Source organism: Bos indicus, chromosome 29 (genome assembly GCF_029378745.1).
Source record: "Bos indicus isolate NIAB-ARS_2022 breed Sahiwal x Tharparkar chromosome 29, NIAB-ARS_B.indTharparkar_mat_pri_1.0, whole genome shotgun sequence".
NCBI lineage: Eukaryota > Metazoa > Chordata > Mammalia > Artiodactyla > Bovidae > Bos > Bos indicus.
Genome location: NC_091788.1, coordinates 38343965 through 38416053, shown reverse-complemented (window position 1 = coordinate 38416053; position 72089 = coordinate 38343965). Strand labels below are relative to the sequence as shown.

At 42.3% G+C, this 72089-nt stretch overlaps 1 protein-coding gene, 1 non-coding gene and 1 pseudogene across 2 annotated transcripts; all 3 read left to right on the top strand.

Moving 5' to 3' along the window:
* The first annotated feature begins 18924 nt into the window (after positions 1-18924).
* On the top strand, positions 18925-28643 carry LOC109554091 (pregnancy-associated glycoprotein 1-like; annotated as a pseudogene).
* On the top strand, positions 22354-22426 carry TRNAC-ACA (transfer RNA cysteine (anticodon ACA)). The gene has a single exon. It is a non-coding gene; the product is annotated as a tRNA-Cys (tRNA).
* Positions 28644-56966: 28323 nt separating the features above from the next.
* On the top strand, positions 56967-66096 carry LOC109554090 (pregnancy-associated glycoprotein 1-like). The gene is given in 10 exon segments (XM_070783082.1): positions 56967-57019; positions 58100-58250; positions 59192-59309; positions 59408-59526; positions 60720-60910; positions 61837-61953; positions 63627-63670; positions 63673-63767; positions 63855-63953; positions 65947-66096. Coding segments are annotated over 10 exon segments (1137 nt in total).
* The last annotated feature ends 5993 nt before the right edge of the window (positions 66097-72089 follow it).

Below are 72089 nucleotides of genomic sequence, written 5' to 3'. Positions count from 1 at the left end.
AATAGCAAAGCAAAGAGATTTTAGAGCCTCATTATAACTGGTTTACGCGGAAAATCAATATAACCCGTGACACCAGGTTTGCTCTGACCATGGAGGCCACAGGCACTCTCTCGAATCACTGAAGGTGCCCCACCTTGGGCACCTTCTCAAGTGGGTCTTAGAAGCCCAGGCAAGTAAGTGGTCTCAGAGGACCTCCACGCTCCAATTATTTTGGCCTGAAGGAAGATCAGAAGAGAAAAGGAGGAAAAGGAAACAATAAAGAACAACACGGGGAGACCAACCTTTGAGCAAGGCCCATAGCTTTATTTTCAAAGAGAGCTTATTTAACTTAAGTTGTGCATAGAGGATAATAGGAGGTGTGAAATCATGCAAAGTCAGCAGTCTTTGATCCTTTTCGAGACCAAGCTTTCTTTTCTGCAAACTTATTATATATAAATGGTTTAGGTGATTTACATCATCTTCTGGTGAGAAGACCTGTTAACATTTTATGACTCTGATAAAGGTTTGTCAACCATAAGACTTATTTTCTTTTTTTTTTTTTTTCTGTAAGAGATTGAAACACACTGAATATATTTTCTAAACTGTCAAGACACTTCTCAGAAAAAAAAAAATGACTTCAATATATGAAAGAATATTCAACCTCACTCATAATAAGAAAAGTATAAATTAAAACTAAAATGAGATACAATCTCTCACTTATCAGATTGGCAAAAAGTCAGAGGTTTGACCACATAGTCTTTGGTGATGCTGTGAACAGGAACTCTCGTGCTTTGATCATGGGAATGTAAAATAGTACCACCCCAGTGAAGGAAAGAAAGTGAAAGAAAGTGAAGTCGCTCAGTTGTGTCTGACTCTTTGCGACCCCATGGACTATAGCCTATCAGGGTCCTCTGTCCATGGGATTCTCCAGGCAAGAATACTGGAGTGGGTTGCCATTTCCTTCTCCAGGGGATCTTCCTAACTCAGGGATCAAACCCGGGTCTCCTGCATTGCAGGCAGGCACTTTATCATCTGAGCCACCAGGGAAGCCTGGTGGAGGGGAAGTTGTCAAATCTTGCAAAACTACATACGGCATTTTCCCCTTTACCCAGTAATCCCACTTCAAGGAATGTATCCCAAGGATACACTGGCAAAAATACAATAAGGAACATGAGTAGACTATTCACTGCAGTTCTATATATAATGGCAGAAAGTTACCTAAAAAATTCATCAGTAAATGACTGAGAGTATTATGTAGCTGTAAGAAGAATGAGGAATATATACTCTATATTCTATTTTGGAATTGACACCTTGGTATATTGTTAAGGTGGGAAAAAAATAAGTGGAGAAAAGTAAGTATTACTATAATATGCTACCATTTATCTAAAAAGGAAGAGAGGGATAAGTACTGTCGTCTAAAAAAGATGTACAACTTGAGAGTTGTGAGTTAAGTTTTACTTGGGGCAAAATGAGGACTGCAGCCTGGAGGCAGCATTTCAGATAGCTCTGAGAGACTGCTCCCCTTATTTTCTCTAAGAGTAATTATTTTAAAGTTTGGCGCCATCTTCCGAAGGTGTTAGATAAGGTTGCATTCCTATAGGGCAGAGGTACAGTGGGTTTACAACAAGGAAATAATTTATTACCTTGAGGGTCTAAAGTTGTTAGCACCAAGGCCACTACTTATTTTTTCTATGTACCAACTATATTAATTAGTACACTTCCAAGGATACAATACAGGGGATGTGGAAACTTGGCAGCAAGCATTGGCTTAACAATGAAATCTTCTACTAGTTCTAACAATTTCTAACTCTCCAAGAGGCTCTATACTATTTGAATATCTTAAGCTTCCCGTGCCTTTCGTGGTTGGGAGACTGTAAACAATCGTAGCTGTAGGAGTCCAGGTAAACCTGTCAGGCAAGTTAGAGAGCCATCTGAGGGGTTTGGATTGAAACACTCCTATTATGCCCAGGAGGCTAATTAGCTAGAGCTCTAAGTTGATTTCCTTCGGAGAAAAAGTGGTCAGGGATAGCCCCCCGTTAATGCCAGAGGAGGTGGTGAAAGTCGTAAAATAGTAGAACAGACAGATTCTGGTATTGGGGTAGACACTCAGGCAGATCCAGGGGGACCCCCTCGAGCCCTGACTCGCCTTTGCATATCAGGCCTCTCCGCATGACCTTTGTCATGGGTGGGAACTCCTGTGCTGGCTCCTGGCAGTTGAGTTTTAAGCCAGTTTTTGCATCTGCTATCTCATCAAGAGGCTCTTTAGTTCTTTTTTGCTTTCTGCCATTAGGGCAGTGCCATCTTCATCTCTGTGGATGTTCATGTTTCTCACAGCAATATTTATTCCAGCTTGGGATTTATGCAGTCCAACATATCAAATGATGTAGCCTATATAGAAGTTAAATAACCAGAGTGAGAATGTACACCTTGTCATGCTTCTTTCCCAGTTTTAAATCTTTCAGTTGTTCCGTGTCTGATTCTAACTGCCACTTTTTGACCTACATACAGACTTTTCAGGAGACAGGTAAGGTGATCTGGTACTCCCATTTCCTTAAGAATTTTCCACAGTTTGTTGTGGTCCTTTATGTGAAAGGCTTTAGCATAGTCAGTGAAGCAGATGGAAATGTTTTCTGGGATTCCCTTGCTTTCTCTATGATCCAATGGATGTTGGCAATTTGATCTCTCATTCCTCAAACCAGTTTGTACATCTGGAAATTCTCAGTGTATGTAGTGTTGAAGCTTAGCTTGAAGGATTTTGAGCATTACCTTGCTAGCAAGTGACATGAGCACAATTGCATGATAGGTTGAACATTCTTTGGAATTGCCTTTCTTTTGGATTGGAATGAAAATTGACCTTTTCCAGCACTGTGGCCACTGCTGAGTTTTCCAAATTTGCTGACATATTGAATGCAGCACTTTTATAGCCTCATTCTTTAGGATTTTTAAATAGCTCAGCTGGAATTCCATCACCTCTCCTATCATTGTTTGTAGTGATGCTTCCTAAGGCCCACTTGACTTCATACTCCAGTATATCTGGCTTAACATGAGTGACGCAAACATCATCCCTATCCTGGTCTTTATGACCATTTTTTGTACAGTTCTTCTGTGCATTCTTGCCACTTCTTCTTAATCTCATCTGCTTCTGTTAAGTCTCTGACTTTTCTGACCTTTATTGTGCCCCATCCTTGCATGAAGTGTTCCTCTGGTAGCTCCAATTTTCCTAAAGCAATCTATACTCTTTACAGTTCTGTTACTTTCCTCTAATTCTTGCAGTGATCACTTAAGACTTTCTTATATCCCCTTGCTACTCTCTGGAAGTCTGCATTCCATTCAGTATATCTTTCCCTTTCTCCTTTGTTTCTCTTATTTTCTCAGGTGTTTTTAAGGCCTCCTCAGGCAACCCCTTTTCCTTCTCACATTTGTTTTTCTTGGGTTTGGTTTTGGTGACCACCTCCCATACAATGTTACAAACCTCCATCCATAGATCTTCAGGCTTCCAGACCTAATCCCTTGAATCTATTTTTCATCTCCACTATAAAATCATAAGGGATTTTATTTAGGTCATAGCTGAATGTTCTACTGGTTTTCCTTACTTCAATTAAACCTGAATACTGCTTGCTTCTGCCTAAGCATTGTTGGCAGATCACCACCCACCACTCCCAGTCAGTGTGGAGCAAAAACACACAATTTGAAGACTGTTACCCTGGGTTTATGCTTGGCTTTTCATATGCTTAGCTGTGTGACCTTGATCAAGTCCCTTAACCTCCGTTTTCTCATCTGGTCAGTGGGCATGATGATAATAATTCCACTTCTAGATGCATATGTGCCTGCTAAGAACAAGTGGCCCTGAGAGAGCTTACTTGGTTCCTGAGTCTGAAAGAGTAAGAATTATTCTGCCACCTAGGGAGATGGAAATCTTCTGTTTAGAGATTATGGTTGCCATCTCCAAGGCTAAATACTGATTCAAGCCAAATGACATCTATCTCTGAACCTGACCCAGAACTCTGACTGAGCCAATGATTCTGTTTTCTCGGCCCCCAAAAGAGCTAATGATTACTGTCTCAGATTACTCCCTTCCAAGCCTTACCAGTCAGCCTTCCCTTGTCAACTACTTCTAGCCTGAAATCACACTGCAAGGAGAGCTGTAAGACTGTTGGTCTCTTTTCGGTTTCCCACATCTCCAGCGTAGAAAGAAGTAGCTGTTATGGCTACTTGTCATAGCAACAGCTATGGCAACCTGTACAGTCCAATCTCAGCCTGTTAAATGAAACTGTCCACATTTGGACCCTCATGTTTAAATTACCTACAGTTGCCTTAGAAACCTTCCTATGCTTGCTGTTTAACGACCAAATATGTGTGGACTTAATCTAGTTTTCTTTCCCAAGCATGATTTCAACCATTCAATGAAGTAAGCAGACATTTAGTCATCTGATTATCCACAGGAATTGACAAAAGCAAACCACCCATCCATTTCTTGCTGGCCCCAAAACAACATTGAAGTGATCTGCTGAAACAATGTGATACATTGGCATGTACAATCCAGAAGGGACATGTTTTCTGGATCCGTTTTCCACCTAGTGCCAGATGTCTACCACAAGCCTCACACTCCAGCAGCCGGTCACCTGGTTTTTGCAGACTCAGCCCACTCCAGATCTCTTCGACATCCTTCAGTAAAATCTAGAGAACAAACTCAGTCAAAGCTCTCTCTCCTGAAGAAAACAGTTTTTTGTTTTTTTAGAAAACAATTTTTGGTAACACATTCAAAATCTTGTGCTCCTTGCCTTGGATTCAAGGACCTGCACCAGAGGATGGGAAGCCTCTCCTTCCAACTAAGTCTTTCTCCACTCCAACCAGGACCAGAGCCTTCACTGGACCCTGTCTGCTCATTGGTATCGTTCAGTTGCTAAGCCATGTCTGACTCTTTGTGATTACATGTTTGGCAACAAAACAGGCCTCCCTGTCTTTCACTATTTCATGTAGTTTCCTCAAACTCATGTTCTTTGTGTAGGTGATGCCATCTCATATTCTCATCTGTCTCCCTCTGCCCACAACCTTTCCCAGTATCAGGGTCTCTTCCAAATAGCTGGTCTTGACATCATTGGCCTAAGTGTTGGAGCTTCATCTTCATCATTAGTCCTTCCATTGAATACTGTTCTACCACTTCCAAAACAAAAGTCATTTTTCCAATCACCTAACAATATTGAACACTGATAAAGTTTAATAGAAGTCGGATCTGGTCCTCTGAAAAAATCCCAGCACTGCCTCCCTGCCTTTCTCTTACCATTCTTTCCACCTAGCATAGAATTGCTTCCCTACAGCTTCTGCAGCTTGAAATGGCTTGCTGACCCAAAATTGTCAGCTATCCAGGAATTGTTCCTTCCTCCTTTCTTAAAGACTTCTGCCTGCTCCTTGATTGTCCTCTGTACATCAGTTCAGTTCAGTCTCTCAGTCATGTCCACTCTTTGCTATATCATGGGGTGCAGCATGCCAGGCTTCCTTGTCCATCACCAACTCCAAGAGCTTGCTCAAACTCATGTTCATCAAGTTGATGATGCCACCCAACAATTTCGTCTTCTATCTTCCCCTTTGCCTCCTGCTTTTAATCTTTCCCAGTATCGGGGTCTTTTATAATGAGTCAGTTCTACCCATCAATTGGCCAAAATAATAGAGGTTCACTTCAGCATTGGTCCTTCAAATTAATATTCAGGACTGATTTCCTTTAAGATGGACTGGGTGGATCTCCTTGTAGTCCAAGGGACTCTCAAGAGTCTTGTCCAGCACACAGTTCAAAAGCATCAATTATTTGGTGCTCAGCTTTCTTTATGGTCCAACTCTCACATCCACTCAAGACTTCTGGAAAAACCATAGCTTTGATTCTACAGATCTTTGCTGGTAAAGTAGTAATGTCTATGCTTTTTAGTATTCTGTCAAAGTTTCTCATAGCTTTTCTTCCAAGGACCAAGTGTTTGTTTTGTTGTTGTTGTTGTTGTTGTTGTTGTTTTGTTTTGTTTTGTTTTCCACAGCTGCAGTCACTATCTGCAGTTATTTTGGAGCCCAGGGAAATAAACTCTGTCACTGCTTTCATTGTTTCTCCATGTATTTGCCATGAAATAATGGAACTGGATGCAGTGATCTTCATTTTTTGATCTGTACGTACCTAATCAAGACCATTCCCAATATAATGAAATGCAAAAAGGCAAAATGGTTGTCTGAGGATGCCTTAGAAATAACTTAGGAAAGAAGACAAGCAAAAGGCAAAAGGGAAAAGAAACACATGCCAATCTGAATGCAGATTTCCAAAAATAACAAAAGAGATTTAAAAACAAAGCCTTCCTAAGTGATCAGTGCAAAGATATAGAGGAAAACAATAGAATGGGAAAGACCAGAGGCCTGCTCAAGAAAATTAGAGGTAGGGAAGGATCCTTTCATGCAAAGATGGACCAAATAAAAGACAGTAAAGTCATGGACCTAAGAGAAGCAGAATATATTAAGAAGAGGTTGAAAGAATATGTAGAAGAACTATACAAAAAGGATATTAATGACCCAGATAACCACGATGGTGTAATCACTTACCTAAAGCTAGACATCCTGAAATGTGAAGTCAAGAGGGCCTTACGAATCATCACTATGCATAAAGCTAGTGGTTGTGATGGAATTGCAGTTGAGCTATTTCAAATCCTAAAAGATGATGCTGTTAAAGTACTGCAATTAATATGCTAGCAAATTTGGAAAACTCAGCAGTGGCCACAGGATTGGAAAGGTTGTTTTCATTGCAATCCCAAAGAAAAGCGATTTCAAAGAATGTTTAAATACCACACACTTGCACTCATCTCACATGCTACCAAAGTAATTTCTTCAAGCAAGTCTTCAACAGTACATGAACCATGAAATTCCATGTGTGCAAGTTGGATTGAGAAAAAGCAGAGGAACCAGATATCATACTGCCATCATTCATTGGATCATAGAAAAAAGCAAGAGAATTCCAGAAATATACCTACCTCTGCTTTATTGACCATGCAAAAGCCTTTGACTGTGTGGATCACAACAAACTGTGGAAAACTTACAGAGACTGGAATACCAGACCATCTTATCTGCCTTCTGAGAAATCTGTATGCAGGTCAAGAAGCAACAGTTAGAACTGAACATGTAACAGCAGACTGGTTCCAAATCAGGAAAGGAGTATGTAAAGGCTGTATATTGCCACCCTGCTTATTTAAATTATATGCTGAGTACCTCATGTGAAATGCCCAACTAGATGAAGCACAAGCTGGAATCACGGTTGCTGGGAGAAATATCAATAACCTCAGATATGCAGAAAAGACCACTCTCATGGCAGAATGTGAAAAGAAACTAAAGAGCCTCTTGATGAAAGTGAAAGGGGAGAGTGAAACATCTGGCTTAAACTCCACATTCAGAAAATGAAGATCATGGCATTTGGTCCCATCACTTCACGGCAAATAGATGGGGAAACAATGGAAACAGTGAGAATTTATTTTTAGGGGCTCCAAAATCACTGCAGATGATGACTGCAGCCATGAAATTAAAAGATGCTTGCTTGTTTGAAGAAAAGTTATGACAAGCCTAGCAGCATTTTTAAAAGCAAAGACATTACTTTGCTGAAAAAGTTCAGTATAATCAAAGCTATTTTTCCAATTGTCATGTATGGATGTGACAGTTGGAGCATAAAGAATGGTGAGTAATGAAGAATTGAAGGTTTTGAACTGTGGTGTTGGACAAGACTCTTGAGAGTCCCTTGGACTACAAGGAGATCCAACAAGTCCATGCTAAAGGAAATCAATCTTGAATAGTCGTGGGAAGGATCGATGCTGGAGCTGAAACTCCAATACTTAGGCCAACTGATGTGAAGAACTTACTCATTAGAAGAGACCCTATTACTGGGAACGATTGAAGGCAGGAGGAGAGGAGGATGACAGAGGATGAGATGGTTGTTGGATGGCATCACCGACTCAATGACATGAGTTTGAGCAAGATCCAAGAGTTGGTGAAGGACAGAGAAGCCTGGCGTGCTGCAGTCCATGGGGTTGCAAAGAGTCAAATGTGACTGAGAGACTGAACTGAACTGAACATACTCCATAGCAAATGCTATTTGTAACTGTCATGTTTCTCCAGCAAGACGGGGCTCCCCAAAGTCCCATATCCCTAGTCAGTCTGCACCCATGCACAGACGTCACTGCCTAACATTCACAAGGCATTCAGTGAGTTCTGATTTCAGGGGGACCTCCATTTTGGTAGACATAGAGGAGCAAAGGACACATTTATTCTCCTGTCTCAAACAAATCAAAGAGCAGTTTTTTACATCAAATGTCAAGCAGCAGAGAATGGATTTCTGAGGCAGGGAGCAAGCAAGGTGAGTTCTACAATTGCCCCAACTCTATAAATAGTTTCCAACACATACATGGAAGGGCTATCTAGGCAGAGACAAACGGTCTCCCCAAGAAGAGAGATTTGAGACTCTAGATAGTTAGAGTTCACAGGAGAGAGCTACACACAGAGAACTGTGCGAGTGTACAGGTGATAACCTTCCAGTTTTCAGCAGAGAGTCAATAGTACTGGTCAGGATTATAGGGAACAATCCTTGAGTCTCAAATTGCAGCAAGTCTAATGGTGTCCCCACCCACCAGCATGGAAATTACTCATAATCCCCATGACATCAGTATGGCCCTGAAGACAATACTGCCTTACTAGTGGGGAATAGTAAACCTGGTCTAAAGGTTGGTCTTGTATCAGCTAAAAAACCTGAACAGCAAGCCTTCAAAAAATGCAATTGTTTCCAAGAAATTAAGTGTCTGCAAACAGTGCCATGAATAATTTATAAAAATTAAGAATATCCAGCATCCAAAGGGTAAAAATTGCCATATCCAGTATCTATCCAAAATGAGGGGAAAATCAATTAGTAAAAACTCAGCTAAAATATACATTACATAATTAGCAAGGAAGGACATTAAAATGCTTCCTAGAATAATAATCTTTATAGTCATCAAGCTGAATAATATTGAGTATGTTAAATAGAGACATGGAAAATAGAATGAAAAGACTGTGGGAAAAAATTTAATTGTGCATCACAGAGATTTGAAACAACTTTAAGAATACTAACATATATGTAAATGGCATCCCATAGGAAGTGAAAGAAGAATAGAGAAAAGAACTACATAATTACTGGCTGAAAATTTTCCAGATATGATGAAAGCTTTAAACCCATTAACACAGAAGTTCAATTAATTCAAGGACAAGAAATGGGACAACTATTCAAAGGTGCATGATAAGTCATTGTTTAAAACAATCAACCAAAGAAATGTAACCAGAAGGAAAAACAGACACAATAGAACAAATATGGGAAAGACAGCAGATTAGGCATATGAAACAATGTTAGCCAGAGGACACTGGCACCACATCTTAAAATGCAGAGAGAAATATAATTGACTCAGAATTCTATACCCAAGAAAAATACATATCAAAAACAAGATAAAATACTTTCTCAAATGTACAACAACTATGAGACTGCATCACCACAAACAGACCAATGTAACAAGAAATTATTTTAACCAGGGCTGAAACATGAGATCTCCATGATTCTAGCCATCTCAGTCCTTCAAAAGACCTTGATAAGGACAAACAAATATTAAAGTAGAAATAGTCATTGTGTTTCTACCCACTTCTAGAAAGTATTGCTAACTCCTCAGTTCTGGATCTTGCAATGCTGATGGACTAGATGGAGAAGTGATGTGAACAGAAATAAGCAAGGTGAGACAGGTAGGTCAGAATTTGAGGTAACAAAGACAGGGTATTTAGAAGCTGAAGAATTGAGAGAGATTTGGGACCTGAGTTGGAAAAGCAGTTTTCAAAACAAATTGGTCCTCTGGTGTGTATAATCCTCACTTCAGTCCTTAAAAGATCTCTACTGACCAGTCTGCCTCTTTTTTCTGGAGCACAGTTTAGGTCCATCTAGGTGTTTCTCATTGCTGTTCCTTTCTCCTGGCTTCCACACTGTACCCAGCCATTCAGCCTAATCCATTTAGAAAAGGTTTGTTCTTTCAGACAGGCAATGCAGGCTACCTACAAAATGATCTATTCTCTGATTCTCTTTCAAAACTGAAAATAGTTTGTTATATATCCATGAGCCCAGTAACTACAGGACTGCATTTCCTACCCACCTGTGCTCTTAGTCATGACTGGTGACTGAGATGCAAACAGATCTGTAAGAGGGATTTCTTTAAAGACTGCTTTCAAGGAGCTGATTTAGCTGAGAGATTGGACTCTTCCCTTCCCTACTTTCTTCCTAACTGTTGTCTGGATTTTAGTTGTGATGGCTGGAACTCCTGCAGTTGTATTTTGGACAATCATGTAACCCAGGAGATGGATACCACCCAAGCTCTGGCTGGCCCACCTGCAGCTTTGTTTCAGTGGGAGAGAAAAATCAAGTTTATCTTGCTAAAGTTATAGTAGTTTTAGTAGTTCGCAATGTGCATCCAAACTTAATCTTGATACTACTATGTGTTTAATATGATATAGCCTTATTATTTTGTTAGCTTTAGTTTAGTGAATATATTTATGTTTTACATTTCTCTATTTTTTTATTTTATAAATTGATTCATCAACCATTATACCTAAATTGTATAAATGCAAAATTATGATTATAAGCATGCTTTCCTTTAGATTTTGAATTTTTATACTTTCTTATCCTCTTTCCTTTCTTGTTTTCTGCATATTGGTACAGCCTAGATCATGTCCTCTCTGTTAAACTCATCCATATCCATATCTGCAGGCCAAAACAGACCAAGAGCTCTGTGGGGAGAACCAAAGAAAAATGAATACAGGGATATGAATGAAGGGTGGTGGCCTTTGTTACTCATGGTGAATGTTCTGAAGTAGGATCACATTCCCCTGCCCTTCTGTGTGCCCACAACCCCCAAGTTTTCCATGAACATGGAAGATACCTTGGCCAGTGGAATTTGAGTAGAGGTGATATGTCACTTCCAAATTGAAGTATTATTTTCTGTTCCACTAGCTGGAATGCAGATGTAATGACAGGAGCTGGAGCAGCCATGTTAGACCAGAGGTAAGAAGCACAGGTGGAAAATATGAAAAGAAAGAAGTGGACCCTCATCTCTGTGGAGAGACCTGAAGTAATATTATATGAAAGAGAGTTGAAATTGTATTGTATTTAAGATAATGTTATTTAGGGTTTGATTACAGTCATTGAATCTGTAACCAAACACTCAGAATAGAATAACTGACCTTTGTGTTAGCCTTGTCTTGACATTAGGGTCTGAATGAGACAGTATCTACTGATGTATACTTAGAAATGAGTCAAGTGACAGCCCTGCCCTCTGGAAGCTCTAGTGCGGGATTCAGAAACTGAACCAGGAACAAAGCCACATGGCAGGACAGCTTCAAGATCCTGTAGGAACCCTTGGGAGGGGAACTTCAATCAGTTCTGATCTCAGGAGGTTGCTTGAAGCAGGACAATCCTCTCTCAGTCTCCTCATAAATAGGCCATGGTGCCAAGTTTCATGTAAAAGTGATTTATTTCAAATTCCTTCCAGAGTGTTTTCCCTTTGAGCCAGTGTTTAAGACCTGGTTTGGGAAGATCACAAATGCCCCAGGGCAACTAACCCAGTGGGCCAAAACTACCGAGCCTGAGTGCCCTAGAGACTGATCTACATCAGGAGAAGTGCAGGATTGAAAAGCCAGTGTACTGCAATTACAGAGTAGCCCCTGCTCGCTGCAAATAGAGAAGTCCTGAGCAGCAGTGAACACCTAGTGCAGCCAAAATTAAAAAAGAAAAAAAATTCTCACAAAGAAACCAGTGAGGTCTCAGGGGAAGCAGGACATTAAAAAGGATGAAACCAATCTGGGTCTGATATCATGCAAGTCATGGAGAGGGAAGCAAGAGCCTGTTTTCACAGGGAACTTGGGATGTAAGTTGTGCCTCAAACGTGCCCCAACCCAAGGATAGGGAGCTGGGATTTCACTCTCACACTAGCATCTGCCTCTCATCCTTCAACTAACATCCGGCTGGTGTCTCCAAGCCATTGTATTACATCCTGCAAAGACAAATCAAAGGTGACACTAGAAGCAAAAGACATGAAAATTCAGGAAAATATAACCTCAGAAAATGTTTAGATATCTGCACCCATTCTGGCATATCCAGCATCATATCTGAAATCCTGCCAGTCTAAAGAACTCAATGGGTCTCTACATGTAAGCATTTTTAAAAAATCAGCTTTTAATCTATATAGTAGTATAGTTGATTTATAGCATCGATTAATATTTGTTGTATAAGAAATTAATTCCCTTATACATAGACATGTATCCATTCTTTCCTAAATTCTTTTCCCATACAGGATATTACAGACTATTGAACAGAATTCCTGTGCTGTACAGTAGGTCTTTGTTGATTATCTATTAAATAGAATAGTATACAGATATTAATCTCAAACTGGCAATTTATCCCTCTCCCACCTTTCCACATTGGTAACTATAATTATTGTTTTGATGGAGGGAAGTGTCTAGGCACTTTTTGGATCAGGGTCTGTGCTTGTGAGAGTGGAGTGGCCAGGGAAAGCAAGCCTGAGAGAGACTCATTTGAGATGATGCTAAATGTTGAGAAGGACCTGGATATGCAAAAAGCTGAGAGAAAAACATTCTAGATGTGGGAAGTACTCCCTGCTAAGGACCAATGTAACCAAGTTTAAAGAATGGCTACCATTCCACTGCCAATCTTCCTTCCATGCTTGGAACTTGGCCTACATGTCAACCACCATGACCTCATCCCATACTTCACTTGTGAGTCAGCAGCAATGAGCCATGTCAGCCTTCCCAAGAAGGGAGAACCTGGGGTTATCACAAGGCTGAATATGCTCTGGACTCAGGGTCTTGTCCACAAACTGGTTATCACCAGGAGCATCAGGTGCCAGGAGCACCACCAATGCCTCTGACTATCTCCATGTACTTGTTCTCAGAAGTAGAAATGCCAAGGAACTGATAGAGCAAAGAAACAAATAATGACTCTTGTTTCATCTTGCCCCGTGTGATTCCCCTGGCCTTTTGACCACACTGCTTTCTGCCCAAAATCTCTTTCCTCTTTTGCTTCCTCAAAGGTGGCTTGTGAATAATATCAGCACCTGACTGTGAAGCCTGGTGGCTGGAACTCAACTCACAATCAGCTGGGACCCAGAGATGCCCAGCCTTGGCCTGAGTTTCTGTCCTTTTTCTCCAACCAGATTCATAAAGCAAAGTCTCTGAAAAACATAAGGGTGATTGTAATTCTCTCAAGGCCTTTGAATCTCCAAGGTCTATTTGGAGCATCAAAGAGAACATATTTCCCTGCATCCAGGCTAGTCTCAGACCTTAGCCTCTCTCAGCCAGGGATTCCCTGAGGAAACATAAGATACTTATCTAAGTTGCCAGAAGGCTGAGAAGAGAATGCTTCTCACTGTGAATGGAGGTTCATATTATCCAGTCACCCAAAGGTCTGTGTTGTCTGAATGAGGATTGGGAGCTCTGGGGATTCTGAGTTGTGAGTGAGTCAGTCACCACCTGTACGACGGCCTCCGAGGGTCACTACAGCTGGGGATCCCCCACTGTGCCTGGAACCCAGAAGAAACAGCCTGCAGTATTGCCTTCCTGCTGCTACAAGAAGGTAGGTCTGCTGATAAAATCAGAACCAGACTTGAGGGACAACGGGAAAGGAATTTCCACTCTTGTGCCTGCAGCTATCTGAGAGCTGCCCAGCAGTGGATGAAATGGAGTTTTCTCTCATCTTTCCTTTCCTGAAAGTCTTCTGGTCTGAGAACCAGTGTTTCTGGGTCACAAGTCTTCACTAATGTACCTGCAGCTTTAGAGTTAGTCATACAACCCAGGGTTCAGTTTCCCATCTCTTGGATGAGGGAGACTGGACTCGCTCCAGAACACTTGTTCCAGACTGAAGCTCAGTGCCAGTCAGTGGACAAGAGGCTCAGGGGTGCATGTTGCTGAGGAAGCTGAGGCTGCCTCTGGTGGGCAGGGGGCTGTAACTGTCTGGTGATGTTCATGGGTCCTGGGCTCAGGACTGGGAGTGGTAGACCACTTGGCACAAAGCTGCTGTGATACCGAGGACCTTAGAGGCCTTGCCCACTGGAACTTACCATCATTTGGGTTCTGTGGGACGAGATCAGGTACTTAAAAGTCAGAAGTTACCCATGGGAAGTTTGTAGATTCCTCAGCAGAAACCCAATTTAGGCTGATGAATCATCTCTGCTAAAAAACTCAAGGAACTAGATATGCCAGGACTCTTAGACAAATTTTGTAGTATTTTAAATACTATTTAAAGTAAGTCATCTTTTGGATGACCCACCATTTGCTCTCTGGCTTGGGATGATACCCACAGTTAGAGTGGAATCAAAGGGCTCTGGGGGAGGCTGTCCCTCTCCCTGTGACTCAGTAGGAGTGAGTACAGCTCTCTTCCCTCCACATATGGAGCAAGAATTCCACCAGGAAGGATGTGACCTCCAAGTTTAACCGGAAGACTCAGGTAGATCTGACCCTCAGGTAGGCACTATTCTTTTCCCAGTGCTTCTTCTTTCCCTCCTGCATCCTGTGCAAGCTGACCACCTCCTGGTTCCTGGGTTCTGAATTCCTCCTCCCTTCTCTTGCAAATATCCATGCAGTCCCACTTGTGGCTTCCTCTCTACCCAGGCCCAATCCCTCACATGCAGATGGCACTAAAGAAGGGGAAACAAGGAAGGGTCTGCCCAGTTCATTCTTTCTAAAAATATCCACATTCCTTCTGCTTCCAGACCCTGTTCTGAATCACAAACATCTCCAGCTAGTTGACTCAGCTTAGCAGGGTAATGGAGATGCAGATGGGGGGGGGGGGGGTGGGTGGTGGTAAGGTTGTCAGGTGTGGGGGATGGTTTTCAGATGACAAGAGATGAGTTGGAGTAAGGAGCATGGGGTCCTCCAACCACTCATTCATTGGGGACCTGCCTGAATCTGCTATCTTGGGCTCCTCAGGGTATCTCTAAGACAGAAATTTCAAAATGGACATTCTATAAACTTCTTACTACAAAACGGTTTCAAGCATAACAAATATAATAAAGAAGATTGTCATAAACGCTATATTTTATCATTTTGGCATCAATAAGTACAAAACCATCCTCTTAGTCCCACCGGTTGTCATTGACTGGAGACTGCAACATCAAAGTGGTGGCCAACTGAGTTCCCGGTGAAGACATTCTTGACTTGCATCAGTCTTTCTCTTCTTGCTATCTTCTCACATGTGGTGGTTGAAGGGAACAAGAAGAGGGAGAATAAGAGAAAAATAGGGAGAGGCTAATCCTATCATGAGGGACCACCATCAAAACCCCATGTCAACCTGGGTACCTCCCAAACACTCCACTTCCTAATACCATCACATTGGAAGTCAAGAGTGGACTCAATTCAATACATCGCAGCTATGCAGATCTGTTTTTAAATCAAGACAGACACTCATTTCATTCTCTCTTTTACTTCTTATTCATTTTTCCTGAAATATTTTAGGGACGAGATGAACAATTCACAAAATGTACTTAATGAGTATTTGGGGTAAAATAATGGGATGTTAAAAAATGCACTTTGTTCCCAATAAAATTAAAATCTAATATCCAGTCCATGTACAAATTTCCCTGATGCTCAAAAAGCAGTTTTCACAGTTTACTGAAAGAATGTAGTCATATGTCGCACTTGGTTGTTCTCCTTTAAGATGAAATAACTGTTCCTCTCGCAATTTTATGCCATTCATTTGTTCAGAAACTGGGCGGTAGCAGGGTGGATTGTCTTACAGAATGTCCCACTATTGGGTTTAGAGCAGAAGTCCACAATACCACCACAGTGGGTCAGGACTAGTACCAGTCCTTGATATATTAGGAACCAGACCTCCACAGAAGGAGGTGAGCTGCAGGCCAGTGAGTGAGGCTTCATCTGTATTATAGCCGCTCCCCATCACTCTCTCATCACTCCCAGAATCGACAGTCTAGCTTGTTTTCCTGGAACTGTTTATAGTTACATAACCTATGCTTAATAGAAACAAAAGAGCATAAATATTGATGATTATTTTCCTTTCTCAGCGCTCACAATGGTGAGTTGATGCCCTAGCAATCTATCACAGTGACAAATTAGATGTTGCCTATTAACATTTGGACACATTTAGCCAGCTTAAAATTAAATATTAAAAAAATAAGATCATGGGATCCAGCCCCATCCTTCATGGCAAATAGAAGGAGAAAAGGTAGAAGCAGTGACTGATTACTTCATCTTAGCTTCTAAAACCTCTGTGGATGGTGCCTGCAGCCATGAAATCAGAGGATGTTTGCTTCATGGCAGGAAAGCTATCAGAAACATAAAAAGTGTGTTGAGAAGCAGAAACATCATTCTGCCCAACAAACTGGTAGATGTTTGGCATTTTCATTTGGATTCTTAAACTTTTTGTCCAGTCTCCATTGGGCTTTGAAATGCCTTAGCTTTGTGGTCCTTCATGATTCCCAAGATTATTTTGTGCATTTCTTTACCCAGTCCTGAAATCAACCATCTCTTTAAGAATCCATGCATCGTCTGATGGGAAATGTATTTAGAAGCTGCATGTTAGACCTCAGAATAGTCACTGATATCAAGTTGTCATTGCTTGTAGGCTTTACATTGGTCAGAGTAGGAAGTACACGTTTTCCTTAAAAAATAAAATAAAAAGGAATATAATTAGTTGGTACAAACTTATGCTTTCAGTTCAAGATTAAAGACAGAAGGGTTTGAATTAAACTTCTTTATGTTATGTGTGAACCTCTTCTTCTAGCCACTGAAAGGCTTACTTCAGAAAGTGAAAGTGAAAGTGAAGTCGCTGAGTTGTGTCTGACTCTTTGCAACCCGGTGGACTGTAGCCTACCAGGCTCCTCTGTCCATGGGATTCTCCAGGCAAGAATACTGGAGTGGGTTGCCATTGCCTTCTCCAGGGGGTCTTCCCGACCCAGGGATTGAACCCAGGTCTCCCACACTGAAGGCAGACACTTTAACCTCTGAGCCACCAGGGAAGCCTTCAGAACATTAGTTTTAATTATTGTCTTGCTTTTACCTTTTAACATGCATATGATTCTGTCACAATAACAGAAGTTATGAGGAACAATAAGTTGTTGAATATAGTTTCAGATTTCTTTCCTGTTTTTCTTTGTTTTGTTTTGGATGGGCAGTATTTTTGTTTTTAGTTAGAAGATATTCCACTCTGAATGTAGTCATAATTCTGAATTTTAAAGCTACTTAAGTAATGTGTTGTTATGGGCAGCAAGTCACCAACTTGATGTAATTAGATTTATCAGTTTCTTTGTTCTCAATTTATTCACTTCAGTTCAGTCCTTTCAGTTGTGTCGGTCTCTTTGCAACGCCATGGACTGCAGCATGCCAGGCTTCCCTATCCATCACCAACTCTCGGAGCTTACTCAAGCTCATGTCCATCGACTTGGTGATGCCACCCAACCATCTCATCCTGTCTTCCCCTTCTCTTTCTGCCTTCAATCTTTCCTAACATCAGGGTTTTTCCAATGAGTCAGTTGTTCCCATAAGGTGGGCAAATAATTGGAGCCTCAGCTTTACCATCAATCCTTCCAATGAATATTCAGGACTGATTTTATTTAGAATGGATTGGTTTGATCTCATCGAGGTCCAAGGGACTCTGAAGAGTCTTTTGCAACACCATAGTTTAAAGGGCATATATGTGTGTCATTTGTCAGTGATGTCATGTTCCCCCTGTTGGGATTTAACCACCAGAACTGAATTTAAACAACACGAAAAAATGAGGACTAAGTCACAGTGACCCATCTAAACACACCTGGCAAAAGGAGAGGCTCCTGTTGTATTCAAGGGACAGGCATGGATAAATCTCATGCAGGAATAGGCCCTGGGAGTCCAGGATGAGTCATTAAACACGATTATCTTCGGCTGCCACAGTAGTTTTGTCTTCTTTGATTGGGAAGACATTTCAAAATTATTTTTTGTATGTTTGGTTTGGCAGACAAAATTTTTCATAACATAGACCCTATGGGGAGACTATATCAGAAATATATCCATTTATCTTAAGCAGTTAAATTATATTGGTTTGTATGTCCCTGATGATCTTTCTTTATAAATAGAAACGAAACACACATGTTCAGTATGCATTCAGTGTCTTTGTAAATCAACTGACATGAATTAAATTCCTCTCTGTCCCCACTGCACTCCCAACTCTAGGCAAGAAATAAAAACCTGCAGAGACTGAAAGCTGATTCCAGCACATCGCTGTGGAGATTTTGTTCCCACTGTTTTTTTGGAAAAAATTTAGTTGCTAACATTAAAATCAGTAGATTATACATAAATATCCAAACTTCCAATTCTTTTTAAAACATGGCCAACTGGTCTGCTTTCCAGCATGGGTGAAGTGGAGGAAAGGCTGCTCCCAGGGGTAAGGCCTGTGTGGCCCAGGGTTCAACTTGGCCACCTAGTCCTAGTATCATATCTCCTACCTCTTGAGGCCATGACTTTGTGAACTAGACTGCTAGGTCTCTTAAGATAAACACTACTTTGTCTTCATCAACTTTGACTTTGAAGCCTTTAACCCAGAACCTAGCACACAGTTCTTCCTTGTACATTTGCTGGATGGTATAAAATATCTTGTGGATGCATATGACATTTCTTCCAATATTGAAACCATGCAATTGAAGTACTGCTCTGCCCTAAATCTTTGATGCAACCTGGCATCATAGGTGCCCCTGATGTCTGCCATCAGACCCACTACCTAAAGCCAGTTGTATGTCCCTGGGCTGTCCCTGAAGTCTTCACTTTGCCATTTGACAACTTATCCTCCTAGCAATCTTCTCGCCAATGAAGACAGCAATGCATTTCTCATGAAGTGGCTAGGAAGATGACATGAAACCAAGAATGTTGAGCATGGCCCTTAGTATCCATTTTTATGATGTTCTTAGCAGTTTTCTCTCCAAGTAGGCAAGGTTCTCCATCTTCTTAGATGTCCATGCAGATCAGTATGATTTTCCAGCCAAGCTTCAAGGAAGAGATTACAGTTCAATTCTCTGTATTCGAAAAAGCTTCAAAGTCCACTCACCAAGGACACTGATGAAGGTAAAGATTTTATCGAGACCTTTGTGTTTTTTTAAGAACTATTATTGACCTAAAGGGCTAAACTAGGGCATGTCAGAGCATATATATCTAGGGGCTCCCAATCACCACTACATGCTAAGAACCTGAACTTCCATGAGTCCTTGGAGCCAGGAAATAAGCATGAAGTGGCTTGTGTTCCTTGACCTGGTGGCCTTCTCAGATTGCAGGGTCATGTATGTATGGAGACTATAAGCCACATCATCTTCCTTTCTGTGATTTTTCTTTTCCTCTGATTATTCTTCTACTCATCAGGTTTAGAGTGGAATGGAATATTTCCCTGACAATCTTAAAGTTCAACCCTTAAATATCGATAAGTACCTTGCTCTAGGAACTGTGGAACCCAAGGTTCTTGGTGTAGATTTGCATAGTTGCAAAACTCTGGGGTCCAGTCATGTCATGACCTATTGAAATTGGAACTCCTTGCAATTGTTCAGTGCACAGTCAATGCAGATGTAGGTGTGGTCCTGCAGAATAGCACTTTTCTAGGTTTTATTTAGCATGTTCTTTGTTCCCTCTCTATTCCAGTGTGTATATGTCTATGTCTACATCTCAGTATCACTATCATTTATCTCTCCATCCCTTTGGAAGTCTCTGTGAGTGTATTTCTCTCTGTGGTGTTTTCTTTTAACTTTTCTTTTAATTTTCTACATTTCCTGAACTTGTTCCCTATCTCCTGGATTCTTCTTTTAACTCTCTCTTCTCTTTCAACTTGGAGAAAGATTGGCAGATCTACTTATACACTGTTTTATATCTGAGCAAGCAGTGTGACCACAGCCAATTCACAAACCTCTTGCATTTCAAATTCCTCCCTTGTAAAAGAGGATAGGAATCCCCCTTGTAGCTCCTTCCCTGAGCTTCTATGAGAAGGATACAGTGTGGTGGCAACAGCAATGCTAGTGGCTGTCATTGTTGAGACTTCCTATTTATCAGGCACCTTATATCCATGACTTTACTTATCCCCAAGATATCCTATTTGGAGGGTTTGAATCATTACATTCCACCATTTTATCGAAGGGGAGACTGAGACCCCGCATGGTCATATGGCTTACCCAACATTACAGAACAGAATCTTTATTCAAACTTACGTCTTTGCCATGGAATATGCATAAAATTCTTATAATAAAGTGACTCATAAAAATGATTGGAAAGTACACAGTGCCATAACAATGACAGTTATACCTTAACACTGACATCTAATTGTAGCATCTTCTTTGTTTCTTTGTCAAACGTTCGGTGAAAGAATACCTCTAAGGTATTCACCCCCTGAGGAACATCATGGATGTGAATGTTTTTGGAGGATGGTGCTCCACAGAGCCCCCTGGTGCTCTAGCCTAGCACTGGGGCTCATCTGGAGATGCCACGTGAGATATTGGGGCTGGGGCTCCTGCAGGAGGCAGAAACACTGGGTAAAAGGGGCCCCACACAGAGGAGAAGGCACTCTCATCCTCAACTGTTGGTCTTGGTAACTGGGCCCATAAATTACTAGGTGGCAGGTAAACATCCATTTCTGTGTCAAAGACATGTCATTAGTTTGAGGGAGATTGTTCCTTCTGAGCAGAAGGCAATGACCACCAACTGCAGTACTCTTGCCTGGAATAACCCAAGGACAGAAAGGCCTGGTAGGCTGCAGCCCATGGGGTCGCTAAGAGTCGGACACGACTGAGTGACTTCACTTTCACTTTTCATTTTCCTGAATTGGAGAAGGAAATGGCAACCCACTCAAGTGTTCTTGCCTGGAGAATTCCAGGGATGGTGGAGCGTGGTGGGTTGCTGTCTATGGGGTTGCACAGAATCGGATATGACTGAAGTGACTTAGCAGCAGCAGCAGCTCCTTCCGAACTAAGGGAGTCAACTAGTTACAGATGAAGAATGAACCATCTCTGATCAGAAAGTAGAACCAACTGCAAAGCAATTGTGAATCCCTAGGCAGAGTAATTCAGTTTCCACAGATGCAAGAACCTCAGCAGGAAAAAGTTGCTGAACCCATATTCTGTGTAAGGCCATAAGAATCTAACACAGTGCTTACTGTTTTTAGATCAGAAAAAGGGCTTATTTGTCTTCAAGAATGCCATGTCAGCCTGAGAGATAGGCAAAGAATAAATACATGTCAAGTGAAAGGGTCACTTGTGTGGTGTTGATTGAATGTGGTCTGAGTTTAGAGTTAGTGCCTGGGGTTGATCAAGAAGGATCTCCTGGAGAAGGAGGTGCTAAGGCTGCATTTGAAGAGACTACAAAATTTCTCAAATGAAGGCACCAGGACTTCCCTGGGTGTCCAACGTTTCTGGAGGTCCAGTGGTTATGCCTCTGGGCTTCCAATGCAAGAGGTGCCATTTCAACACCTGGTCATAGAATCAATATCCTGCATACAATGTAGCACAGAAACAAAAAAATCAAATGCAAGCACCTCTGTGATCAAAGGCTGTGAGCTTCACAGTGGTTGGAAAGTGATCTCAAGTGATATACGACACCAGAGGGAGGCATCAGTGTGGGAATAGAGGGTAGCCAGTTCTGACTAATCCACTCCCTCCTTCTCCCTGTAGATGCAATATAAGGGTAACATCACCATTGGAACACGCCCTCAGGAATTCCAGGTTATCTTTGACACAGGCTCATCTGACTTGTAGGTTCCCTCCCTCTTTTGTCCCAGTCCAGCCTGTTGTAAGTACAGACACCCCCTACCTGAACCATCCTTTACTTGCCCTGCCGCCCTGTTTCCACTCTTGGCACCTGATTACACTCATCTCTTATGTCTGCAATTACACAAGTTAGGTTCAGACATTACAAGTCTTCCACCTTCCAGCCTACCCAAAACACCTTCAGGATCGCCTATGGATCTGGGAGCATGAAGGGATTTCTTGCTTATGACACCATTCAGGTAACATGTAAAGAGAAGCTGAGTCAGGACTGGCTATGGAGTGACCTCTGCTTGCAAAACAGATGCAGGACCATCTGGCAAGACCCTTCCTAGCCTAACTCCCATAGACATTGGCCATCTTACTCACAGGATCCTGTCCCTGGGGAGGCAGTGCCCATGGTGACACATAAGCAAATGGCTTAGCTAACCCAGAGAGTGACTTAAGGTGTGGACTTGCAGCTCCTCTGACCATGAGCAGTTCAAGGTTCATTTTGCTGGGAGCAAGAAGAGCGGGGAAAAGCACCCACTTTTATATTCACAGACTTTTCCAGGCACTTTCCAGGACTTCCCTGGTGGCTCAGATGGTAAAGCGTCTGTCTACAATGCAGGAGACCCAGGTTCGATCCCTGGGTCAGGAAGATCCCCTGGAGAAGGAAATGGCAATCCACTCCAGTACTATTGCCTGGAAAATCCCATGGACAGAGGAGACTGGTAGACTACAGTCCATGGGGTCACAAAAAGTTGGACACGACTGAGTGACTTCACTTTCACTTTCACTTTATATTCACAGACTGTTCCAGGCACTTTCAGGTAATAATTGGTTTAATCCTGCAACAGCCCCACACAGCAGATGGTTAGCTCATGAGACATATGATGAAACTGAGGTGCAGACAGCAAGGGCCTTGCTGAAGTCACACATGTTGTAAATGGTGGAGCTGGGTTGGCTTTTCAGGACTGAGGTTGCTGTAGGGTGTTTGCTGCTGCTGCTGCTAAGTTGCTTCAGTCGTGTCCGACTCTGTGCGACCCCATAGACGGCAGCCCACCAGGCTCCTCTGTCCCTGGGATTCTACAGGCAAGAATACTGGAGTGGGTTGCCATTTCCTTCTCCAATGCATGAAAGTGAAAAGTGAAAGTGAAGTCGCTCAGTCATGCCCGACTCTTAGGGACCCCATGGACTGGAGCCCACCAGGCTACTCTGTCCATGGGATTTTCCAGGCAAGAATACTGGAGTGGGGTGTCATTGGGGATAGGATAAAACTGACCTGGGGACCCTGGGGGCAGTCAAGAGCTTCAGGTATCTGGAGTGGGAAACTGGAGGCCAGAGATATCAAGGGGCCTGATAAATGAGTTCTCATTCTAGGGTGCCTTTGAGAATCTCATAAAATGTATGGCCTGCCTCCCCAAAGTACTTGAGTAGTTCCCCTCTCTCTCTTTGTCTCCCATACGCACTCACACAAATACACACATATCCCCAAAAGGAAATTTCCCAGGCAGTAGTTTCATAGATCCCTGCAAGCAAGACTGTGTTTTTGGCTTCTGTCTTCCTGGACAGATGCAGAATCCACAGTACCTTACAGAGAATTCAGACCATTCCTGGCATTAGGTCATAGTGATGCCAGAGAAGGCTACCTTGCTCTCGACTCATTTTGTCCACAAGGGGGCACCAATGGGTCCTGGCCTGACTTGGTTGCCCCACCTGGACAGAAGCCACAAGGCCAATCTAACTCACTCAGGTGGTATTTTTCAGAGGGGCAGATGTTTTAAAATTCACAGCCTCTCACAAATGGAACCCAAATTCCCCTCCCAGCTTGGTCTAACCGTCTGAGGTCCACCAAAGACAGAGCCCAGCCTCACTTCTTCTCTGAGGATTTAATGGCAATGCACCCCAGCCCAGTCCTAGCCCCACTTCACATATCTGTAAGTGGGAACACTTCTCTCCCACAGATTGGGGACCTTGTAAGTACTAACCAGCTGTTCGGTCTAAGCGTTGTGGAATATGGATATGAGGATGCACCTTTTGCTGGCATCTTGGGCTTGAACTACCCCAACATATCCGTCTTTGGAGCTATCCCCATCTTTGACAACCTGAAGAATCAAGGTGCCATTTCTGAGCCTGTTTTTGAATTCTACTTGAGCAAGTAAGTCTGAAATGGACAATCTCTTTCTCCAAATTAGCTGTAAGATGCTTTCAGGTACATGAAAATTATAGAACACTTGATAAAGAAGAATCCTGAGAGATAATCTAACCCAGGATAAATGTAGCCCCAGGGCTGTACCTGGCTTCACCACTGGCTTTTATAAATAACGTTTTATTGGAACACAACCCTGCTCCTGGACTCAAAACCAGTAACTTGGTCTAGGGGGTTGAGTGAGGAGGAAGACTAATGGAAGGCAACAGGAAACAAGTTGGAGGAAAAAGCAATATGATTTGTTATGAATTTGATCAGGAAAGAAGGAGAAGGATGGTGGATATCTTTCCTTCCTCATTAGCATTCCACTGGGAGCCTAGGACCAGGTACCCTATTAGCAGGAGCCAGTGAAAACTGAAAGTGTGGGACACAAAACAAACATGTGGGACCCCTTGTTCAAGAAATATTAGGCATTTCAAGACAGGGAGGGCACTGTTGGGATCCCTTCTGAGCCCTTTGAACAGTAGAGGTCACAGGCCAGTGGAGCCAACTCTGGGTTCCCTGAACCCATACCCTTAGAACTACCAGGCTTTGAGTTTCCTGAAAAAATGACAACCTGGACAAGGAGAAAGCCAATATGCTTCAGCACCACGTCCTCTGAATGTGTCTGACCACTCAGGTCGCAGGAGGTAGGGCATCTTCAGAAGATAGAGTGGGTGGAGCCCAGCCAGGTGACTTAGCTTCTAACCTCCTCTGTGCCACTCATTAGCCAGTAACCAACCTCAGTCTGGATCTCAATCGCTCCTAGACACTATTTCTGAATCTGTACATAGGGACCTTATTAGGGCCTTGATGGGTGGACCATCACAGCTCTCAGACAGTGCTGTTGTTACTGTCCTCCAAGGATCCACCCCTCTCTTCTCTATACACATGCAGGGCGAAAGGCAGTGTGGTGATGTTTGGTGGGGTGGATAAATCCTACTACCAGGGAGTGCTCAACTGGGTACCATTGATCCACGTGGGTGACAGGCGTGTACACATGGACCGGTAAGCCTCTCCCTCTGAGGGTCAGCCCAAGTGATGCTCCCGCTATTGTACATGGACACAGGCAGACACACACAATACATTCTCAGACACACAGTCACACAGACATATACACCACCCACAACAACACTGACACATAGACACATCGAAGCACACAAGCAGACACATATAAACATACACATATAAACATGCATAGCTAGTCAGAGACACACAAGCACTCACAGAGACACATACAAACAAACACACAAGCAGATAGATATGCAAACAACCCATGGGTTCATAATCCCCAGGCCTTCTGACCAGGGCTCTGACCAGGGTCCTAAAAGGGTGCAGAGAGGTCTTTGCAGCTGGGAGAGGATTGCACCCACTGCCCTGTGAGGCGTGGAGCATGGTTAGAGGACTCTACACTGTGGTGAACAGAGGATTAGGGAGAATTTCTCCATCCTGAACAGAGGTATAAAATGACCAGCTGTCCGAGGCTACCTGGGACCAAGGAAGGTCTCAGTACAGATAAATGCCAGTTTAAAAACAGGGAAAGTGCTGGAAATGGGGAGAACTGGTCTCCTAAGGGAACAACGACTGAGAAGTGTAGAGAGATTTGCTGAAATCTTAAGATGTGAAAGTAACTAATAAAAAAGATACCCCACGTTCATGGGCACACTGTGGGGCAGGGGCTATAACAGAGAATCAGGAAGGTAGGATCCAGGAGTGACCTGAGGACAAGAGGCATAATTGATAGGATTCTGTGTGATACCCTCAGACAAAAGCTGACCTGTCCTTTGGAGTTTCTGTGGGCTAGTCATGTATTTCCTGGCCAGGGTCTCAGCATCTGAGCTGGTTGTAGGAGCAGTGCTGGCAGACACCCTCTCCCAGAGGAGCCCCTCTCTCCCACCACTGTGAGAATCTGCTGCCCTCACAAATTTCCGTCTTCACTCTGTGATTGACCCTTTATTTGTTCCCCACCAGACACAGCTGTCTGGATGTTTCTCATTCATTATGTTCACAGTTTTCATTCACACACTAAACAGAGAAGTCTTGGGCATCCACTGTGTGCCAGGCACTTTAGGGAGGTAATGAGAATAAAACTTGCCAGCACATCTAAGAAGGCAGATGCACAGGAAATGAGACACACATATAGTGAACTGTGACTTTGGTACATGCTAGACATGAGGAAGGATCTACAGAGACTGTCAAGAAAGGAGACTGATAAACACCAGGAGAAAGACTTCCCTGAAACCATGACAATTAAGCTGGAATCTGGAAGATGAGAAGAAATTTGCTAGTCAAATGGGAGGGGGCTCCTCTAGGAAGGAAGACCAGCTTGTGTCAAGGTGCAAAAGAGCCTGGTGTAATCAAGTACTGCATTCAAGAATGTCAAGGAAGATGCCCTGTCGGGGGCAAAGGAAAAGAGAGCAAGAGACAAAGAGCTGTTTAGAAGACAGTTGGGAAGGGGGCAGCTCTGGGGGGACTCAGAGTGACCTTGATGCCTGCTTTGTCACACTGTCTCTCAGCATCTCCATGAAAAGAAAGACTATTGCTTGTTCTGGCAGCTGTGAGGCCCTTGTGGATACCGGGGCATCACTGATCTTTGGCCCAAGAAGACTGGTCAGTAACATCCAGAAGCTCATCAGCGCCATGCCAGGGGGTTCCGAGGTGAAGGGTCATGCCCCAGGGTCACTCCCAGTCTCCGTACAAAAGAAGCATCTCCAGGGCCAAACTCTCTCCCTCTCTCTCTAACAGCACTACGTTTCATGTTTTGCAGTCAATACCCTGTCCTCTATTATCTTCACCATCATGTCATCAACTACCCAGTCCCAGCTCAAGCCTACATCATCAAGGTGAGGAGAGAACCCTGAGGGGTGGTTCTCAAATAGGAACTTGCAGGAATCCTTGGGCTGCCGCTGGGAGGAGGGCGCCCTCTGCAGGCTATCTCTCACTATTGCAGACGCTGCTGAGCGGCGGGGGCGAGGGGGGCGGGGTGGCCAGATGAACCAATTGAGAGTAAAAGGCCATCTGGGACATTGATCATCCTGAAATAAATGTGGAGACACCATGCCATGCTGGCATGGTGGAAGTCACAAGGAGAAGGAAACACTCAGGTCCTCAGTGTTCAAAGAGCTTTACTTCAGTCTGAACCTTCGGACGGATGAACATGGAAAGTCAGCTCTAGCAGTCCCTGAAATAAGTCATGTGACAAGAAGAATGGCTGGGGACAGTCCCAGTTTGCTGTCCCACCATAGGGATTAACAGTCTCCCTTCCCTTCTTGCAGTTTTGCTGGTTTGGATGATAAATTACATGGTCACCCTAGTTCTCGGATGCATCTTCCCCTAGCTAGGGCCGGGTGCCCCCTTTGTGAGTTGGAATACCTGACCCCTCTGTGCGGAGGCGGGATGCTAATGTGAATAAAGGGTGCACAGTGAATGCTCAGCCCAAGCACAGGGTGGAGGCTTCATGTCAGCTCCCTAGGGGAGTTCACAGCTGGCTGATGGGCTCAAAGAAGACTTTGAGGAAGGGAGGGAATTTCAGGAATTCTAAAACTGTAAACTCATGGAGCCATATGGAGAGTTGCTTGATTCTAGGCAAAACTGCACTGGATTCCATGCAAATGGCATCCCAAGGTGCTTTGCATTGGGGTCCTGGGGACTTACTCGGGGTGATGAGGGCTATGGACTCACCGGTGGGGATGGGGAACCAGAGTACGTTACCCAACCAACCCTGGAGTGGCCAAAGAGGGTGAATGCGGGCTGAAGGAGGCTTCCCAGAATTCCTAAGTCTTCAAGAACGTGTTGTGGGCACTGCTCTATTTAAGATGGATAACCAACAATGAGTTACTGTGTATCACGGGGAACTCCACTGAATTATATGACAACCTGGATGGGCGGTTTATTTTGGGGACCAGGATACATGGATACATATGGTTGAGTCCATTTACTGTCCACCTGAAACTCAGAATATTGTTAATCAGCTATATTCCAATACAAAATACAGTTTATTAATAATGTATGGATTGTGGGGATGCAGGAGAACCAGCATTCTCTGCAGAGAAAACAAGGAGCAGGAGTCAGAAGGAAAGAAACAGGGAGAGAGGAGAACTATGGATATTCTTTTTCTTTTCTAAAATTTTTATTGAAGTGTGGCTAATCTTCAGTGTTGCGTTAAGTTCTGCTGCACAGCAATGTGACTCAGTTATACACATACAGAAATATATATTCTTTTTCTTATTATTTTTCATGTGGTTTATGACTGGGTAGTTAATATATTTCCTTATGCTCTACAGTAGGACTTTGTTGTTTATCATTCCTCTGTATCCCCAACTCCCTGTCCTCCCCTCCCCCACACCCTTCCTCATGTAAACTTCATGTCTTGGCCCTTTTTGGTTGTGGATGAATTCTCATATCCCCTGCTACTGAGAAAATCCCTTGATACTTACCAAAAGAGGGAAATAAAACAAATAATTGTGCTGGGTCTGGATACTGGGGGGAGTCGCATGTAAGGGCTCAGGATGACTGATGTGTGTCTCTGACTCCCCCAGGATTCTAGAGGCTACTGATATACCACCTTTCAAGAGAACACAGTGAGGACATCTAGAGAGACCTGGATCCTGGGTGACGTCTTCCTGAGGCTGTATTTCTCAGTCTTGGATTGAGGAAATGACAGGATTGCCCTGGCACAGGCAGTGTAAATGCTTGGAGTGTTTTCAGGAATCAGTAAGGCCGCTCCGAGCAAACACTAAATCACACTTAGGGTACTCCTGCCCAGGATGCTGCTGAACTGTATTTGATGTTCTGCACATCCTACTACAATAAACAGTAAAGGGTTTCACATGTAATGGTGCTGAAACAAACGGGTGCCACTGTTTGTGTTTGGGAGGTGTACAATGATCAGGAAGGATCTACAACAAAGTCTGAATCACAGTTGAGAGGAGCCCACCTCCACATGGCTTCAAGGAAAGGAGAGACTCATTGAAATGATTCTGAGAATCCAGGACACAAGACTCAAAGCAAATACAAAGATCTCAATGACTGGACCCAAGAAATCAGAAGTCATCAGTTCTCTATTTCACACCCTCACTCTTTCATTCCCTCTTGTTTGATGGTCTTAGCCTGACAACTTTCTTCCTTAAGGCTTCTACACCTAGTGAGGGAGTCCAAGATACCTGCCCTAGCGTTTTATATCTTGAAGGCATCTCCAATAAGGAAAGAAAAGTTTGAAGACATCAGAGTTCAAGGGTGTTCTCTGAATGACCCACCTCAGATCACAGGTACAGTCCTAGATCAGCCATGCTGGCAGGGGCATGGGGTCCTATGATTGGCTTTACATGGTCTTGTGGCCCTGACCCAGAAGCAAACATGATTGCCAATTTCCTCCAGAACTACATGACTGAAGCTGGGGAGAGGCAGCCCCAAAGAAAGAGACTGGGAGATAGTCCTGGCCACGGAAGAGTTTGTGATAACCCATCAACTCCACCACCTCCTCACTCAGAGGAATTATAATGGGTAATGAAATAGACTCTCTTCATCCCATCTCAGATGAACTTTTCACTGGGCTTCTCCTCCAGGAGAGTTTGGGTGAGGTACTTCACGAAGAGCTAGTTCCCTTTTGCCCCACACCCAGTCAACAGGTCTCTACCACATATGCCTGCTCTGTCCTTTCCAGTCCTACTTGGTAAGTGATGGCCCCAGTGGATCCCTGAGCCATCCTCCTCCTCCAAGGCACACAACCCCTTCCTTGGCCTCCAATGCTGCTGGGGAGAATGCAACGCATGTATCAGGAGACCCAGGGTACACAGAGACTTCAGCCTTTCTGAGCTTCTCCATAGGTGGGGCTACAAACTGTTTGCTTGGACCTGCCATGGTTAGGCACTTTTGCAGTGGAAGCATCCGTTCTTTCCACCTGGAGGCCCTCAGTAGATGCCTCAGCTGAGACAGCAGGGGTCAGAAGTTGATTTCCTTTCAGATTGACTGGTTTGATCTCCTTGTGGTATAAGGAACTCTCAAGAATCTTCTCAAGCACCACAGTTCAAAAGCTCAATTCTTTGGTGTTCACTGTTTCTTATGGTCCAGATATCACATCTGTACCTTATTACTAGAAAAACCATAGCTTTGACACTACAGACTTCTATAGCAAAGTGAGTCTCTGCTTTTTAATACACTGTGCAGGTTTTTCATAGCCTTTCTTCCTTCCAAGGAGCAAGTGTGTTTTAATTTTTTGGCTGCACTCAAGGTCCATATTGATTTTGGAGCCCAAGGAAATAAAATCTGCCCACTCTTTCCACTTTTCCCTCATCTATATGCCATGAAGTGGTGGTACTGGATGCCATGAATGTTGAGTACCTTTTTGTGAATGGTTTTTTGAATGTTGAGTTTAAACTAGTTTTTTCATCTCCTCTCCTCACTGAGAGGCTCTTTAGTTCTTCTTTGCTTTCTATTATTAGGGTAGTGTCATCTTCATATCTGTGGATGTTGATACTTCTCCCAGCAATCTTGATTCCAGCTTCTGATTTATCCAGAGCGCATATTGAATGATGTATCCTACATATAAGTTACATAACCAGACAATGTATACCTTGTCATGCTCCTTTCCCAACTTTAAATCTTTCAGTTATTCCGTGTCTGATTCTAACTGCTGCCTTTTGACCTACATACAGACTTGTTAGGAGAAAGAGAAGGTGATCTGGTACTCCCATTTCCTTAAGAATTTTCCACAGTTTGTTGTAGTCCACACAGTGAAAAGATTTAGCATAGTCAGTGAAGCAGATGGAAATGCTTTTCTGGGATTCCCTTGCTTTCTCTATGATCCAATGGATGTTGGCAATTTGATCTCTGGTTATTCAAACCAGTTTGTATATCTAAAAGTTCTCAGTTCATGTACTGTTGAAACTTAGCTTGAAGGATATTGAGTATGACCTTGCTAGCAAGTGAGATGAGCACAATGGCAGGATAGGTTGAACATTCTTTGGCATTGCCTTTCTTTTGCATTGGAAAGAAAAATGAATTTTCCAGCACTGTGGCCACTGATGAGTTTTCCAAATTTGCTGACATTGAATGCAGCACATTTGCAATCTCATTCTTTAGGAATTTAAAACAACTCATTTGGAATTCCATCACCTTCCCTAGTTTTTCTTGTAGTGATGCTTCCTAAAGCCCACTTGACTACATACTCCAGTATATCTGGCTTTATGTGAGTGACCCCAGCATTATCCCTATCCTGGTCATTATGACCATTTTTGTATAGTTCTTCTGTGCATTCTTGCCACCTCTTCTTAATCTCATCTGCTTCTGTTAGATCTTTAACTTTTATGTCCTTTATTGTGCCAATCTTTCCACGAAGTGTCCCTCTGGTATTTCCACTTTTTTTGAAAAGATATATACTCTTTACAAGTCTATTGTTTTCCTATAAATCTTGCACTATTCACTTATGAAAACTTTCTTATCACTCCTTGCTATTGTCTAGAAGTCTGCATTCCATATGGTATATCTTTCCCTTTCTCTTCTTATTTTCTCAGCTGTTTTTAAGGCCTCCTCAGGCAACCACTTTGCCTTCTCACATTTGTTTTTCTTGAGGATGGTTTTGGTGACCACCTCCCATACAATGTTGCAAACCTCCATCCATAGTTCTTCAGGCTAACAAACCTAATCCCTTGAATCTATTTTTCATCTCCACTGTATAATCATAAGGGATTTGACTTAGGTCATAGCTGAATGTTCTAGTGGTTTTCCTTACTTTCTTTAATTTAAGCCTGAATATTGCTTGCTTCTGCCTAACCATTGGTGTCAGATCACCATCCACCACTCCCAGTGGGTGTGGAGCAAAAACAATTTGAGGACTGTTACCCTGGGTTTGTGCTTGGCTTTTCACATGCTTAGCTGTGTGAGCTTGATCAAGTATCTTAACCTCAGTTTTCTCATCTGGAAAATGGGCACCGTGGTGATTATTTCACCTTCTAGATTGCATGTGTGCCTGCAAAGAGCAAGTGGCCCTGAGAGGGCTTTCTGAGTTCCTGAGTCTGGAACAAATATGAATTATTCCACCACCTGTAAGAAGGAAAACTTTTTAGAGGTTATGGCTGCCATCCCCAAGGCTAAATAATGATTCAAGCCAAATGACATCTATCTCTGAACCCTGACCAGAACCTGACTGAGCCGATGCTTCTGTTTTCTGGGCTCCCACAGGAGCTAATGATTACTGGCTCAGAATACTCCCTTCCTCAGCCTTACCAGTCATGCTTTCCTTTTCAACTACTTCTCCCCTTAAATCACACTGCAAGGAGAGTCATAAAGTCAGTTTCCCACATCTCCAGCATAGCAACAAGTAGCTGTTATGGCTACTTGTCATAGCAACAACTATGGCAACCTGTACAGTCCAATCTCAGCCTGTTAAATGAATCTTTCCCCATTTGCCCCCTCATGTTTAAATTACCTATAGTTGCCTTAGTATCCTTCCTATGCTTGCTGTTTAATGTCAAAATATGTGTGGACCTCATCTTGTTTTCTTTCCCAAGCATAATTCCAACCATGCAATTAAGTAACCAAACATTTAGTCATCTAACTACCCACAGGAATTGACAAAAGCAAACCACCCATCATGCATTTTTGCTTGCCCCAAAACACCACTGAAGTGATCTCCTGAAACAATGTGATACATTGTTTCATTGGCATGTGATACATTGGCATGTACACTCCAGAAGGGACACTTTTTTCTGAATTTTTTTTCCATCTAGTGCAGAATGTCAATCATAAGCCTGGCCCTCCAGCAGCTGGTCACCTAATTTTTGCAGACTCAGCCCACTCCATATCCCTTCCACATCTCTCAGTAAAATCTAGAGAACAGATTCAGTCAAAGTTCTCACTCCTGCAGAAAACAGATTTTTTTTTTAGTTTGTTTTTTTTAGAAAACAATATTTGGTAACACATTCAAAATCATGTGCTCCTTGCCTTGGATTCAAGGACCTGCACCAGAGGATGGGAAGCCTCCCCTTCCACCTAAATCTTTCAGCACTCCCACCAGGGCCACAGGCTTGACTGGACCCCAAAGACTTCTGCCTGCTCCCTGATGTCCTCTGTACATCAGTTAAGTTCAGTCTCCCAGTCATGTCCAACTCTTTGCTATATCATGGAGTGCCGCATGCTAGGTTGCTTGCTCAAACTCATCTTCATCATGTTGGTGATGCCACCCAACAATCTCATCTTCTGTCTTCCCCTTTGCCTTCTGCCTTTAATCTTTCCCTGCATCAGGGTCTTTTCTAATAAGTCAGTTCTTCCCATCAGGTGGGCAAAGTATTAGAGGTTCAGCTTCAGCATCGGTCCTTCCAATGAATATTCAGGACTTATTTCCTTTAGCATGGACTGGTTGGATCTCCTTGCAGTCCAAGAGACTCTCAAGAGTCTTGTCCAACACCACAATTTAAAAGTATCAATTCTTTGGTACTCAGCTTTCTTTATGGTCCAACTCTCACATACACTCATGATTCCTCCATTTTAGTTGACATAAAGGAGTAAAGGACACATTTATCCTCCTGTCTCAAATAACTCCAAAGTAGAAAAGACAAATGAAAGAGCATTGTATTACATCAAACATCTGGCAGCAGAGAATGCATTTCTGAGGCAGGGAGCAAGCAAGGAGAGTTCTACAATTGCCCCAACTCTAGAAATACTTTCCAACACATACAACACATACCCAGGCAGAGACAAACAGTCTCCCCAAGAAGACAGATTTATGACTCTATATAGACAGAGTTCATAGGAGAGAGTGACATACAGAGAACTGTAGGAAGGTACAGGTGATACCCTTCCAGTTTTCAGCAGAGAGTTTATAGTACTGATCTGAATTATAGGGAACAATCCTTGAGTCTGAAATTGCACCAAGTCTAATTGTGTCCCCACTCACCAGCGTGGAAATTACTCATTTTTTAATATAAATTCATTTATTTTAATTGGAGGCTAATTGTTTTACAATATTATATTGGTTTTGCCATACATGGACATGAATCTGCATGGGTGTACATGTGTTCCCCATCCTGAATCCCCCTCCCACGTCCCTCCCCATCCCATCCCTCTGGGTCATCACAGTGCACCAGCCCCGAGAATCCTGTATCATGCATCAAACCTGGACTGGCGATTCATTTCACGTATGATAATATACATGTTTCAATGCCATTCTCCCAAATCATCCCACCCTCGCCCTCTCCCACAGAGTCCAGAAGACTGTTCTATACATCTCTGTCTCTTTTGCTGTCTCATACACAGGGTTATTGTTACCATCTTTCTAAATTCCATATATATGCAATAGTATACTGTATTGGTGTTTTTCTTTCCGGCTGACTTCACTCTGTATAATAGGCTCCAGTTTCATCCACCTCATTAGAACTGATTCAAATGTATTCTTTTTAATGGCTGAGTAATATTCCATTGTGTATATGTACCACAACGTTCTTATCTATTCGTCTGCTGATGGACATCTAGGTTGCTTCCATGTCCTGGCTTTTATAAACAGTGCTGAGATTAACATTGGGATACACGTGTCTCTTTCAATTCTGGTTTCCTTGGTGTGTATACCCAGCAGTGGGATTGCTGGGGCGTATGGCAGTTCAATTCCCAGTTTTTTAAGGAATCTCCACACTGTTCTCCATAGTGGCTGTACTAGTTTGCATTACCACCAACAGTGTAAGAAGGTTCCCTTTTCTCCATAACCTCTCCAGCACTTACTCCTTGTAGACTTTTGGAAAGCAGCCAAAACTATAGTTGAATAGTAGTGGTGAGAGTGAGCACCCTTGTCTTCTTCCTGACTTTAGAGGAAATGCTTTCAATTTTTCACCATTGAGGATAATGTTTGCTGTGGGTTTGCCATATATAGCTTTTATTATGTTGAGGTATGTTCCTTCTAGTCCTGCATTCTGGAGGGTTTTATCATAAACGGATGTTGAATTTTTTCAAAGGCTTTCTCTGCATCTATTGAGATAATCATATGGCTTTTATTTTTCAATTTTTTAATGTGGTGTATTATGTTGATTGATTTGCGGATATTGAAGAATACTTGCATACCTGGGATAAAGCCCACTTGGTCATGGTGTATGATCTTCTTAATGTGTTGTTGGATTCTGATTGCTAGAATTTTGTTAAGGATTTTTGCATCTATGTTCATCAGTGATATTGGCCTGTAGTTTTCTTTTTTTGTGGTATCTTTGTCCGGTTTTGGTATTAGGGTGATGGTGGCCTCATAGAATGAGTTTGGCAGTTTGTCTTCCTCTGCAATTTTCTGGAAGAGTTTGAGTAGGATAGGTGGTAGCTCTTCTCTAAATTTTTGGTAGAATTTAGCTGTGAAGCCATCTGGTCCTGGGCTTTTGTTTGCTGGAAGATTTCTGATTACAGTTTCAATTTCCGTGCTTGTGATGGGTCTGTTAAGATTTTCTGTTTCTTCCTGGTTCAGTTTCGGAAAGTTTATTTTTCTAAGAATTTGTCAATTTCTTCCAAGTTGTCCATTTTATTGGCATATAATTGCTGATAGTAGTCTCTTATGATCCTTTGTATTTCTGTGTTGTCTGTTGTGGTCTCTCCATTTGCATTTCTAATTTTATTGATTTGATTTTTCTCCCTTTGTTTCTTGATGAGTCTGGCTAATGGTTTGACAATTTTATTTATCCTTTCAAAGAACCAGCTTTTGGCTTTGTTGATTTTTGCTATGGTCTCTTTTGTTTCTTTTGCATTTATTTCTGCCCGCATTTTGAAGATTTCTTTCCTTCTACTAACCCTGGGGTTCTTCATTTCTTCCTTTTCTAGTTGCTTTAGGTGTAGAGTTAGGTTATTTATGTGACTTTTTTCTTGTTTCTTGAGGTATGCCTGTATTGCTATGAACCTTCCCCTTAGCACTGCTTTTACAGTGTCCCACAGGTTTTGGATTGTTGTGTTTTCATTTTCATTTGTTTCTATGCATATTTTGATTTCTTTTCTGATGTCTTCTGTGATTTGTTGGTTATTCAGCAGTGTGTTGTTCAGCCTCCATATGTTGGAATTTTTAATAATTTTCCTCCTGTAATTGAGATCTAATTTTATCTGCCTTGTGGTCAGAAAAGATGCTTGGAAGGATTTCAATATTTTTGAAATTACCAAGGCTAGATTTATGGCCCAGGATGTGATTTATCCTGGAGAAGGTTCCGTGTGCGCTTAAGAAAAAGGTGAAATTCATTGTTTTGGGGTGAAATGTCCTATAGATATCAATTAGGTCTAACAGGTCTATTGTATCATTTAAAGTTTGTGTTTCCTGGGTAATTTTCTGTTTAGTTGATCTATCCATAGGTGTGAGTGGGGTATTAAAGTCTCCCACTATTATTCTGTTATTGTTAATTTCCACTTTCATACTTGTTAGCATTTGTCTTTCATATTGCAGTGCTCCCATGTTGGGTGCCTTTATATTTATAACTGTTATATCTTCTTCTTGGATTGATATTTAGATCATTATGTAGTGTCCTTCTTTGTCTCTTTTCAAATCCTTTGCTTTAAAGTCTATTTTATCTGATATGAGTATTGCTACTCCTGCTTTCCTTTGGTCTCTATTTGAGTGGAATATCTTTTTCCAGTCCTTCACTTTCAGTCTGAATGTGTCTCTTGTTTCGAGGTGGGTCTCTTGTAGACAACACATTTTTTTTTAATCCATTCAGCCAGTCTTTGTCTTTTGTTTGGTGCACTCAACCCATTTACATTTAAGGTAATTATTGATAAGTATTATCCCATTGCCATTTACTTTATTGTCCTGAGTTCAAGTTTATACACTCTTTCTGTGTTTCCTGTTTAGAGAAAATCCTTTAACATTTTTTGGAGAGCTGGTTTGGTGGCACTGAATTCTCTCAGCTTTTGCTTTTCTGTAAAGTTTTTGATTTCTCTTTCATATTTGAATCAGATCCTTGCTTGGTACAGTAATCTGGGATGTAGGTGTTTTTCTTTCATCACTTTAAGTATCCCCTGCCATTCCCTCCTGGCATGAATAGTTTCTATTCAAAGATCAGCTGTTACCCTTATGGGAATGCCCTTGTGTGCTATTTGTTGTTTTTTCCTTGCTGCTTTTAATATTTGTTCTTTGTGTTTGATCTTTGTTTAATATGGTCTTTGATATTTGATTAATATGTGTCTTGGGGTGTTTCGCCTTGGATTTATCCTGTTTGGGACTCTCTGGGTTTCTTGGACTTGCCTGATTATTTCCTTCCCCAATTTAGGGAAGTTTTCAATTATTATCTCAAATATTTTCTCATGGTCTTTCTTTTTGTCTTCTTCTGGGACTCCTATGATTCGAATGTTGGGGTGTTTAACATTGTCCCAGAGGACTCTGAGATTGTCTTCATTTCTTTTAATTCATTTTTCTTTTTTCCTCTCTGTTTCATTGATTTCTAACATTCTATCTTCTACCTCACTTATCCTATCTTCTGCCTCTGTTATTCTATTCTTGGTTCCCTCCATAGTGTTTTTGACCTCATTTATTGCATTTTCATTATATATTGACTCTTTTTTATTTCTTCTAGGTCCTTGTTAAACCTTTCTTTCATCTTCTGAATACTTGTCTCCAGGTTATTTATCTGTAATTCCTTTTTGTTTTCAAGATTTTGGATCATTTTCACATTCATTATTTGGAATTCTTTATCAGGTAGATATCCTATCTCTTCCTCTTTTGTTTGGTTTGGTGGACATTTACCTTGTTCCTTTACCTGCTGGATATTTTTCTGCCTGTTCATCTTGTTATTGCTGTGTTTGGGATCACCTTTCTGTCTTCTGGCAGTTTGTGGAGTTCTCTTGATTGTGGAGTTTCCTCACTGTGGGTGGGGTTGGACAGGTGGCTTGTCAAGGTTTTCTGGTTAGGGAAGCTTGTGTCTGTGTTCTTGTGGGTAGAGCTGGATTTCTTCTCTCTGAAGTGCAATGAAGTGTCCAGTAATGAGTTATGAAATGTCAACGGGTTTGGAGTGACTTTGGGCAGCTTGTATGTTGAAGCTCAGGGCTATGTTCCTGTGTTGCTGGAGAATTTGCATGGTATGTCTTTCTCTGGAACTTGTTGGTCTTTGGGTGGTGCTTGGTTTCAGTGTAGGTAGGGAGGCATTTGATGAGCTCCTATCGATTAATGCTCCCTGGACTCAGTTCTCTGGTGATCTCAGGATTTGGACTTAAGCCTCCCGCCTCTGGTTTTCAGTCTTATTCTTACAGTAGCCTCAAGACTTCTCCATCTATAGAGCACCAATAATAAAACATCTAGGTTAAAGATGAAAAGTTTCTCCACAGTGAGGGACACCCAGAGAGGTTCACAGAGTTACATGGAGAAGAGAATAGGGAGAAGGGAGATAGAGGTGACCAGGAGTAGAAGAGGGGGACTCAAAAGAGGCGAGAGCAAGCTAGCCAGTAATCACTTCCTTATGTGCTCTTGAAAGTATGGATCCCTCAGAGTTGTTCACAGAGTTACACAGAGAAGAGAAGAGGGAGGAAATAGACAGGGGTGGCCAGGGGTATAAAGGGGGGAATCAAAAGGAGGGAAACAGATCCAGCCAGTAATCCATTCCCTAAGTGTTCTCCTCAGTCCAGAACACAAAAAGAGATTCAGCCCCTCCGCGCCCCGCCCCCCCGCGCTGGGGGCGGCCCGGCGGCAGCGCACGCTTCCTGCGGGCGCGGCGGCCGTGAGCTGCCGGGCGGAGCCGGGCCGCCGAGCCGGAGCCCCGACCTAGAGCGTGCCGGTTTTTTTTTAAAAAAAAAAAAAACCAAAAAGAGATTCACAGAGTTAGGTAGAGAAGACAAAGGGGATGGAAGAGACAGAGGCGACCTGGTAGAGAAAAAGGAGATCCAAAGGGGGAGAGAGCGAGCCAGAGATCTTGCTCCCAAGTAAAAATGGTTTCTGAAGATTGGGTTCTTAAAGGTACAAAATTGATAACAAATACCAAAAAGCAAAGATTACAAATCTAGAGTAGAGGTTGAATTCTCAAAAATATAATATTAAGGAAAAAAACAAAGTCACAAAAATTATATATATATATATATATATATATATATATATATATATATATCAGATCAGTTGCTCAGTCATGTCTGACTCTTTGTGACCCCATGTATCGCAGGCCTCCCTGTCCATCACCAACTCCCGGAGTTCACTCAGACTCACATCCATCGAGTCAGTGATGCCATCCAGCCATCTCATCCTCTCTCGTTCCCTTCTCCTCTTGCCCCCAATCCCTCACAGCATCAGAGTCTTTTCCAATAAATCAACTCTTCGCATGAGGTGGCCAAAGTACTGGAGTTTCAGCTTTAGCATCATTCCTTCCAAAGAAATCCCAGGGTGGATCTCCTTCAGAATGGACTGGTTGGATCTCCTTGCAGTCCAAGGGACTCTCAAGAGTCTTCTCCAACACCACAGTTCAAAAGCATCAATTCTTCAGCACTCAGCCTTCTTCACAGTCCAACTCTCACATCCGTACATGACCACAGGAAAAACCATAGCCTTGACTAGATGAACCTTTGTTGGCAAAGTAATGTCTCTGCTTTTGAATATGCTATCTAGGTTGGTCATAACTTTCCTTCCAAGGAGTAAGTGTCTTTTAATTTCATGGCTGCAGTCACCATCTGCAGTGATTTTGGAGCCCAGACAAATAAAGTCTGACACTGTTTCCATTGTTTCCCCATCTATTTCCCATGAAGTGATGGGACCAGATGCCATGATCTTCGTTTTCTGAATGTTGAGCTTTAAGCCAACTTTTTTACTCTCCTCTTTCATTTTCATCAAGAGGCTTTTAAGTTCCTCTTCACTTTCTGGCATAAGGGTGGTGTCATCTGCATATCTGAGGTTATTGATATTTCTCCTGGCAATCTGGATTCCAGCTTGTGTTTCTTCCAGCCCAGAGTTTCTCATGATGTACTCTGCATATAAGTTAAATAAACAGGGTGACAGTATACAGCCTTGATGTACTCCTTTTCCTATTTGGAACCAGTCTGTTCCATGTCCAGTTCTAACTGTTGCTTCCTGACCTGCATACAAATTTCTCAAGAGGCAGATCAGGTGGTTTGGTATTCTCATCTCTTTCAGAATTTTCCACAATTTATTGTGATCCACACAGTCAAAGGCTTTGGCATAGTCACGCTGTTTGAAAGGAAGCATAAATGCAGTCATAATATAGAGGTACTACTATTCTATTTTTAAAGGTGTGCTTAGTTGCTCAGCTGTGTCTGAATTTTCAACCTATGGGCTGCAGTATGCCAGGTTCCTCTTGCCATGGGGATTCTCCAGACCAGAATACTGGAGTGGGTTGCCATGCCCTATCCGGGTACTGCAAGATTAAAAATGTTTCTTTAATTGTGTTTGCTTTTTATGTATTATTTGTGTGAAAAGTATCATAAAGCTATTAAACTACAGTAATATAACCTGTTGTCTTAGTTGGCTACCTAAGTAACTTTGCTGGATTTATGAAGAAATTTGGATTTTTGAACACCCTTTTCAAATGTAACTTGTTCATATACAGGGGACTTACTGTTCTTCTAAGATCTGTGGGTCCAAAAGTAAACGCATCCCCTCCAGGTCCAAGGAAGTCACATTCTTGGTTGGGATTTTAGAGGAAACATGAGATCTCCATAATTCTAGCCATTTCAGTCTTTTCAAAAGACCTTGATCAGGACACACAAACATTAAAGTAGAAATACTCATTGTGTTTCTACCCACTTCTAGAATGTGTTGCTAAGTACTCAATACAGGATCTCGTAATGCTGGTGGACTAGATGGAGAAGTGATGTGAACAGAAATAAGGAAGGTGGGACAGGTAGGTCAGAATGTGAGGGAACAAAGACAAGGTATTTAGAAGCTGAAGAATTGAGAGAGATTTGGGACCTGAATTGGAAAAGCAGTTTTCAAACCAAACTCCTCTCGCCTCTATTGAGCAAGAGTCCACAATACCAGCACAGTGGGTCAGGACCAGTACCAGTCCTTGGTCTATTAGGAACAAGACCTCCACAGAAGTAGGTGAGCTGCAGACCAGTAAGTAAGGCTTCATCTGTATTATAGCTGCTCCCCATCACCCTCTCATCACCCCCAGAAGGGACAGTCTAGCTTGTTTTCCTGGAACTGTTTGTAGTTACATAACCTATGCTTAGTAGAAACCAAGATAGCTTAAATATTGATGATTATTTTCCTTTCTCAGTGCTCAGAATGGTGAGTTGGTGCCCCAGCAATCTATCACAGTGACAAATTAGATGTTGCCTATTAACATTTGGATACAGTCGGCCAGCTTAAAATTAAATATTAAAAAAACTAAGGTCATGGGATCCAGCCCCATCCTCCATGGCAAATAGAAGATGAAAAGGTGGAAGCAGTGACAGATTTCTTCATCTTAGCCTCTAAAACCACTGTGGATGATGACTGCAGCCATGAATTCAGAAGGCGTTGCTTCTTGGCAGGAAAGCTATAAGAAATATAAACAGTGTGTTGAGAAGCAGAAACATCATTCTGCCCAACAATCTGGCAGATGTTTGGCCTTTTCATTTGGATTTCTAAACTTTCTGTCCAGTCCCCATTGATCTTTGAAGTCACTCAGCTTTCTGGTCTTTCATGATTCCCAAGATTATTTTGTGCCTTTCTTTACCCAGTCCTGAAATCAGCCATCTATTTAAGATTGTCTGATGGGAAACGTATTCAGAAGCTAGATGTTAGACCTCAGAATAGTCACTGTTATCAAGTTGTCACTGCTTCTAGGCTTTACAGTAGTCAGAGGTGGAAGTACACATTTTCCTTAAAAATTAATATTAAAAGAAATATAATTAGTTTGTACAAACTTATGCTTTCAGTTCAAGATTTAAGACAGCAGGGTTTGAATTAAACTTTTATATATTACGTGTGAACCTCTTTTTCTAGCCACTGAAAGGCTTACTTCAAAACATTAGTTATAATTATTGTCTTGCTTTTACCTGTTAACATACATACGATTCTGTCACAATAACAGAAACAATATGAGGAACAATAAGCTGTTAAATTATTGCTCGCTGAAGCTGTAATGGCAGTGCAGAGGCATGGCGGAGAGGAACTACCCCATGTTCAAATCAGGGGCAGCAGCCGAGAGGAGCTACACTACTTCCAAGGTAAGGAGCAATGGCTGTGCTTTGCTGGAGCAGCTGCGAAGAAAGACCCCACATCCAAGGTAAGAGAAACCCAAGTAAGATGGTAGGCACTGAGATAGGGCATCAGAGGGCAGACAGACTGAAACCACAATCACAGACAACTAGCCAATCTGTCACACGGATCACAGCCTTGTCTCAATGGAACTAAGCCAATGGAACTAACTCAGTGGAACTAAGCCATGCCATGTGGGGCCACCCAAGACAGACAGGTCATGGTAGAGAGGTCTTACAGAATGTGGTCCACTGGAGAAGGGAATGGCAAACCACTTCAGTATTCTTGTCTTGAAAACCCCATGAACTATTGATAAGGCAAAAAGATTGGACACTGGAAGATGAACTCCCCAGGTTGGTAGGTACCCAATATGCTACTGGAGATCAGTGGAGAAATAACTCCAGAAAGAATGAAGGGATGGAGCCAAAGCAAAGACAACACCCAGTTCTGGATTGGACTGGTGATAGAAGCAAGATTCGATGTTATAGAGACCAATATTGCATAGGAACCTGGATTGTTAGGTCCATGCATCAAGGCAAATTCAATTCAGTTCAGTTCAGTCTCTCAGTCTGGTCTGTCTGACTCTACAAGCCCATGAATTGCAGCACGGCAGGCCTCCCTGTCCATCACCAACTCACAGACTTCACTCAAATTCACATCCATTGAGTCGGTGATGACATCCAGCCATCTCATCCTCTGTCGTCCCCTTCTCCTCCTGCCCTCAATCCCTCCCAGCATCAGAGTCTTTTCCAATGAGTCAACTCTTCGCTTGAGGTGGCCAAAGCACTGGAGTTTCAGCTTTAGCATCATTCCTTCCAAAGAAATCCCAGGGCGGATCTCCTTCAGAATGGACTGGTTGGATCTCCTTGCAGTCCAAAGGACTCTCAAGAGTCTTCTCCAACACCACAGTTCAAAAGCATCAATTCTTTGGTGCTCAGCTTTCTTCACAGTTCAACTCTCACATCCATACATGACCACTGGAAAAATCTTAGCCTTGAATAGACGGACCTTGAAAGTGGTCAAATAGGAGATGGCAAGAGTGAACATAGACATTCTAGGAATCAACGAACTAAGATGGACTGGAATGGGTGAATTTAAAATAGATGGCCATTATATCTACTACTGTGGGCAGGAATCTATTAGAAGAAATGGAGTAGACATCACAGTCAACAAAAGAATCTGAAATGCAGTACTTGGATGCAATCTCAAAAATGACAGTATGATCTCTGTTCATTTCCTAGGCAAACCATTCAGTATCATGGTAATTCAAATCTATGCCCCAGTCAGTAATGCTAAAGAAGCTGAAGTTGAACAGTTCTATGAAGACCTACAAGACATTCCAAAAAACACCCCCCAAAAGATGTCATTTTCATTATAGGGGACTGGAATGCCAAAGTAGGAGTCAAGAAACACAAGGAATAACACGTAAATTTGGCCTTGGAGTACAGAATGAAGCAGGGCAAAGGCTAATAGAGTTCTGTAAAGAAAATGCACTAGTAAACACCCTCTTCCAACAACACAAAAGAAGACTCTACACATGGACATCATCAGATGGTCGACAACAAAATCAGATTGATTATATTCTTTGCAGCCAAAGATGGAAAAGCTCTATACAGTCAGCAAAAACAAGACTGGGAGCTGACGGTGGGTCAGATCATGAACTCCTTGTTGCCAAATTCAGATTGAAATTGAAGAAAGTGGAGAAAAGCACTAGACCATTCACGTATGACCTAAATCAAATCCCTTAGGACTATACAGTGGAAGTGAGACATAGATTTAAGGGACTAGATGTAATAGACAGAGTGCCTGATGAACTATGGACGGAGGTTCATGACATTGTACAGTAGACAGGAATCAAGACTACCCCCAAGAAAAAGAAATGCAAAAAAGCCAAATGGCTGTCTGAGGAGGCCTCACAGACAGCTGTGAAAAGACGAGAAGCAAAAAGCAAAGGAGAAAAGCAAAGATATACCCATTTGAATGCAGATTTCCAAAGAATAGCAAGAAGAGATAAGAAAGCCTTCCTCAGAGATCAATGAAAAGAAATAGAGGAAAAAAATAGAATGGGAAAAACTACAGATCTCTTCAAGAAAATTAGAGATACCAAGGGAATATTCCATGCAAAGATGAGCTCAATAAATGACAGAAATGATATGGACCTAACAGAAGCAAAAGATATTAAGAAGAGGTGGCAAGAATACACAGAAGAACTGTACAAAAAAGATCTTCATGACCCAGATAATCACGATGGTGTGATCACTCACCTAGAGCCAGACATCCTGGAATGTGAAGTCAAGTGGGTCCTAGGAAGCATCACTACGAACAAAGCTAGGGGATGTGATGGAATTCCAGTTAAGCTATTTCAAATCCTGAAAGATGATGCTGTGAAAGTGTTGCACTCAATATGCCAGCAAATTTGGAAAACTCAGCAGTGGCCACAGGACTGGAAAAGGTCAGTTTCCATTGCAATCACAAAGAAAGGCAATGTCAAAGAATGCTCAAACTACCGCACAATTGCACTCATCTCACACGCTAGTAAAGTAATGCTCAAAATTCTCCAAGCCAGGCTTCAACAATACATGAACCGTGAACTTCCAGATGTTCAAGCTGTTTTTAGAAAAGGCAGAGGAACCAGAGATCGTATTGCCCATATCTGATGGATTATCAGAAAAGCAAGAAATTCCAGAAAAACACCTACTTCTGCTTTACTGACTATGCCAAAGCCTTTGACTGTGTGGATCACAGCAAATGTGGAAAATTCTTAGAGATGGGAATACCAGACCACCTGATCTGCCTCTTGAAAAACCTGTATGCAGATCAGGAAGCAAGTTAGAACTGGACATGGAACAACAGACTGGTTCCAAATAGGAAAGGAGTACATCAAGGCTGTATATTGTCACCCTGCTTATTTAACTTATATGCAGAGTACATCATGAAAAGCCTGGGCTGGAGGAAGCACAGGCTGGAATCAAGATTGCTGAGAGAAATATCAATAGCCTCAGAAATGCAGATGACACCACCCTATTGCAGAAAGTGAAGAAGAATAAAGAACCTCTTGATAAATGTGAAAGAGGAGATTTAAAGGTTGGCTTAAAGCTCAACACTTAGAAAACTAAGATCATGGCATCCGATCCCATCACTTCATGGCCAATAGATGGGGAAACAGTGGAGACAGTGGTTGACTTCATTTTTCTGGGCTCCAAAATCACTGCAGATGGTCATTGCAGCCATGAAATTAAAAGATGCTTACACCTTGGAAGGAAAGTTGAGACCAATCTAGACAGCATATTGAAAAGCAGAGACATTACTATGTCAACAAAGGTCCATCTAGTCAAGGCTATGGTTTTTCCAGTGGTCATGTATTGATGTGAGATTTGGACTATAAGGAAAGCTGAGCCCCGAAGAATTGATGCTTTTGAACTGTGGTGTTGGAGAAGATTCTTGAGCATCCCTTGGACTGCAAGGAGATCCAACCAGTCCATCCTAAAGGAAATCAGTCCTGAATGTTCACTGGAAGGATTGATGCTGAAGTTGAAACTCCAATACTTTGGCCACCTGATGTGAAGAGCTGACTCATTTGAAAAGACCCTGAGGAGGCGGTCCTAAAATTGTGGAGGAATAGGATGCGGAGACTACTTTTTTCCTCACAAATTCATCAAAAGAACATTTAAATGCAGAGTAAGTTCCACAAAACAACTTCTGAATGCCAGCAGAGGACATCAGGCACCCAGAAAAGCAGCTTATTGTCTTCAAAAGGAGGTAGGAAAAAATATAAAAGACAAAAAGAGAGACAAAAGAGGTAGAGATGGAGCTCCTTCCCGGGAAGGGATTCTTAAAAAGAGAGAAGATTCCAAACACCAGGAAGCACTCTTACTGCTGAGCCTGTGGCAAGCCTTGGAACCACAGAGGGCCACATAACTGGGAGGAAAAACAAATAAATAATTAAAACCCACTATGTGCCCACCGTTAACTCCCCCAGTGGAGAAGCGGCACAGACGCCTGCACCAGCCACTAGCAAATGGGGGCTGGGCAGGGAGGCACGGGCTGCATTGCTTAGAGTAAGGACAGGGCCTGAATACCCCGAGGGCAATCTGATGGAACTAACTTGGGCTAGCAAACCCGACTGTGGGATAGCTACCACGCGAAAAGCCCTAATCTAAGACTCAAGCAGGCCCGCCTCACAGAACAAAGGATTGAACAGAGCTAGCAGGCTGCAGACTATTCCCCTCTGGCGACAGGCAGCCAAAGCCAGAAGAGGGCAATCACGGCCCCAGAGAGGCATTATCTACCAAACTGCAAGCAGGCTTCTTTGCTAAAACTTCTTGGGATTCTGGATGGTCAACATCAGCCTGAGAAAGGTGTGCCGGTTGTACATCCAGAAAACTGAGCAGCAGGGATGGGGGGAGGTGATAAGTCGCAGCCACCCCACTCCCCAAACACCTCATCACCTGAGCTGCTAGGACCTGGGAAGGGCACAAAATACAGGCTCAACGGAGTCTGTGCCTCTGAGGACAACTGCAGTGCCTGAACCTGAGCAGCTTAGACCTGGGAGGTGCATGCAGCCCAGGGCCAGCCTCGGATGGTTCCCCTAGGAGCAACATAGAGCATGAACAGTGTGGGCAGGGAAGGCACATATGCCGTGAGTGGGGGCAGGCCCAGTGTGGCTAGGATACTGTGAGCACATGCCAGTGTTATTTGTTAGCAGCATCCCTCCCTCCCCACAGTGCGACTGAACAAGTGAGCCTAAAAACGTGTCCACCACCGCCCACTTGAATCAGGGTGGAAATTAGACACTGAAGAGACCAGCAAACAGAAGAAGCTAAAACAGAGAAAACTTCCTTGGAAGTAATAGGTGCAATGGATTTAAACCCTGTAGTTACTACCAACTACATAGGAATGGGCCTATAGATCTTGAGAAATATAAGCCGGACCAAGGAACTATCCAAAAATGAACTGACCACAAACTGCCCACAAGAATACCAGAGAAAGTCCTAGATACATTTTTACTATTTTTACTATCATTCTTTATTTTTTAATTTTTTTAATATTTAAGTCCTCTATTGCTTCTTTAATTTTCATTTTTATAACCTACTATTACTTTACCCTTTACAGCATTGGACCTTGCTTCTATCACCAGTCACATCCACAGCTGGGTGTTTTTTTTTTTTGCTTTGGCTCCATCGCTTAATTCTTTCTGGAGTTATTTCTCCACTAATCTCCAGTAGCATATTGGGCACCTACTGACCTGGGGAGTTTCTCTTTCAGTATCCTATCATGTTGCCTTTTCATACTGTTCATGGGGTTCTCAAGGCAAAAATACTGAAGTGGTTTGCCATTCCCTTCTCCAGTGGACCACATTCTGTCAGATCTCTCCACCATGATCCGCCCATCTTGGGTTGCCCCACGGGCATGGCTTAGTTTCATTGAGTTAGATAAGGCTGTGGTCCTAGTGTGATTAGATTGACTAGTTTTCTGTGAGTATGGTTTCAGTGTGCCTGCCCTCTGATGCCCTCTTGTAACACCTAAGGAGATCAGCCCTGGGATTTCTTTGGAAGGAATGATGCTAAAGCTGAAACTCCAGTACTTTGGCCACCTCATGCGAAGAGTTGACTCATTAGAAAAGACTCTGATTGTGAGAGGGATTGGGGGCAGGAGGAGAAGGGGACAACAGAGAATGAGATGGCTGGATGGCATCACTGACTCGATGGACGTGAGTCTGAGTGAACTCCGGGAGTTGGTGATGGACAGGGAGGCCTGGCGTGCTGCGATTCATGGGGTCGCAAAGAGTCGGACACGACTGAGCGACTGATCTGATCTGATCTGATCTGATTACTTTGCCAAAAAAAAGAGAGATAGAGAGAGAGAGATCCTATCTTTTATTTTTTTTAATTTTATTTTATTTTTAAACTTTACATAATTACATAATTGTATTAGTTTTGCCAAATATCACAATGAATCTGCCACAGGTATACATGTGTTCCCCATCCTGATCCTATCTTTTAAAGCAAACTTTATATATATATATATATATATATAGTAATTTTTGTGACTTTATTTTCTTTTCTTTAATGTTGTATTTTTTAAAATCCAACCTCTACTCTAGATTTTTAATCTTTGCTTTTTGGTATTTGTTATCAATTTGGTACCTTTAAGAACCCAATTTTCAGTGCCCATTTTTACTTGGGAGCAAGATTACTGGCTTGACTGCTCTCTTCCCCTTTGGACTCTCCTTTTTATCCACCAGGTCGCCTCTATCTCCTCCCTCCTGCTTCTCTTCTCTACCCAACTCTGTGAATCTCTTTGTGTGTTCCAGACGGTGGAGAACACTTAGGGAACTGATTACTGGCTGGATTTGTCTCTCTCCTTTTGATTCCCCCCTTTTATTCTCCTGCCCACCTCTGTCTCCTTCCTCCCTCTTCTCTTTGTATAACTCCGTGAACATCTCTGAGCGTCCAGACTGTGAAGCACATATAAGGAAGTGATTACTGGCTAGCTTGCTCTCTCCTCTTTTGATTCCATCTCATCTCATTCGAGTCACCTCTAATTCCCTCCTCCCTCTTCTCTTCTCCATGTAATTCTGTGAACCTCTCTGGATGTCCCTCACTGTAGAGAAACTTTTCATCTTTAACTTTTTCATCTTTAACCTTTAACATTTCCATCTTTAACCTAACATCTAGGTTAGGCTGTACAGAGGGAGAAGTCTTGAGGCTACTGTAAAAATAAGACTGAAAACCAGAAGCAGGAGTCTTAAGTCCGAATCCTGAGAACACCAGAGAACTCCTGACTACAGGGAATATTAATTGACAGGAGCTCACCAAATGCCTTGATACATACACTGAAACCAGGCACCACCCAAGGTCCAACAATCTTCAGAGCAAGACATACCATGCAAATTCTCCAGCAACACAGGGGCACAGCCCTTAGATTCAATATACAGGCTGCCCAAAGTCACTCCAAACCCACTGACATCTCATAACTCATTACTGGACATCTCATTGCACTCCACAGAGAAGAAGTCCAGATCCACACACCAGAACACCAAAACAGGCTTCCCTAACCAGGAAACCTTGACAAGCCACACATACAACCCCACCCAAGTGAAGAAACTCCACAAAAAAAGAGAACTCCACAAACTGCCAGAACACAGAAAGGCCACACCAAAGACAGCAATGTAAACAAGACAAAGAGACAGAGGAATACCCAGCATGTAAAGGAATAGGATAAATGTCCAACAAACTAAACAAAAGAGGAAGAGACAGGGAATCTACCTGATAAAGAATTCTGAATAATGAGAGTGAAAATGATCCAAAATCTTGAAATCAAAATGGAATCACGGATAAAGAGCCTGGAGACAAGGATTTAGAAGATGCAAGAACGGTTTAACAAGGACCTAGAAGAAATAAAAAAGAGTCAATATACAATGAATAATGAAATAAATGAAATCAAAAACATGCTGGAAGGAACAAATAGTAGAATAATGGAGGCCGAAGATAGGATTACTGAAGTAGAAGATAGAATGGTAGAAATAAATGAATCAGAAAGGATAAAAAGAAAAACTAATTAAAAGAAATGAGGACAATCTCAGAGACCTCTGGGACAATGTTAAATGCTCCAACATTCAAATCATAGGAGTCCCAGAAGAAGAAGACAAAAAGAAAGACCATGAGAAAATACTTGAGGAGATAATAGTTGAAAACTTCCCTAAAATGGGGAAGGAAATAATTACTCAAGTCCAAGAAACCCAGAGAGTCCCATACAGGATAAACCCAAGGCGAAATACCCCAAGACACATATTAATCAAATTAACAAAGATAAAACACAAAGAACAAATATTAAAAACAGCAAGGGAAAAACAACAAGTAACACACAAGGGGATTCCCATAAGGATAACAGCTAATCTTTCAATAGAAACTCTTCAGGCCAGGAGGGAATGGCAGGACAGACTTAAAGTGATGAAAGAAAATAACCTACAGCCCAGATTATGGTACCCAGCAAGGATCTCATTCAAATATGAAGGAGAAATCAAAAGCTTTACAGACAAGCAAAAGCTGAGAGAATTCAGCACCACCAAACCAGCTTTCCAACAAATGCTAAAGGATCTTCTCTAGACCAGAAACACAGAAAGGGTGTATAAACTCGAACCCAAAACAATAAAGTGAATGGCAATGGGATCATACTTATCAATAATTACCTTAAACATAAATAGGTTGAATGCCCCAACCAAAAGACAAAGACTGGCTGAATGGATACAAAAACAAGACCCCTATATATGTTGTCTACAAGAGACCCACCTCAAAACAAGGGACACATACAGACTGAAAGTGAAGGGCTGGAAAAAGATATTCCATGCAAATGGAAACCAAAAGAAAGCAGGAGTAGCAATACTCATATCAGATAAAATAGACTTTATTATTTTTTTTAATTTTATTTTATTTTTAAACTTTACATAATTGTATTAGTTTTGCCAAATATCAAAATGAATCCATCACAGGTATACATGTGCTCCCCATCCTGAACCCTCCTCCCTCCTCCCTCCCCATACCATGCCTCTGGGTCGTCCCAGTGCACTAGCCCCAAGCATCCAGTATCGTGCATTGAACCTGGACTGGCATCTCGTTTCATACATGATATTTTACATGTTTCAATGCCATTCTCCCAAGTCTTCCCACCCTCTCCCTCTCCCACAGAGTCCATAAGACTGTTCCATACATCAGTGTCTCTTTTGCTGTCTCGTACACAGGGTTATTGTTATCATCTTTCTAAATTCCATATATATGCATTAGTATACTGTATTTATGTTTTTCCTTTTGGCTTACTTCACTCTGTATAATAGGCTCCAGTTTCATCCACCTCATTAGAACTGATTCAAATGAATTCTTTTTAATGGCTGAGTAATACTCCATTGTGTATATGTACCACAGCTTTCTTATCCATTCATCTGCTGATGGACATCTAGGTTGCTTCCATGTCCTGGCTATTATAAACAGTGCTGCGATGAACATTGGGGTACACGTGTCTCTTTCCCTTCTGGTCCCTCAGTATGTATGCCCAGCAGTGGGATTGCTGGATCATAAGGCAGTTCTATTTCCAGGTTTTTTTTTTTTTTTTGGAAGTTTTGGCCACAACAATCAGAGCAGAAAAAGAAATAAAAGGAATCCAAATTGGAAAAGAAGAAGTAAAACTCTCACTATTTGCAGACGACATGATCCTCTACATAGAAAACCCTAAAGACTCCACCAGAAAATTACTAGAAAATAGACTTTAAAACAAAGGCTGTGAAAAGAGACAAAGAAGGACACTACATAATGATAAAAATATAAATCCAAGAAGAAGATATAACAATTATAAAAACACAGGCACCCAACATAGGAGCACCACAAAATGTAAGACAAATGCTAACAAGTATGAAAGGGGAAATTAACAATAACACAATATTATTGTGTGGGAAATGTTAATACCTCACTCATACCTATGGATAGATCAACTAAACAGAAAATTAACAAGGAAATACAGACTATAAATGATACAATAGACCAGTTAGACCTAATTGATATCTATAGGACATTTCACTCCAAAACAATGAATTTCACCTTTTTCTCAAGTGCACACGGAACCTTCTCCAGGATAGATCACATCCTGGGCCATAAATCTAGCCTTGGTAAATTCAAAAAAAAAAAAAAATTGAAATCATTCCAAACATCTTTTCTGACCACAAGACAGTAAGATTAGATCTCAATTACAGGAGGAAAACTATTAAAAGGTCCAACATATGAAGGCTGAACAGCACGCTGCTGAATAACCAACAAATCACAGAAGAAATAAAAAAAGAAATCAAAATATGCATAGAAACAAATGAAAATGAAAACACAACAATCCAAAACCTGTGGGACACTGTAAAAGCAGTGCTAAGGGGAAGGTTCATAGCAAAACAGGCATGCCTCAAGAAATAAGAACAAAGTCAAATAAATAACCTAACTCTACACCTAAAGCAACTAGAAAAGGAAGAAATGAAGAACCCCAGGGTTAGTAGAAGGAAAGAAATCTTCAAAATGCGGGCAGAAATAAATGCAAAAGAAACAAAAGAGACCATAGTAAAAACCAACAAAGTCAAAAACTGGTTCTTTGAGAGGATAAATAAAATTGACAAACCATTAGCCAGACTCATCAAGAAACAAAAGGAGAAAAATCAAATCAATAAAATTAGAAATAAAAATGGAGAGATCACAACAGACAACACAGAAATACAAAGGATCATAAGAGACTACTATGAGCAACTTTATGCCAATAAAATGGACAATTTGGAAGATATGGACAAATTCTTAGAAAAGTACAACTTTCCAAAACTGAACCAGGAAGAAATAGAAAATCTTAACAGGCCCATCACAAGCATGGAAATTGAAAGTGTAATCAGAAATCTACCAGCAAACAAAACCCAGACAGCTTCACAGCTGAATTCTACCAACAATTTAGTGAAGAGCTAACACCTACTTAAACTCTTGCAGAAAATTGCAGGGGAAGGTAAACTTCCAAACTCATTCTATGAGGCTACCACCACCCAAAACCAAAACCTAACAAAGATGCCACAGAAAAAAAGAAAACTACAGGCCAATAACACTGATGAACATAGATGCAAAAATCCTTAACAAAATTCTAGCAATCAAAATCCAACAACACATTAAAAAGATCATACACATGACCAAGTGGGCTTTATCCCAGGGATGCAAGGATGCTTCAATATCCACAAATCAATCAATGTAATACACCACATTAACAAATTGAAAAATAAAAGCCATATGATTATCTCAATAGATGCAGAGAAAGCCAGTGACAGAATTCAACATCCACTTATGATAAAAACTATCCAGAATGGAGGAATAGAAGGAATATACCTCAACATAAGAAAAAATATATATGACAAACCTACAGCAAACATTATCCTCAATGATGAAAAATTGAAAACATTTCCCCTAAAGTCAGGAACAAGACAAGGGTGCCCACTTTCACCACTACTATTCAACATAGTTTTGGAAGGTTTGGCTATGGAATTCAGAGCAGAAAAAGAAATAAAAGGAATCCAAATTCAAAAAGAAGAAGTAAAACTCTCACTGTTTGCAGATGACATGATCCTCTATATATAAAACCCTAAAGACTCCACCAGAAAATTACTGGAACTAATCAATAAATATAGTAAAGTTGCAGGATATAAAATCAACACAAAGAAATCCCTTGCATTCCTATACATTAATAATGAGAAAATAGAAAGAGAAATTAAGGAAAAAATTCCATTCACCATTGCAACGAAAAGAATAAAATATTTAGGGCTATATCTACTTAAAGAAACAAAATACCTATATATAGAAAACAATAAAACACTGGTGAAAGAAATCAAAGAGGACACTAATAGATGGAGATATATACCGTGTTCGTGGATCAGAAGAATCAATAGAGTGAAAATGATTATACTACCCAAAGCAATCTATAGATTCAATGCAATCCCTATCAAGCTACCAACAGTATTTTTCACAGAGCTAGAACAAATAATTTCACAGTTTGTATGGAAATACAAAAAACCTCAAATAGCCAAAGCAATCTTGAGAAAGAAGAATGGAACTGGAGGAATCAACCTGCCTGACTTCAGGCTCTACTACAAAGCCACAGTCATCAAGACAGTGTGGTACTGGCACAAAGACAGAAATATAGATCAATGGAACAAAATAGAAAGCCTAGATATATATCCGCCCATCTATGGACACCTTATCTTTGACAAAGGAAGCAAGAATATACAATGGAGAAAAGACAATCTCTTTAACAAGTGATGCTGGGGAAACTGGTCAACCACTTGTAAAAGAATGAAACTAGAACACTTTCTAACACCATACACAAAAATAAACTCAAAATGGACTAAAGATCTAAACGTAAGACCAGAAACAATAAAACTCCTAGAGGAGAACATAGGCAAAACACTCTCCAACATAAATCACAGCAGGATCCTCTATGACCCACCTCCAAGAATATTGGAAATAAAAGGAAAAATAAAAACGGGACCTAATCAAAATCAAAGTTTCTACACAACAAAGGAAACTATAAGCAAGGTGAAAAGACAGCCTTCAGAATGGGAGAAAATAATAGCAAATGAAGAAACTGACACAGAACTATTCTCAAAAATATACAAGCAACTCCTGCAGCTCAACTCCAGAAAAAGAAACGGCCCAATCAAAACATGGGCCTAAGTACTAAATAGACATTTCTCCAAAGAAGACATACAGATGGCTAACAAACACATGAAAAGATGCTCAACATTATTCATTATCAGAGAAATGCAAATCAAAACCACAATGAGGTACCATTTCACACCAGTCAAAATGGCTGCTATCCAAAAGTCTATTAGCAATAAATGCTGGAGAGAGTGTGGAGAAAAGGGAACCCTCTTACACTGTTGGTGGGAATGCAAACTAATACAGCCATTATGGAATAGTGTGTAGATTCCTTAAAAAACTGGAAATAGAACTGCCTTATGATCCAGCAATCCCACTGCTGGGCATACACACTGAGGAAACCAGAACTGGAAGAGACACGCGTACCCCAGTGTTCATCGCAGCACTGTTTATAATGGCCAGGACATGGAAGCAACCTAGATGTCCATCAACAGATGAATGGATAAGAACTCTGTAGTATATATACACAATGAGGTATTACTCAGCCACTAAAAAGACTACATTTGACTCAGTCCTAATGAGGTGGATTAAACTGGAGCTTATTATACAGAGTGAAGTAAGCCAGAAAGAAAAACACCAATACAGTATACTAATGCATATATACGAAATTTAGAAAGATGGTAATTATAACCATTACCATGGGTGAGGGTGGGATGACTTGGGAGAATGGCACTGAAACATGTATAATATCATATATGAAACGAATCGCCAGTTGAGGGTGGATGCATGATACAGGATGCTTGGGACTGGTGCACTGGGATGACCCAGAGGGATGGTACAGGAAGGGAGGTGGAAGGGGGGTTCAGGAGGGGGAACACAGGTACACCCATGGTGGATTCATGTTGATGTATGGCAAAACCAATACAATATTGTAAAATAATTAGCCTCCAATTAAAATAAATAAAAATAAAAAATGAAAAGATCTTAACGTTGGGAAAGATTGAGGGCAGGAGGAGAAGGGGATGAGAGAGGATGAGATGGTTCAATAGCATCACCGACTCAATGGACATGAGTATGTGTGGACTCCAGGGGTTGGTGATGGACAGGGAGGCCATGCATGCTGCCATTCATGGGCTCATAAAGAGTTGGACACGACTGAGCAACTGAACTGAACTGAAGTTGTTGAATATACTTTCAATTTTTTTTCCTTTTTTTCTTTTGGTTTTCTTTGGTTTGTTTTTGATGGGCAGTATTTTTGTTTTTCCTTAGAAGATATTCCACTCTGAATGTAGAGTCATAAGTCTGAATTTTAAAGCCTCTTAAGTAATGTGTTGTTATAGGTAGCTAGTCAACAACCTGATACAATTAGATTTATTAGTCTTTGTTCTCAATTTGTCCAATTCAGTTCAGTCCTTCAGTTGTATCCATCTCTTTGCAATGCCATAGGCTGCAGCATGCCAGGCTTCCCTATCCATTACCAACTCCCAAAGCTTGCTCATGCTCATATCCATCGACTTGGTGATGCCATCCAACCATCTCATCCTCTGTCTTCCGCTTCTCCTCCTGCCTTCAATCTTCCCTATATCAGGGTCTTTTCCAATCAGTCAGCATATTTGGTATGCATTCAGTCTCTTTTCAAATCAACTAATATGAATTAAATTCCTGTCTGTCCCCACTGCATTCCCAACTCTAGGCCAGAAACAAAAACCTGCAAACACTGAAGGATGATTCCAGCACATTGCTGTGGAGATTTTATTCCCACTGGTTTTTCTGGGAAAAAAACAATTAGTTTCTAACATTAAAAGCAGTGCATTGTACATAAATATCCAAACTTCTGATTCTCTTGAAAACATGGCCAACTGGCCTGCTTTACAGAATGGGCGAAGTGGAGGAAAGGCTGCTCCCAGTGGTAAGGCCTGTGCTGCCCAGGGTTCAACATAGCCACCTAGTCCTAGAATCATATCTCCTGCCTCCTGGGGACATTAGTTTGTGAGAACTAAACTGCTGGCCCTCTTAAGATAAAGACTACTTTTGTCTTGATCAACTTTGACTTTGAAGCCTTTAACCCAGAACCTAGCACACAGGTCTTCCTTGTAGGTTTTTTGGATGCTATAAAATATCTTGTGGATGCATATGACATTTCTTCAAATACTAAAACCATGTAACTGGCATACTGCTCTGCCCTAAATCTTTGATGCAGACTGGCATCATAGGTGCCCCTGATGTCTGCCATTAGACCTACTACCTAAAGCCAGTTGTTGTCTCTGGGCTGCCCCTGAAGTCTTCACTTTGCCATTTGACAACTTATCCTCCTAGCAATCTCCTCTCCAACACAGACAGCAATGGACATCACATGAAGTGGCTAGGAAAATGACATGAAACCACGAATGTCGAGCATGGCCCCTAGTATCCATTTTCATGATGGTCTTAGCAGTTTTTATCTCCAAGTAGGCAAGGTTCTCCATCTTCCTAGATGTCCACGCAGATCAATTTGATTTTCCAGCCAAGCTTCAAGGAAGAGATTACAGTTCAATTCTCTGTATTCTGAGAAGCTTCAAAGTCCACTCGCCAAGGACACTGATGAAGGTAAAGATTTTATCGAGAACTTTGTGATTTTTTTCAGATCTTTTAGTGGCCTAAACGGGAAAACTAGGGTAGGTCAGAGCATATATAACTAGGGTCACCACTACATGCTAAGAACCCAAACTTCCCTGAGTACTTGGATGCAGGAAAGAAGCATGAAGTGGCTTGTGCTCCTCGGGCTGGTGACCTTCTCAGAGTGCATAGTCAAGTAAGTACGGGGACTGTAAGTCACATCATATTCCTTTCTCGGATTTTTGTTTTCATCTGATTATTTTTCCACCCATCAGGTTTAGAAGGGAATGGAATATTTCCATAAGAGTCTTAAAGTTCAACACTTACTTATTGATAAGTAACTTGCTATAGGAACTGTGGATCCCAAGGTCTTGCTGTAGATTTCGGTTGCACAAATCTTGGGGTCCAGTCATGTCATGACCTATTCAAAATGCAACTCCTTGCAACTGTTCAGTGTACAGTCTACGCAGATGTCAATGTGGTCCTGTGGAATAGCACTTTTCTACATTTTATTCAACATGTCCTCTTTTTTCCCTGTCTACTTCAGTGTGTATATGCCTATGTCTGCATCTCTGTATCACTGTCATTTATCTCTCCATCTCTTTGGAAGTCACTGGAAGTGTATGTCTCTCTGTGTTATTTTCTTTTATTTTTCATTTGACTCTTCATTCCTTTTTCAGCCTCTGAGTTTCCCTTATTTGTTCCCTATATTTTGGATTCTTCTTTCAACTCTCTCTTCTCTTTCAACATGGAGAAATACACACTGTTTTATAAACAGTGTTTTATATCTGACAAGCAGTGTGACCACATCCAACTCAGAAATCTCTTGCATTTCAAATTGCTCCCTTGTAAAAGAGGATAAGAGTCCCCCTTCTAACTCCTTCCTTGAGGTTCTATGAGAAGGTTAGAGTGGATTGGCGACAGCAATACTAATGGCTGTTATTGTTGAGACTTCCTATTTATCGGGTACCTTATATCCATCACATCACTTATCCCCAATATATGCTATTTGGAGGGTTTGTATTATTACATTCCATCATTTACTGATGGGGAGACTGAGACACCACTTGGTCATATGGCTTACCCAAGAATGCAGAACAGAACCTGTATTCAAATCTATGTCTTTGCCATGGTATATGCATAAAATTCTGATAATAATGTGTCTCATAAAAATGATCAGAAAATACACAGAGCCATTAAAATGACAGTTATACCTTAACACTGACAGATAATTGTAGCATCTTCTTTGTTTTCTTTGTCAAATGCTCGGTGAAAGAATACCTCTAACAAAAGTGAAGACCATGAGAAAAACCCTCAGTGGAAAAAACATGCTGAACAGTTTCCTGAAGGAACATGCTTACAGTCTGTACCAGATTTCTTCTCGTGGCTCAAATCTAACTATTTACCCCCTGAGAAACATCAGGGGTGTATTTTGGGAAGATGGTGCTCCACAGCGCCCCCTGGTGCTCTAGCCTAGTACTGGGGCTCATCTGGAGGTGGCAGGTAGGAATGTTGGAGTTGGGGTTCCTGCAGGAGGCAGAAACCCTGGAAAACCGGGAGCCCAACCAGAGGATAAGGCACTCTCATCCTCAACTGTTGGTCTTTGTGACTGGGCCCGGCAATTATCAGGTGGCAGGTAAACATCCATTTCTATGTCAAAGATGTGTCATTAGTTTAAGGGAGATTGTTCCTTCTGAACTTAGTGAGCCACTCAGTTACAGATAAAAGTGAACCGTCACTGATCAAAAGGTAGAATCAACTGCAAAGCAATTGTGAAACCCCAGGTAGAGGAATTCAGTTTCCACAGATGCAAGAACGAAAACAGTAAAAAGTTACTGAACCTGTTTTCCATATATGGCCATAAGAATCACTGTGGTTACTGTCTTCAAGAATGTCCATGCCAGCCTGAGAGATAGGCAAAGAATAAATATTTGTCAAATGAAAGGGTCACCTAAGCGGTGTTGATTGGATGTGGTCCGAGTTTAGAAGGAGTGGCTGGGGTTGATCCAGAAGGACCTCCTGGAGAAGCGGGTGCTAAGGCTGGGTTTGAAGAGACTACAGAGCTTATCAAATGAAGGCACCAGGACTACCCGGGGTGCCCAGCGGTCCTGGACGTGCAGTGATTATGCCTTTGGGCTTCCCATGCAGGAGGTACCACTTCAATGCCTGGTCATAGAGTGAATATCCTGCATACAATGTAGTACAGGAAAAATATATCAAATGCAGATACCTCTGTGACCAAAGTTTGTGAGCGGCATGGTGGTTAGAAAGTGATCTCCAGAGATATGTGACACCCAGAGGGAGGCATCAGTGTGGGAATAGAGGGTAGCCAGTTCTGCACTAACCCACTCCCTCCTTCTCCCTGTAGATGCTCTACGTGGGTGACATCACCACTGGAACACCCCCTCAGGAATTCCAGGTTATCTTTGGCACAGGCTCATCTGACTTGTTGGTGCCCTCCATCTATTGCAGCAGCCTAACCTGTTGTGAGTACAGACACCCTGTACCCAGACCATTCTTCACTGGCCCTGCCACCCTGTTTCCAACCTTGGCACCTGATGACATTCATCTCTTGTTTCTGCAGCTAAACAAGTTAAGTTCAAACATCATTAGTCTTCCACCTTCCAGTTTACCAATGACACCTTCAACATCTACTTCGGTTCTGGAAGGATGAGAAGAGTTGTTGCTCATCACACAGTCCGGGTAACAGTGTAACAAATGCTGAGTCAGGACTGGCTATGGAGTGGCCCCTGCTTGCAAAGCAGATGCAGGACTATCTGGCAGGACCCTTCCTAGCCTAACTCCCATAGATATTGGCCATCTTATTCACAGGATCATGTCTCTGGGGAGGCAGTGCGCATGGTGACACATGAGCAAACAGATTAACTATCCCAGAGAGTGGCCTGAGGTGTGGACTTGCAGTTCCTCTGCCCATGAGCAGTTCAAGATTCATTTTGCTGTGAGTGAGAAGAGGGGATAAAAGCACTCACTTTTATATTCACAGACTGTTCCAGGCACTTTCAGGTAATAACTGGTTTAATCCTGCAACAATCCCACACAGCAGTTACTCTGATTAGCTCATGAGACATATGAGGAAACTGAGGTACAGACAGCAAGGGCCTTGCTGAGGTCACACATTGATAAAAGGTGGAGTTAGGCTGGCTTTTCAGGACGGAAGTTGCTGTAAAGCGTTTGGGGACAGGATAAAACTGATCTGGGGACCCTGGGAGCAGCCAAGGACTTCAGGTATCCAGAGTGGGAAACTGGAAGCCTGAGAAGTCAAGGGGTCTGATAAATGAGTTCTCACTCTAGACAACCCTTGAGAGTCTAATAAACATATGGCCTGCCTCCCCCAAAGTACTTGAGTAGTTCCCCTCTCTCTCTTTCTCTCTCATACACACTCACAGAAATACACACATATTCCCAAAAGGGAATTCCCCAGGCAGTAATTTCATAGAACCCTGCAAGCAAGATTGTGTTTTTGGCTTCTGTCTTCCTGTACAGATGCAGAATCCACAGTACATTACAGAGAATGCAGTCCATTCCTGTCATTAGGTCACAGTGATGGCAAAGAGCAGGCTATCTTGCTCTTGATCGTTTTGTCCATAAGGTGGCCCCAAATGGGACCTGGCCTGACTCTTGGTTGCCCCACTTGTACAAAGCCATGAGGCTTTGACTCACTCCGGTGGTGTTTTTCAGAGAGGCAGATGTTTTAAAATTCGCAGCCTCTCTCAAATAGAACCCAAATTCCCCTTCCACCTTGCTCTAACCATCTGTGGGCCACCAAAGACAGAGCCCAGCCTCAATTCTTCTCTGAGGATCTAATGGCAATGCACCCCAGCCCAGTCCTAGCCCCACTTCACTTATCTGTAAGTGGGAACACTCCTCTCCTACAGATTGGGGACCTTGTAAGTACTGACCAGCTGTTTGGTCTAACCATTATGGAAACCTGGTTTGATATGCCTTTTGATGGTGTCTTGAGCTTGAACTATCCCAACATATCCTTCTCTGGAGCCATCCCCATCTTTGACAAGCTGAAGAATGAAAGTGCCATTTCTGAGCCTGTTTTTGCCTTCTACTTGAGCAAGTATGTCTGAGATGGACAATCTCTTTCTCCAAATTACCTGTAATATGCTTTTAGTTGCAAGAAAATTAGAACATTTGATAAAGAGGTATCCTGAGAGATAATCTAACCCACCATAAATATGACCCCAGGGCCCTACCTGGCTTCACCCCTGGCATTTATAAATAAAATTTTATTGGAAGACAACCCCGATCCTGGGCTCAAAACCAGTAACTTGGTCTAGGGTGGGTGAGTGAGGAAGAAGGCTAATGGAAGGCAACAGGAAACAAGTTGAAGGAAAAGACATTAGGATTTGCTTATGAATTTTATCAGTAAAGAAGGAGAAGGATGGTGGATATCTTTCCTTCCTCATTAGCATTTATTTCACTTGGAGCCCAGGACCAGTTACCCAATTTGTATGAGCCAATGAAAACCAAAAGTGTGGGACACAAAAGTGTGGGACCCCTTGTTCAAGAAATATTAGGCATTTCAAGACAGAGAAACCAGAGGTGGGGTCCCTTCTGAGTGTGGGGCCGTTTGGACAGTAGATGTCACAGGCCAGTGGAGCCAACTCTGGGTGACCTGAACCCACACCCTTAGAACTCCCAGCCTTGATTTTCCTGAAAAATGACAAAGTGGACAAGGGGAAAGCCAAAAGCTTCAGCACCTGTCCTCTGAGGGTGTCTGAGCACTCCGGTCGCTGGAGTTCCAGGGGGTCTTCAGAAGACTTAGTGGAAGGAGCCCAGCCAAGTGATTCAGCTTCTAACCTCCTCTGTGCCACTCATTAGCCAGTAACCGACCTCAGTCTGGATCTCAATCACTCCTAGACTCGATTTCTGCATCTGTACATGGGGACCTTATTAGGGCCTTGATGGGTGGACAAGAAGAGCTCTCAGACAGTGCTATTGCTACTGTTTTCCAAGGATCCCCCACCTCTCTTCTCTCTACAGATACAAGCGGGAGGGCAGTGTGGTGATGTTTGGTGGGGTGGACCACAGCTACTGCAAGGGAGAGCTCAACTGGGTACCACTGATCCACCTGGGCGAGTGGAGTGTACACTTGGACCAGTAAGCCTCTCCCTCAAAGGGTCAGCCCAAGTGATGGTCCCACTACTGTACATGAACACAGGCAGAAACACACAAATGCATTCTCAGACACACAGTCACACAGACATATACACCACCCACAATGACACAGACAAACACAGAGACACACGGAAACACACAAGCAGACACATAAACATAGACAGAGACACATAAAAACATGCATAGCTAGTCAGAGACACACAAGCACACACAGAGACACATACAAACACATACAAACAAACACACAAGCACATAGATACACAAACAACCCATGGGTTCATAATCCCCAGGTATTCTGAGCAAGGCTCAGACCAGGGTCCTAAAAGGGTCTAAAGAGGTCTGTGCAGCTAGGAGAGGGCTGCACACACCACCCTTTGAGGTGGGGAGCATGGTTAGAGGACTCTACAGTGTGGTGAACAGAGGATCAGGGAGAATTTCACCAGCCTGAACAGAGTTATGATAAGACGACTAAGTGTCGAGAGCTACCTAGGACATAGGAAGTTCTCAGTACAGATAAATGTCAGTTTAAAAACAGGGACAGTCCTGCGAAAATGGGGAAAACTAGTCTTCTTTGGGAGCAGCTACACAGCAGTGGAGGGAGTTTGGCTACAGTCTTAAGATGTGAAAGCAACTAATAAAAAAAACACCCCACATTCTTGGGCACACAGTGGGACAGGGGCTATAACAGAGAATCAGGAAGGTGGGATCCAGGAGTGACCTGAGGACAAGAGGCATAACTGATAGGATTCTGTGTGATACCCTCAGACAAAAGGTGACCTATCCTTTGGAGTTTCTGCAGGCTAGTCATGTATTTCCTGGCCAGGGTCTCAGGGTCTGAGCTGGTTGTAGGAGCAGTGCTGGGAAACACCCTCTCCCAGAGGAGCCCCTCTATCCCTTTACTATGAAAATCTGCTGCGCCTGAGAATCTCCACCTTCACTCTGTGTGAGACCCGTTATTTGTTCCTCAATAGATACAGCTCTCTGGATGTTTCTCATTGTTTTCTCAGTCTTCATTCACTCATTGAACAGACAAGCATTGGGCATCCACTGTGTGCCAGGCTCTTTAGGGAGGCAAGGAGAATAAAACTTGCCCTCACATCTAAGAAGGCAGATGTACATGAAGTGACCTGCCCACATAGTGCATTGTGACTTTGGTACATGCTAGACATGAGGAGGAGAAGGCAATGGCAACCCACTCCAGTACTCTTGTCCAGAAAATCCCAGGGATCGCAGAGCCTGGTGGGCTGCCTTCTATGAGGTCGCACAGAGTCGGACACGACTGAAGTGAGTTAGCAGCAGCAGCAGAGCAGACATGAGGAAGGGTCTACAGAGAGTGACCAAGACAGGAGACTGATAAACACTGGGGGAAAGACTTCCCGAAAACTATACAATTAAGGTGGACTCTGGAAGATGAGAAGAAATTTGCTTGTCAAAGGGGAGTGGAGTCTTCTAGGAAGGAAGTCCAGCTTGTGTCAAGGTGCAAAAGATCCTGGTGTATTCAAGTACTGCATTCGAGGATGTCAAGAAAGGTGCTGTGTCGAGAGCAAAGGAAAAGAGGGCAAGAGACGAAGGGCTGTTTAGGGACAGTTGGGAAGGGGGCAGCTCTGGGGAGACTCAGAGTGACCTTGACACCTGCTTTCTTCCATTGCTTTCAGCATCTCCATGAAAAGAAAGGTTATTGCTTGTTCTGGCGGCTGCAAGCCCTTGTGGGCACCGGGACATCACTGATCCTTGGCCCAAGAACAGTGGTCGATAACATACAGAAGCTCATCAGCACCACGCCACAGTGTGCCGAGGTGAAGGGTCATGCCCCAGGGTCACTCCCTGTCTCCACACAAAACAAGGATCTCCAGGGCCAACCTCTCATCCTCTCTCTCTAACAGTACTTTGTTTCATATTCTGCGGTCAATACCCTGCCCCCTATTATCTTCACCATCAACGGCATCAATTACCCAGTGCCAGCTCGAGGCTACATCCTCAAGGTGAGGGGACAATACTGAGGGTTGGTTCTCAAACTGGAGCTTGCAGGAACCCTTGGGCTGCTGCTGGAAGGAGGGCGCCCTCTGGAGGCCATGTCACACCATTGCATATGCTGCTGAGCCCTGTAGCTGGGCTAGTGCCTGCCAGAAAACCAATCACTTGAGAGTAAAGGGCCCTCTGGGACACTGATCTTCCTGAAATAAATGTGGAGACGACACACCATGCTGGCATGGTGGGAGTCAGGGAGAGGGGAACACTAAGGTCCTCAGTCCTCAAAGAGCTACAATTCAATCTGAACCTTTAGGTGCATGAACATGAAAGTCAGCTTTAGCAGTCCCTGAAATAGGCCATGTTACGAGGAGAATGGCTGGGGACAGTCCCGGTCTGATGTCCCAGTGTAAGTTAACAGTCTCCCTTCCCTTCTCAGAAATTTCCTGGTTTGGATGATAAATTACATGGTCAGTCTAGTTCTCAGCTGCATCTTCCCCCTGCTGTGTCCAGGTGCCTCCTTTGTGAGTTGGGGTACCCGACCCCTCTGTGGGCAGATTGGATACTAAGGTGAATAAAGGGTACCCAGTGACTGCTCAGGCCTGGCACAGGGTGGAGGCTTCATGTCAGCTCCCTGCAAGAGTTCAGAGCAGGCTGATGGGCTCAAAGAAGGCTTTGAGGAAGAGAGGGAATTTCAGGAATTCTAAAACTGTAAACTCATGGAGCCATGTGGAGGGTTGTTTGGTTCTAGGCAAAACTGCACTGGATTCCATGCAAATGGCATCTCAAGGTGGTCTGCACTGGGGCACTGGGGACTTACTAGGGGTGATGAGGGCTACGGACTGACCCGTGGGGATGGGAACCAGAGTACATTAAACAACCAAGCATGGAATGGCCAAAGAGGGTGAGTGTGGGCCGAAGGAGGCTTTGCAGAGTTCCTGAGTTAAGTCTTCAGGAACGTGTTGTGGGCACTGCTCTATTTAAGATGGATAACCAACAATGAGTTACTGTGTAGCACAGGGAACTCCCCTCAGTTATATGACAGCCTGGATGGGAGGGGTATCTTAGGACCAGGATGCACGGAAACATATGGTTGAGTCCCTTTACTGTCCACCTGAAACTCAGAGTATTGTTAGTCAGCTATACTCCAAAACAAAATAAAGTTTTTTAATAAAGTACAGATTGTGGGGATGCAGGAGGAGAACCGGCATTCTCTGCAGAGAACATGTATAATATCATATAAGAAACAAATTGCCAGTCCATGTTTGATACAGGATGCTTGAGGCTGGTGCACTGGGATGACCCAGAGGGATGGTATGGGGAGGGAGGTGGGAGGGGGGTTCAGGATGGGGAACACGTGTATGCCCGTGGCGGATTCATGTTGATGTGTGGCAGAACCAATACAATATTGTAAAATAATTAGCCTCCAATTAAAATAAATAAATTTAAAAATAAATAAATGAAAGGAGGGGAGAAGGAGTAAGAAAATAAAAAAGAAATAAAATGTTTGAACTAACACAAAAAATATCAAGGAGCAGGAGTCAGAAGAGAGGAAACAGGGAGTGAGGAGAACTATGGACACACTTGTTCTTTTCTAAAAAATTATATTGAAGTGTGGCTAATCTTCAGTGCTGCGTTAAGTTCTGCTGCACAGCAATGTGACTCAGTTATACACATAAAAATTATTTTTTCTTTTTTTCACTCTTTTTCATGTGGTTTGTCACTGAATATTGAATATAGTTCCTTACGCTCTACAGTAGGACTTTGTTGTTTTTCATTCCTCTGTTTCCCCAACTCCCAGTCCTCCCCTCCCCCACACCCTTCCTCATGGCAACCTCATGACTTGACCCTCTTTCTTTTGGATGAACTCTCATATCCCCTTCTGGTAAGAAAACCCCTTGATACTTACCAAAAGAGGGAAATAATGAGAAGTGTGCAGGGTCTGGATATTGGAGGGAGTCACCGGTAACAGTTCATGCTGACTGGTGTGTCTCTGACTCCCCTCAGGATTCTAAAGACGAGGGCCATTCCCCCTTTCAAGAGAACAGAGCGAGTCCATCTACAGAGAACTAGATCCTGGGTGACGTCTTCCTGAGGTGGTATTTCTCAGTCTTTGATCAAGGAAATGACAGGATTGGACTGGCACGTGCAGTGTAAATGCTTGGAGTGGTTCAAGAATCAGTAAGGCCGCTCCTAACACACACTCACTCACACTTTCCCAGGATGCTGGTGAACTGTATTTGGTGGTCTGCACACCCTATTCTTAGAAAAGAATAAAGGGTTTCACTCTTAATGGTGCTGAAACAAATGGGTGCCTCTGTTTGGGTCTGGGAGTGAAGGATCTAGAACAATTTCTGAATCAAAATTGAGAGAGGCCCTAATCCAACTGGCTTCAAGGAACAGGGAGACTCATTGAAATGATTCTGGGAGTCCAGGACACAAGAATCAGAGCAAATACAAAGATCTCAGTGACGGGACCCAAGAAATCAGAAGTCATCAACGCCCTCTCACCCTTGCTCTTTCCCTTCCCTCTTCCTTGATGGTCTTAGCCTGGCAACTTTCTTCCTTAAGGCTTCTACACCTAGTGAGAGAGTCCAGGCTACCTGCCCTAGGGTTTCAAATCTCGAAGGCATCACCCTAGTAAGGAAAGAAGACTGCACACATCAGATTTCAAGGGTGTTCTCTGAATGACCCACCTCAGATCACATGTACAGCCCCAGATCAGCCATCCTGGCAGGGACATGGGGTCTTATGACTGGCTTTACACGGTCTTTGGCCCTGACCAGGAAGCACACATGATTGTTAGTTTCCTCCAGAACTACATGACTGAAGCTGGGAAGAGGCAGCCCCAAGGATAGCGACTGACAGATGGTCTAGATCATGGAAGAGTTTGTAATGACCCACCAACTCCACCACCTCCTCATTCAGAGGAATTATAAGGGATAATGAAATAGACTCTCTTCGTCCCATCTCAGATGATCTTATCACTGGGCTTCTCCTCCAGGGGATTTTGGCTGAGGTACTTCATGCAGAGCGGGTTCCCTTTTGCCCCACACCCCAGTCACCAGGTCTCTGCCACATATGCCTGCTCTGTCCTTTCCAGTCCTACTTGGTAAGTGGTGGCCCCAGTGGATCCCTGAGCCATACCCTGCCTCCAGGGCACAGAATGCCACTTCCTTGGCCTCCAATGCTGATGGGGAGAATGCAACACATGTATCGGTGAACCCAGGGTACACAGAGCCTTCAGCCTTTCTGAGCTTCCTCCAGGGGTGGAGCTACAAACTATTTGCTTGGAGCTGCTATGGTTAGGCACTTTTGCAGTGGAAGCATCCGTTCTTTCCACCTGGAGGCCCTCAGAAGATGTCTCAGCTGAGTCAGCAGGGGTCAGAGTTTGATTTCCTTTCAAATTGACTGGTCTGATCTCCTTGTTTTATAAGGGACTATCAAGAATCTTCTCAAGCACCGCAGTTTGAAAGCTCAATTTTGCCATTCACCCTTTCTTATGGTCCAAATCACACATCTGTACATGATTACTGGAAAAATGATAGCTTTGACAATAGAGACCTCGGTAGCAAAGTGAGTCTCTGCTTTTTAATACACTGTCCAGGTTTTTCATATACTTTCTTCCTTCCAAGGAGCAAGTGTCTTTTAATTTTGTGGCTTAAGTAAAGGTCCATAGTGGTTTTGGAGCCCAAGAAAATAATATCTGCCACTGTTTCCACTTTTCCCTCATCTATTTGACATGAAGTGGTTTAACCGGATGCCATGAATGTTGAATATATCTTGTGAATAGTTTTTTGAATGTTGAGTTTTAAGCCAGTTTTTGCATCTCCTCTCCTCATCAAGAGGCTCTTTAGTTCTTTGCTTTCTGCCATTAGAGAAGTGTCATCTTCATATCTGTGGATGTTGATATTTCTCCCAGCAATCTTTATTCCAGCTTGGTAATTATGCAGTCCAGCATATCAAATGATGTATCCTATATAGAAGTTAAATAACCAGAGTGAGAATTTACACCTTGGCCTGCTTCTTTCCCACTTTTAAATCTTTCAGTTTTTCCGTGTCTGATTCTAACTGCCAATTTTTGACCTACATACAGACTTTTCAGGAGACAGGTAAGGTGATCTGGTACTCCCATTTCCTTAAGAATTTTCCACAGTTTGTTGTGGTCCACATAGTGAAAGAATTTAGCATAGTCAGTGAAGCAGACAGAAATGCTTTTTGGGATTCCCTTGCTTTCTCTATGATCCAATGGACGTTGGCATTTTGATCTCTGGTTCCTCAAATCAGCTTGTATATCTGAAAGCTCTCAGTTCATGTAAAGTTGAAGCTTAGCTTGAAGGATTTTGAGCATTACCTTGCTAGCAAGTGAGATGAGCGCAGTTGCATGATAGTTTCAACATTCTTTGGAATTGCCTTTCATTTGGATTGGAATGAAAACTGACCTTTTCCAGTACTGTGGACACTGCTGAGTTTTCCAAATTTGGTGACATACTGAATGCAGCACTTTTACAGCCTCATTCTTTAGGATTTTTAAATAGCTCAGCTGGAATTCCATCACCTGCCCTATCATTGTTTGTAGTGATGCTTCCTAAGGCCCACTTGACTTCATACTCCAGTATATCTGGCATTACGTGAGTGACCCAAACATCATCCCCATCCCGGTCATTATGATTGTTTTTTTACAGTTCTTCTGTACATTCTTGCCACCTCTTCTTAATCTCATCTGCTTCTGTTAGATCTTTGAATTTTCTGTCCTTTATTGTGCCCATCCTTGCATGAAGTGTTCCTCTGGTAGCTCCAATTTTCCTGAAGCAATCTATACTCCTTACAATTCTATTGTTTTCCTCTAATTCTTGCACTGTTCACTTATGAAGATTTTCAAATCTCTCCTTGCTATTTTCTGGAAGTCTGCATTCCATTGAGTATATCTTTCCCTTTCTCCTTTGCCTTTCACTTCTCTTATTTTCTCAGCTGTTTTTAAGGCCTCCTCAGGCAACCCCTTTTCCTTCTCACATTTGTTTTTCTTGGGGATGGTTTTGGTGACCACCTTCTGTACAATGTTACAAACCTTCATCCATAGTTCTTCAGGTAAACAGAACTAATCCCTGGCATCTATTATTCATCTCCACTATGAATTCATAATGTATTTGATTTAGGTCATAGCTTAATGGTCTAGTGGTTTTCCTTACTTACTACAATTTAAGCCTGAATGCTGCTTGCTTCTGCCTAAACATTGTTGCCAGATCACCACCCACCACTTCCAGTGAATGTTGAACAAAAACACAGAATTTGAGGACTGTTAACCTGGGCTTGTGATTGGCTTTTCATATGCTTAGCTGTGTAACCTTGATCAAGTCTCTTAACCTCAGTTTTCTCAACTGGAAAATGGGCACCATGATTATAGTTCCACTTTCTAGATTGCATGTGTGCCTGCTAAGAAAAAATGCCCCTGAGATTGCTTTCTGGGTTCCTGACTCTGGAACAAATATGAATTATTCTGCCACCTGGGAAGAAGGAAATCTGTTTAGAGGTTATGGCTGCCATCCTCAAGGCTAAATATTGATTCAAGCCAAATGACATCTATCTCTGAACCATGGCTTCTGTTTTTTGGCCTCCAACAAGAGCTACTGATTACTGGCTCAGATTACTCCCTTCCCAGCCTTATCGGTCAGCCTTTCCTTATCAACTACTTCTAGCCTGAAATCACACTGCAAGGAGAGTTGTAAGGCTTTTGGTCTCTTTTCAGTTTCCCACATCTCCAGTGTAGCAACAAGTAGCTGTTATGCCTTCTTGTCATAGCAACTGCTATGGCAACCTGCACAGTCCGATCTCAGCCTGTTAAATGAAACTGTCCCCATTTGGCCCCTCATGTTTAAATTACCTACAGTTGCCTTAGAAACCTTTCTATGCTTGCTGTTTAATGACCAAATATGTGTTGACTTGATCTATGATCTATGTTCATCAGTGATATTGGCTTGTAATTTTCATTTTGTAACATCTTTGTCAGGTTTTGCTATTAGGGTGATGGTGGCCTCATAGAATGAGTTTGAAAGTTTACCTTCCTCTGCAATTTTCTGGAAGAGTTTGAGCAGGATAGGTTTAGATCTTCTCTAAAATTTTGGTAGAATTCATCTGTGAAGCCATCAGGTCCTGGGCTTTTGTTTGCTGGACGATTTCTGATTACAGTTTCAATATCCGTGCTTGTGATGTGTGTGTTATGATTTTCTAATTCTTCCAGGTTCAGTTTTGGAAAGTTGTACTTTTCTAAGAATTTGTCCATTTCTTCCAGGTTGTCCATTTTATTGGCATATAACTGCTGATGGTAGTCTCTTATGATCCTTTGTATATCTATGTTGTCTGTTGTGATCTCCCCATTTTCATTTCTAATTTTATTGATTTGATTTTTCTCCCTTTTTTTCTTGATGAGTCTGTCTAATGGTTTTTCAATTTTATTTATCCTCTCAGAGAACCAGATTTTTGCTTTGTTAATTTTTGCTATGGCCTCTTTTTTTTTTTTTTTCCTTTTGCATTTATTTCTGCATTAATTTTGAAGATTTCTTTACTTCTACTAACCCTGGGGTTCTTCATTTCTTCCTTTTCTAGTTGCTTTAGGTGTAGAGCTAGCTTATTTATTAGACTTTATGTATTTATTTAGGTTATTTAGTTGAATTTTTCCCCTGATTCTCAAAAAGCAGATGTCTTTTCACAGTTTATTGAAAGAATGTAGTCATATGTTGCACTTGGTTGTTCTCCTTTAAGATGAAATAACTGTTCCTCTCCCAATTTTAATGGCATTCATTTGTTCAGAAACTGGGAGGAAGCAGGGTGGTTTGTTTTACAGAATGTCCCACTATTGAGTTTAGAGCAGGCATCAACAATACCATCACAGTGAGTCAGGACCAGTACCAGTCCTTGGTCTATTAGGAACCAGACCTCCACAGCAGGAGGTGAGCTGCAGGCCAGTGAGTGAGGCTTCATCTGTATTATAGCTGCTCCCCAACACTCTCTCATCACCCCCAGAAGGGACAGTCTAGCTTGTTTCCCTGGAACCGTTTGTAGTTACATAACCTATACTTAATAGAAACAAAAATAGCATAAATATTAATGATTATTTTCCTTTCTCAGTGCTCAGTATGGTGAGTTGGTGCCCTAGCAATCTATCATAGTGACAAATTAAATGTTGTCTAATAACATTTGGACACTTTTGGCCATCATAAAATTAAATATTAAAAAACTAAGATCATGGGATCCAGCCCCAACCTTCATGGCAAGTAGAAGGAGGAAAGGTGGCAGCAGAGACAAATTTCTTCATCTTAGCCTCTAAAACCACTGCTGATGGTGCCTGCAGCCATGAAATCAGAAGGTGATTGCTTCTTTGCAGGAAAGCTATGAGAAACATAAACAGTGTGTTGAGAAGCAGAAACATCATTCTGCCCAACAAACTGGTAGATGTTTGGCCTTTTCATTTGGATTCCTAAACTTTCTGTCCAGTCCCCATTGGTCTCTGAAGTCCCTCAGGTTTCTGGTTCTTCAAGATTCCCAAGATTATTTTGTGCATTTCTTTAACTAGTTCTGAAATCAGTCATCTCTTTAAGATCGTCTGATGGGAAATGTATTTAGAAGCTACATGTTAGACCTCAGAATAGTCACTGTTATCAAGTTGTCATTGCCTCTCAGCTTTACAGTGGTCAGAGGAGGAAGTACACATTTTCCTTAAAATTAAAATAAAAAGGAATATAATTAGTTGGTACAAACTTATGCTTTCAGTTCAAGATTTAAGACAGCAGGGTTTGAATTAAATTTCTTTATGTTATGTGTGAACCTCATTTTCTAGCCACTGAAAGACTTAATTCAGAACATTAGTTTTAATTATTGTCTTGCTTTTACCTGTTAACATACATACGATTCTGTCACAATAACAGAAACAATATGAGGAACAATAAGTTGTTGAATTATTGCTCACCACAGATGCGATGACGCTGCAGATGTATGGCAGCTGCAACAGCAGTGCAGAAGCACGGTGGAGAGGAACTACCCCACGTCCAAATTAGGCGTGGCAACCAAGAGAAGCTACCTTACTCCCAAGGTAAGGAGCAGCGCCTGCACTTTGCTGGAGCAGCCGTGAAGAGATAACCCACATCCAAGGTAAA